Raw genomic sequence first — 72,089 nt, 5'->3', positions numbered from 1 at the left:
GATTTGGTAGTGATGGCCTGAGGACTACGTCAATAAACTTGGTTAACCCGACGAATGCGCATGTAACACTGTGGAACAGGGAAACAGTCGGTAGGACGGCGTAAATCCCATGAGTTGATCCAGATCGTGAGAGAACGAGGCCATTACTGCAAGGAAGTAAGAAGGAGGTCAGTATAGCTTTTGTTATCATTACTGGACACATATGACTACGACCTAGAGCTGGCAAAATATCGATGGCACTATCGATATTTTATTTTTTGTCTGAATATCGATTGATATTTTTCCTATCGATACTATCGGCAAAGTTAATTTTTTTGCTAAATTGCACAAAAATAAGCGACCCGACTCTGAATGTATACTATAAGACACATAGCGCCTATAGAGGGCGCTATTTTCATGCGATTAGGCTTAAATTTGGTACAATGACTTCTCTCATGACATCCAACTGACTTTGTTAAATTTGATTTTATTCAGTCTGTGCATTGATATTGCTTCTATATAAAGCGATCACTTGATTTTTACTACTAATTTTCGTCTGAAATATAGGTGAAGGGAAATAAGTGATATTATCGATACCATTGATATTTTTTATGAAAAATATCGATTGTTGCGAATATCGATTGTTTGCCAGCTCTACTACGAGCTCACTTAAGCAAAATCGATGCGGCAAGTGAAAGCATTTATAAGGCATGTCGGGAAGATGATGAGACGTTGGAGCAATTCCTTTGTCATTGCCCGGCTTTTGCTGCTAAAAGACACCGGTACTTAGGAGGGGACACAATACCAGACATGAACCAACTTAAGGGAGTGATATGGAAAACAAGTAAGGATTTTGTAAGTAGCATGGAATTCCTAACTAAGATTTTAAATTTCCAGGTTACTATTTTTGTATTTAGAGCACACAACAAACCGACTACTGGCTTAGGTGTTTGTCCATAGAGGCATGGGGCAGATTAATATCCTCAACCTCTTTTCAACTTAACATTCGCATAGAAGACTTTGTAACTTCTTTTACCAGGGATATTGCAGTTCCAAGCGATTCTATCAGGTATAGTTGTACAGTACTTTTTTCAAATAGCGACTCAGGCATTGGATAATCCACACTGTCTGGAACATCAGGCATGGAATCAAGGATGGTACAGTATCCATAGCCGCCGCATGACCAGAAAGAAAGTTCCCTTAGTCTAGCCACAATGTTCAGAGGCAGGGGTGCAGATATTAATCTGTCCCATGCTACTATAGACATACACCTAAGCCAGTAATCGGCTTGTTGTGCGCTCTAAAAACTAAAAAGTAACCCCGAAAAAGAAAATTTTAAGTAAGGAATTCCGTGCTACCTACAAAATCCCCAATTGTTTTCCATACCGCGCACCTACTCTGGTTCATGTCTGGTATCATGTCCCCAACAATGTGTTGGAGTCTGTTAGCCGCGAAAGCCGGGCAATGACATAGGAAATGCTCCAACGTCTCCAAAGGAATTAGGTGTACCATTAAATTTAGTTCATCAGATGGTGTCGTCGTCAGTGCGACTGTGATGTACAAACAAGCCATCCTTTGAATCCGCTGAGTATTAAACAGTTGGTGGATTTCGAAGTGCCGTCCACCTGACAACAACACCATATAGCATTATAAGTCTGACAACTGCAGTCTACAGCCAGTGTGTGACACGCGGTTTAAATACCCAACTTTTGACGAGACATGTGCAGATAAAATGGTCAAGAATTGCCTTTCTTGTCCATTCCAAAACGTTGGATTTGTCGTTCAATTTCTTGACTTGTTTATATGGGAGCTGTATTGGGTTATATGCCTCATTGGATACATGTATATGCAATCATTGTGCAAAATACCAGTCACATCGGATAAAAAATTTTACTATTTTGGGATTTTCGGCCTAATGTTAACTTACCGAGCATTTATTTTTAATTTTTATACCCACCACCGAAGGATGGGGGTATATTCAATATATCATTCCGTTTGCAACACATCGAAATATTCATTTCCGGTTCTTTAAAGTATATATATCATTGATGAGAGTAAAAATCTAAGACGATTTAGCCATGACCGCCAGTCCGTCCGTCTTTCTGTTGAAATCACGCTATAGTCTTAAAAAAATAGAGATATTGGGCTGAAACTTAGCACAAATTCTTTTTTTGTCCATAAGCAGGTTAAATTCGAAGAGGGGCTATATCGGACTATATCTTGATATAGCCCCCATATAGACCGATCCGTCGATTTAGGGTTTTAGGCCCTTAAAAGCCACATTTATTATCCGATTTTGACAAAATTTGGAACATTGAAATGTCTTAACGTCCCTCTTCAATTTGGCCTAGATCGGTCCGCGTTTGGATATAGCTCCCATATAGTCCGATGTCTCGATTTAAGATCTTGGGACCATAAAAGGCGCATTAATTGTCCGATGTTGCCGAAATTTGGGACAGTGAGTTATGTAAGACCCCTCAACATTCGCCTTCAACTTGGCTCAGATCGGTTCAGATTTAGATATAGCTGCCATATAGATCGATCTCTCGATTTAGAGAGAGCGCATTTATTGTCCGATGTTGCAGAAATTTGGGACAGTGAGTTGCGTTTTGCTCTCCGACAACTTTCTGGAATTTGGCTCAGATCGGTCCAGATTTGGATATAGCTGTCATATAGACCCATCTCTCGATTTAAGGTTTTGGGCCCATAAAAGGCGCAATTATTGCCCGATTTCACCAAGTTTTGGGATAGTGAGTTGTGTTAGGCCACTCGACATAGTTCTTCAATTTGGCCTCGATCGGTCCAGATTTGGTTACAGCTGCCATATAGACCGATTTCTCGACTTAAGGTTTTAGGCCCATAAAAGGCGCATTTATTGTGCGATTTTGCCGAAATTTGGGAAATTAAACCCCTCAACATTCGTCTACAATTTGGCTCAGATCGGTTGAGATTTGGATATAGCTGCCATATATTGTAGACCGATCTCTAGACTTAAGGTTTTGGGCCTATAAAAGACGCATTTATGGTGCAGTTTTGCCGAAATTTGGGACAGTGAGTTATGTTAGACCCCTCAAGAATAGTCTTCAGTTTGTCTCAGATCGGTTCAAATTTGGATATAGCTGTCAGATAGACTGATTTCTCGATTTAAGATCTTGGGTCCATAAGAGCCGCATTTATTGTCCGATTTTGCAAAATTTGGGACAGCGAATTGCGTTAGGCTCTTCGACAACTTTCTGAAATTTAGCCGAGATCGGTTCAGATTTGGATAAAGCTGCCATATAGACCGAACTCGGTATAAGGTTTTGGGACCATAAAAGACGTATTTATTGTTCGATTTCGCCAAAATTTTGGACAGTGAGTTGTGTTAGGTCCTTCGACATCCTTCTTCAATTTGGCCCAGATCGGCTCAGATTTGAATATAGCTGCCATTTAGACCGATCTATCGATTTAAAGTCTTGACCGCATAAAAGGCACATTTATAATCCGATTTCTCTCAAATTTGACACAGTGACTTATGTTAGGCTTTACGCTATCCGTGTCGTATATGGTTCAGATCAGTCTATATTTGAATATGACTACCAAAAGACCAATTGAACAATGACTTGTACTTCTAAGACCACTCAACATCCGTATCGAAATATGTCCAAATTGGAGCATATATCGATATAGCTGCTATGGGGGCCTAACGTATGCATTTTTTACCGGATTATGACGAAAGGTGGTTTACATATATACCCGAGGTGGTGAGTATCCAAAGTTCGACCTGGCTGAACTTAAGCCATTTTACTTGTTGAGATATGTGGCATACAATTTAATTTTTTTTTTTTTTTTTTTGGTTTTGATGAGATTTATGACTTATTTTCCATTTTCTAGGAGAAGTCAAATTTCGTTTGCCATCTGTATTGTATTCTACATTCATATGATTATTACATTAACTAAAATAGTTCTTCATTGTATTCTTGTTTTGTTTATGAGGTTTTTGAAAACCCTCAATATATTGGTTTGCCCAAAAAGTAATTGCGGATTTTTTAAAAGAAAGTAAATGCATTTTTAATAAAACTTAGAATGAATTTTAATCAAATATACTTTTTTACACTTTTTTTCTAAAGCAAGCTAAAAGTAACAGCTGATAACTGACAGAGGAAAGAATGCAATTACAGAGTCACAAGCTGTGAAAAAATTTGTCAACGCTGACTATATGAAAAATCCGCAATTACTTTTTGGGCAACCCAATAGTTACATTATACCCCCCGACGCTGTTTTCTTGTTGTTTATCCTTGACATTCACCAAGTTAGTTAGTTGTCCTTGACAACCCAATGATATATATTTGATTATGATTTTATTATTACAACTATTGAGGCAATGTATTTCATTTAACACCAATACCACCACCATCATCACAACGTGGGCCACCTGCCCTTAATTGATTGAATGATTTGTTCAACGCGCGTTCCCTATCAATGATCTAAGGACTAACTTGGCACGCTATCGCAACGCTATTGTGTTGACTGCCCGGTGGTTTTGTAGTAGTTCCAACTAAAATTGAAAGTAACAAGCATATGACTGACTGACTGCAGCAAGCAAATAAACAAATTCCATTTAAATTAAAAGAAACGGAAATTTAATTAGACTTGAAAACTTCAATGGGGTTGCAATGCAAACGAACGGACAATTTGTCAAAATAATTTATGAAGGCGGCGGAAGTAAAATTCGTAGTTAACGGAAGTCATAAACATGCAGTTGCAAGACCATAAAGAGTTACTCTTTAAGGAAAGGATTTTTTTGTTGTAGCATAGCTAATTACTGTATAGCAATAGAGCGTTAAACACTTCTAGCCCAACTTCTAATAAATGATTTCTTGACGATATTTCGTGCTATTTCCATCTAGCTGACTTTGTATGAAGAAACTCAACTTCTTTGCTCTTCCATCTTCTGCTGGTATTAACAAAATCAATTTAGTCTCACTTCCACTTCTTGTTAGGCATCTTATTGTTAAGCATTATGGCAATTATTCCGCTTGATTTGTTAAATTCAATTGGCCTTTGTTTTGCCTCAATTCATCGGTGATGGGAAACCATCAAATAAGTGGCTGCTAATCGTTTGTGTCGCACTCAAATTACACACACACACACACACACAACTCCACCATCCATCCATCCAGCCTTCCATCTATTTCTTCCACTTTTGCTCTTTGCTTGTCATTATTATGGCCTGTTTACGATTTGGTTGTTAAACTTTTTTTCCATCTTCAACAACAAACTGCTTGGGAAAAATCCTCTCTCCTTCCTTTCTTTGTTCCTAGAAATGTAGCAAATTGCCAGCTTTGGCAACTGTCATACATCCGTTCGCTTCTTCTCTATTCCTTTTTTTTTTTTTTTTTGATACAAGAGCACACCAAAGAGGATAAAGCAATGAGCGATAAGAATAACGCAAGGACTACGGTGTCATCTCTATGTCCCCTGCTGGGATATTGAGTTTGTTTCTTCGCTCTGTTAATAGAAAAAAATTTCGAACGCTTGCCTAAAAGCGGAAACCGGAAACGCTCAGAAAATTGCAATGTTTTGGAAGAAGAAAAGTTGAAAAGATTTTTAATTTGTATGATTGTCACTCATTTGGTTGCGACGAGGACGAAAGAGAAAGTATTATCCCATCTACAAATGTATTGCGGTTGGTACGATTTTCGTTAAAACTACACCAAAATCGGACGAAGAATATACAACTTCACAGTTTTAATATAAAAAGAGGGCACTTTAGGTTAGGTTAGGTCGAAAAGAGGGTGCAGATATTAATCCGCCCTATGCCACTACGGACATAAGCCTAAGCCAGTAAACGGCTTGTTGTGCACTCTAAAAACTAAAAGTTACCTCGAAAAAAAAATTAAGTTAGGTATTCCGTGCTACTCCCAAAATCTTTTTCCATACCACTCACCTAAGTTGGTTCATGTCTAGTATCGTGTGACTACTACTACTATAAACACTCTACTAAGGACTCTCATGGAGACGATCTTATATCTTCATAAGGGAAGACATCTAATATCCTCCATAGGATGGCCGAGTGAGTCCTGGGTTATGGTATATGACTCGGCCAGATCCAGGCGTCTCAACTTATACTCTGAGAAGACAAAAGTCTACCTATTTTCTAGGAAGACAAAGATAGATCTATAAAGTACCTGGTGTTTCCTAAATGAAACGATATCATTAGCCCATAAAGTTGAATAACTGGTAGTTATCTTGGATGAGAACTAAACTCGAAGTACACATTCAAAAGTGCATTGAAAAATGTCCAAAGAGTGCGCTCATAGATGTTGGTCGCTATACAGAAGAGTCATGGGCTTGGAATAAATACGGAATCTACTAATGTGCGTTGATATAGGTCTAACGGTCATGTTGTATTGGCATAAGTGGGCTCTAATAATTACGGCAAGGGAAATGGAGACGATTTAAAACATGGGGTCCATGGTAACACAGATTAAAAAGAAACAGAAAACGTGGACAAGAGGCGTAGGACGATGAGGGTATGGATTCAAAGTGGAAGTAGGTCGCACCCTCATTGAGTAAATTTCAGCCAAATTAAATTCGGGACATCGGTTTACATTGCAGCATTTTAAACCGATTTAGACCATATTTAGCACGGATGTAGGAGGTCACAATGGAAGTTATTGTGAGAAATAGGATAATAATTACGACTCTTGGGGCACAAATTATAAATCGGTAAATTGGTTTATATATCAGCTTTATTAGATTAAACAAGTAACAAGTAAAAGCGTGCTTAGTTCGGCCGGACCGAATCTTATATACCCTCCACCATGGATCGCATTTGTCGAGTTCTTTTCCCGGTATCTCTTTTTAGGGAAACAAAGAGTAAAATATGAGAATTTCTATGCTATTGGAGCTATATCAAGTAATGGTCCGATTCGGACCACAATTAAATTGCATGTTGGAGACCATAACAGAAGTCATTGTGTAAAATTTCAGCCAATTAGAATAAGAATTGCGCCCTTTAGGGGTTCAAGATGTAAAATAGGGAGATTGGTTTATATGGGAGCTGTATCAGGCTATAAACCGATTCAGACCATATTTGACACGTATGTTGAAGGTCATGAGAGAAGTTGTTGGACAAAATTTCAGCCAAATCTGATAATAATTACGCCCTCTAGAGGCTCAAAAAGTCAAGATTCAAGATAAATCAGGAGATCTTCTCAAAAACCAGTCGCTCTGAGGTACGCCGTTCGGACGCGGCTATAAAAAGGAGGCCCTTGTCATTATGCCTAAACTTGAATCGATATGTGAGAAGTTTGATGCTGTTCCGTAATGGAATGTTCATGGGCAAATTTGCAATGATATATGATTCCTTCCACATTTGTGGTAGATATAAGGACTTTAATGAATTATTGAACAATAACGGTAAAGGATAAGAAACCAGCTAGGCACAATGTCTCAAAATGCATGCCGGAACTCCCTTAGGACCTTAGCAGCAAAGTAAATAATAAGTCTTGAAATATCATTCGAACAGTTTTCAAGATGTAACAATCGCAGTAAAGAAATTGGCATACCTTCAATCCTATGTTCTGGGTTTAAAAATCAAGACAACTTTTTATACCCTCCACCATAGGATGGGGGGTATACTAATTTCGTCATTCTGTTTGTAACTACTCGAAATATTCGTCTGAGACCCCATAAAGTATATATATTCTTGATCGTCGCGACATTTTATGTCGATCTAGCCATGTCCGTCCGTCCGTCTGTCTGTCGAAAGCACGCTAACTTCCGAAGGAATAAAGCTAGCAGCTTGAAATTTTGCACAAATACTTCTTATTAGTGTAGGTCGGTGGGTATTGTAAATGGGCCATATCGGTCCATATTTTGATATAGCTGCCATATAAACCGATCTTGGGTCTTGATTTCTTGAGCCTCTAGAGTGCGCAATTCTTATCCGATTGGAATAAAATTTTGCACCACGTGTTTTGTTATGATATCCAACAACTGTGCCAAGTATGGTTCAAATCGGTCCATAACCTGATATAGCTGTCATATAAACCGATCTTGGGTCCTGACTTCTTGAGCCTCTAAAGTGCGCAATTCTTATCCGATTGGAATGAAATTTTGCACGACGTATTTTATTCTTACTTTCAATTACTGTGTCAAATAAGGTTCAAATCGGTTTATAACCTGATATAGCTGCCATATAAACCGATCCGGAATCTTGACTTCTTGAGCCTCTAGAGGTCGCAATTCTTATCCGATATGCCTGAAATTTTGTACGACGTATTCCCTCATGACCATCAACATACCTGTTTATTATGGTCTGAATAGGTCTATAGCCCGATACAGCTCCCATATAAATCGATCTCTTTATTTTACTTCTTGGGTCCCCAAAGGTCGCAATTCATATTCGAATTGGCTGACATTTTACACAGGTCTCCTATATAGAATTTAACTGTGGTTCAAACCGGACCATATCTTGATATCGCTCTAATAGCAAAGCAAATCTTTTCTTATATCCTTTTTTTTGCCTAAGAAGGGATGCCGGGAAAAGAATTCGACACATGCGATCCACGGTGGAGGGTATATAATATAAGAGGGTATATATTGGGTTGCCCAAAAAGTAATTGCGGATTTTTTGAACTTTAATCAAAATGAACTTTAATCAAATATACTTTTTGTACACTTTTTTTCTAAAGCAAGCTGAAAGTAACAGCTGATAACTGACAGAAGAAAGAATGCAATTACAGAGTCACAAGCTGTGAAAAAAATTGTCAACGCCGACTATATGAAAAATCCGCAATTACTTTTTGGGCAACCCAATAATATATAACAATATAAGATTCGGCCCGGCCGAACTTAGCACGCTTGTACTTGTTTGGTCTGCTTTCTTTTGAAAAAATTTCTTATATATCTTTTCTTTAACAGCCTTCACGTCCACTTTTTAGAATAAAGTGACTTTTTTCGATAATCTTTTCATTTAAAATAATTTTTAGGTAATTGTTGCACTAAACCCGAAATAGGCCTTTTTAACCTTATCATTTGCCCTATCAATGATATTATCATTTATGAAATAATATTATGTTACACATACTCTTTTTATGTACTCTCCTTTTTTTATGCAAATCAACAAGAAATGCAACATCCTACCTAATTATACAAAGCTTGCAGTCAGTATTATCTCTAGCTTTTTGTGAGTGTGTTGTCGGTTTTGAGAAGCGTAAATACCACAAACAGTCATAATTTGTCATCCATTATCCTTCTTATAAATCCTTTGCAAACCACAAAACAACCCACCCCATGCTTAAGAGTCCTTCTTCAGTAGACATTGTCGATTTTGTGTCACCATCGAGGGGAGGGAGAGAGAGAGAGAGAGAGAGAGAAAGACATGATACAAATTAGACGAAATTGTCATACAACTGACTATGGCAATTTAACGCATTAAAAACGCTACGCGAGTTTGAAAAGATTTATTCCCCCTGCGCGTTGTGCGAAGCTTGCGAAGAGCGGAAATAATTAGCATATGAATTCAGGCTGATAACATGACTTAAAAACTATTCCCTCAACCACTGACGGTAGTAGTAGTAGTAGTAGTCAGCGAGTCAGTCACTTACTTCAGGTGCATTTGTGGATAAAGGATATCACATTGATACACTAGGCAACATGAAATTTAAACAAAGATGTTAAGATTTTTAATACTTTCCAACACAGCGATTAGTTACACCAACTTCGTTGTTAGCTTTAATTCGTAACTGCACATTTTGAATATTTAAGATAGTTTCTTTGATCACTGCTAAACAAGGGGACCGCCTTGATGCTCTTGATACATATGATGCCAAATGCCAGTCATATAAAACTTCTCTACTCGGACACGTGGACAATTATGAAAATGTAGTGAACTATGGCTAATAATCTCAGTTTGATCAGGAGGCCACCGTAGCGCAGAGGCTAGCAAGTCCGCCTATGACGCTGAACGCCTGGGTTCGAATCCTGGTGAGACCATCAGAAAATTTTTCAGCGGTGGTTTTCTCCTCCTAATGCTGACAATATTCGTGAGGTACTATGCCTTGTAAAATTTCTCTCCTAAGAGATGTCGCACTGCGGCACGCCCTTCGGACTCGGCTATAAAAAAGAGGCCTCTTATCATTGGGCTTAAAAAAAACTTGGATTGGACTACACTCATTGATATTTTAGGGTCTTAGGCCCATAAAAGCCACATTTATTATCCGATTTTGCTGAACTTTAAGACAGTGAGTTATGTTAGGCCCTTCGATATCCTTCGTCAATTTGGCTCAGATCGGTCCAGATTTGGATATAGCTGCCATATATACCGATCCTCCGATTTAGGGTCTTAGGCCCATAAAAGCAACATTTTTTATCCGATTTTGCTGAAATTTGGGACAGTGAGTTGTGTTAGGCCAGTCGATACAATTCCCTATTTTGGACCAGATCGGTTCAGATTTAGATATAGCTGTCATATAGACCGATCTCTCAATTTAAGGTTTTGGGCCCATAAAAGGCGCATTTATTGTCCGATGTCGCCAAAATTTAGAACAGTGAGTTAAGTTAGGCCTCTCGATATCGTTCTCCAATATGGCACAGATCGGTCCAGATTTGGATATAGCTGCCATATAGACCGATCTCTCGATTAAAGGGCTTGGGCCCATAAAAGACTCATTTATTGTCCGATTTCGCTGAAATTTGGGACAGTGAGAAGTGCTAGGCCCTTCGATAGCCCTCTTTAATTTGGCCTGGTTCAGTTTAGATTTGGATATAGCCCCCATATAGACCAATCCGCCGATTTAAGGTCTTAGGCCCATAAAAGCCACATTTATTATCCGATTTTGCTGAAATTTGGGACAGTGAATTGCGTTAGGCCAGTCAACATAGTTCCTTATTTTGGACCAGATCGGTTCAGATTTGCATATAGCTGCCATGTGGACTGATCTCTCGATTTAAGGTTTTGAGCCCATAAAAGGTGCATTTATTGTCCGATGTCGCCAAAATTTAGGACAGTGAGTTAAGTTAGGACCTTCGACATTTTTTTTCCAATTTGGTCCAGATCGGTTCAGATTTGGATATAGCTGCTATGTAGACCGATTTCTCGATTTAAGGTTTTGGGCCCATAAAAGGTGCATTTATTGTCCGATGTCGCCAAAATTTAGGACAGTGGGTTAAGTTAGGCCCCTCGACATTTTTCTCCAATTTGGCCCAGATCGGTCCAGATTTGGATATAGATGCCATACAGACCGATCTCTCGATATAAAACTTTTGGCCCATAAAAGGCCCACTTATTGTCCGATTTCGTCGAAATATGATACAGTGAGTTGTGTTAGGCCCTTCGACAGCCTTCTTCAATTTGGCCCAGATCGGTTCAGATTTGGATATAGCTGCCATATAGACCAATCTCTCAATTCAAAGTCTTGGACCCATAAAAAGCACATTTATAATCCAATTTAGCTGAAATTTGACACAGTGACTTATGATAGGCTTTTCGACATCCGTGTTGTATATGGTTTAGATCGGTCTATATTTGGATATAGCTACAAAAAAGACCAATATTTTGTTTTACAAAATTAAACAATAACTTGTTGTACTTATTAGACCACTCAATATCCGAGCCGAATTTGGTCCAAATCGGATCATATTTTGATAAAGCTGCTATGGGGGCATAAATTATGAATTTTTACCGGATTATGACGAAAGGTGGTTTCCATTTATAACCGAGGTGGTGGGTATCCCAAGTTCGGTCTGGCCGAACTTAATGCCTTTTTACTTGTTTTTTATAAGATTGTTAATTATTTAATTTTTTGGATGTTTATTTTTGAGAATATATCGTTGTAATACGTTTTTCTTTGGCCGAAGAGGCTTATGTATTACTATTAAGCAATAAATAAGTAAATGCACTGTTCCTAAGTGTTATGACTGTTTACACTCACATACACACAGCATTGTCAACAACGGTAGCTTTTGAGAGGAAAGTGGCATTAAGGATAATGATTTCAAAGTGAATTTTCTCTATTCACAATGCGAACAAATTTGATGCTCATATTTAGCATGTGATACATCACTTAGATGCTATTACAAATAATCACCAACATGCTTGGGTTCCGCTGAAGCAAAAAAGAAGAAAAGGAATGGCAAAAGCAAAGAGACCATAATTAACCCATTTTTCACCTGCACAAAATAATTTGCAAGGAATTGATTTTCTTAAGCAAAATTCAAAATTTAAGATTAGATTTACATGAAAATTCCCAGCCAAACTAATAAAACATCGATAAATATCATTTGAAAGCGAGCCACGCGTTATCTATCATTTATTTATACATTTATTAGTATCCTATACAACAAGATTTGCGTTAACTGACTTTACTTTCACACCCCCTTAGGCTTGGTTAACCTTTAGTGTGGAACAAAAAAAAAATTTACTGCTTTACGATTCTATATGGAATCATAAAATGATATGTCATCAGAGCAAGGATCTAAATTCAGATATGAGTTGCTTGTTTGATGTTTTAGTGTTTAAGGGGGGAGTTAACAGTCAGTTGTTAGTTGAGTTGTTTGTTTTATCCTCCCCGTTTATGAAGTGTTTACAGCTGTTGGGGTTCACAAAACCCTTTGTTGGTGTCTTTTATTAATTTAATTTAATAGTTCACGGAATTCACTTTTATGAAGGGATTGTATTGTGTAAATAACGCTGCCATAAACATTTTATAGAAGAACCAAGTGAACACAGAGCTCATCAAGTGCATATTACAAATTATGGAAAAAAAGAAGTCTCAATCAAATAATCTGATTTAATTACACAAGAGGCCACCGTAGCACAGAGGTTAGCATGTCCTCCTATGGCGCTTAACGCCTAGTTCGAATCCTGGCGAGACCATCATTAAAAATTTTCAGCTGTGATTTTCCTCTTCTAATGCTGGCAACATTCGTGAGTTACTATGCCATGTAAAACTTCTCTCCAAAGAGGTGTCGCACTGCGGCACGCCGTTCGGACTCGGCTATAAAAAGGAGGCCCTTATCATTGAGTTTAAACTTGAATCGGACTGCACTCATTAATATGTGAGAAGTTTGGCCCTGTTCCTTAGTGGAATGTTCATGTTCAAAATTTCCAATTTGCATGTACACAGGCCTTACTACAAAATTGCTATCCTAATCAAGAAAAAAAAAATTGTAAACATTGTAATTTTATTTCGAAAAAGAAGTAAAAAGGAATAATTTTCGGCTGGGCCGAACTTTGGATACCAACCAACTCGGGTATATATGTAAACCACCTTTCGTCATATTCGATTGAAAAATGCATTATTTATGCATTTATAGCAGCTGTATAGAAATATGGTCCGATTTAGACCAAATTCGGCACGGACATTGAGTGGTCTAATAGCTACAAGTCGCTGTTCAGTTTTGTTGAACAAAATATTGGTCCTTTTGGTAGTTATATCCTCGAAGGTCTTAACACAATTCACTACCTCAATTTCTGAGAAATCGGACATTAAATGGGCCCTCTATGATCCCAAGACCTTAAATCTAAAGATCGGTCTATATGGCAGCTATATCCCAATCTGGACCGATCTGCGCCAAATTGAAGGAAAATGTCGAAAGGCCTAACACAACTCTCTATCACAAATTGCGGCGAAATCGGACAATAAATGCGCCTTTTATGGACCCAATAACTCAAATCAAGAGATCGGTGTATATGGCAGCTATATCCAAATCTGGACCGATCTGCACCAAATTGAAGAAAAATGTCGAAAGGCCTAACAGAACTCTCTAGCACAAATTGCGCGAAATCCGACAATAAATGCGCCTTTTATGGGCTCAAGATCTTAAATCGAGAGATCGGTCTATATGGCAGCTATATCCAAATCTGGACCGATCTATGCCATATTGCTGAAAGATGTCGAAGATCCCAACATAACTCACTGTACCAAATTTTAGCAACATCGGACAATAAGTGCGCCTTTTATGGGCCTATGACCTTAAATCGAGAGATCGGTCCAAATCTGGACCGCAGCTATATACCAATCTATACCGATCTGAGCCAAATTGAAAAAGAATGTCGAAGGGCCTAACACAACTCACTGTCCCAAACTTTGGAAAAATCGGATAACAAATGCGCCTTTTATGGACCCAAAACCTTAAATCGAGAAATCGGTCTATATGGCAGCTATATCCAAATCTGGACCGATCTGTGCCATATTGCAGAAAGATGTCGAAGGTCCCAACATAACTCACTGTCCCAAATTTTAGCAACATCGGACAATAAATGCGTCTTTTATGGGCCTAAGACCTTAAATCGAGAGATCGGTCTATATGACAACTATATCCCAATCTGGACCGATCTGCGCCAAATTAAAGAAGAATGTCGAAGGGCCTAACACAACTCAGTGTCCCAAATTTCAGCAAAATGAGACAATAAATGTGGCTTTCATGGGCCTTAGACCTTAAATCGGCGGATCGGTTTATATGGGGGCTATATCAAGATATAGTCCGATTCACATATTCGAACCTGCTTATGGACAAGGAAAGAATCTGTCCAATGTTTCAGCTCAATATCTCTATTTTTATACCCACCACCGTAGAAAAGGGGTATATTCATTTAGTCATTCCATTTGCAACACATCGAAATATCAATTTCCGACCCTACAAAGTATATATATTTCGGATCGTAGTAAAATTCTAAGACGATTTAACGATGTCGGTGTGTCTGTCCGTCTATCATTCTGTCTGTTGCAATCACTCTAAAACGTTCAAAAATTGAGACATTGAGCATTGAAATTTGGCACAGATACGTCATTTTGATGCACGCTGGTCAAGTTCTTGAACGGGCCAAATCGAACCATATTTGGATATAGCTGTTATATAGACCGATCTAAAGATAAAGGGTCTAATGCCCATAAATCCTTTATATTTCATTCGATTTCACTGAAATTTGAAACAGTGAGTAGTGTAAGACTTCCCGACAACTGACCTAAGTATGGTTCAGATCGGTCCATATTTAGATATAGCTACCATATAGACCGATCTCCCGACAAAGGGTCTGAAGACCATAACAGCTTTATCTATTTCCCGATTTCGCTGAAATTTGCAACAGTGGATTATTTTAAGCCTCCCGATATCTAACCTAAATATGGATTAGATCGGTCCATGTTTAGATATAGCTGCCTATAGACCGTTCTCCCGATAAAGGGTCTGAAGCCCATAAAAGTTTCATTTATTACCCGTTTTCGCTGAAATTTAAATCAGTGGGTTATTTCAAGCCTCCCGACATCTGACCTTAATATTGTTCAGATCGGACAATATTTAGATATAGCTGCCATATAGGCCGATCTTCCGATAAGGGGTCTGAAGACCTAAAAGCTTTAGTTTTTATCCGATTTCGCTGAAATTTGCAACAGTGGGTTATTTTAAGCCTCCCGACACCTGCCCTTAATATTGTTCAGATCGGACTATATTTGGATATAGCTGCCATATACCCCGATCTCCCGATAAGGGGTCTGAAGATCTAAAAGCTTTATTTTTATCCGATTTCGCTGAATTTGGATCAGTGCTTTGTTTAAAAGACCCCCAGCATCCGACCCAAATATGGTACAGATCGGACTATATTTAGATATAGCTGTCATTTAGACCGATCTGCCGATAAAGGGTCTGAAGCCCATATAAACTATATTTATTACCAGATTTCGCTGAAATTTAAACCAGTGAGTTATATTAAGCCTCTCGACATCTGACCCAAATATGGATTAGATCTATCTGCATTTAGATATAGCTGCCATATAAACCGATCTCCCGATAAAGGGTCTGAAGACCAAAAAAGCTTTATTTTTATCCAATTTTGCTGAAATTTAGAACAGTGCGTAGTTTCAAACCTCCACACATCCAATTCAAATATGGCTCAGATCGGGGTCTGAAGCCCATAAAAGCTTTATTTTTTTCCGATTTCTCTGAAATTTGAATCAGTGAGTAGGTTAAGTCTTCCCAACATCCGACCTGAATATGGTTCTGATCGGACTATATTTAGATATAACTGTCATATAGGCCGATCTGCTGATAAGGGGACTGAAGCCCATAAAAGCTTCATTTATTACCCTATTTCGCTAAAATTTGAAACAGTGAGTTGTTCTACACATCCCGATATCCAACCTTAATAAAGTTCAGATCAGTTTAGATTTGGCTGCCAAAAAGTCCAATATTTTGTTCTACAATATTGAATAGTGACTTATATATATTACACCACTCAATGTCCGTGCCGAATTTGGGTGCTTAAGTTATACAATTTTCAACGGATTGTGACCACAGGCGGTTTACATATATACCCGAGGTGTCCAAAGTTCGTCTCCGCCGAACTTAAAGCCTTTTTACTTGTTTAATATCAGTGTGATTTGTGCCCATACCCCGAAAGAAGTCAATATATACTTTATGAATCAAGGATATATATTATGAAAGCCTAGAAAAGTGAGCGTAAGTCCACATTATTTCCTTGTTGCAAAAAAGAATTGAACCCGTCTAAGCGTGGCGAGAAAAGTTCGATATAACACTGCGCGGAAGCTGAAAATCGAAAAGCTGCAAACTCAATAAATGGCAGCGGCATTTCCCAAACGCCTGACACCACTAATTAATGAGAGCACTTCTTGTCCCAATGATATAGCGGAATAGCTGCTACTGCAGTCGAGGACAATCTGGGGTATCGAGTGGTTAGTCTGAGACCGGGCGGCTCTGGCTCTTCCTCAAATACTCAGTACCTCTATGTTGCTCGATATGACGAGGCGTGTTATTGGATCCTTTAAGTAACCTATGGACATCACTTTCCCGAGGCGATCAGTTTTATTAACCAGAACAAGCTTCTTCCACTAGTGAAGCTTGACGAGGATCGATTTCTCCACATGCGAATATGTGGCTAGTACAAAAACAACCCAGAGTGTCGTAGTGCTACTGAACATAAAGTGAAGTGATTCCCAACCTGCTAAACTTCAAAGTTCTAAAACAAATCTAGGTATTCCCTATATCACAAATTTGACGCAAATCTTTCTTTCTTTCAACAACTAATTTTACGATAAAATTAAGTTTCAATAAAATATTTTATATTATCCTAATTTGTTGTTTTTTTTTTGTTGTTTTTTCGTATTATTTTATTTATTCTTTCTAAAATTATGGTCATTTATCTACCTTTTTGTCATTTAACCACCCCCCTATAGACCCAGTTGATTGCTCATTCTTTAATCACAACAAGTCCGATCTTTTATTTTTCATTTCTATTTTAATGACCATTGGTATTATCCCTCAACTGAGGGTGATCAAGGATAGAGAGCATAACTACAACAACCACCATTCGTTCGTAAGTCACACATAATGCCATTGACAATTTCAAGATGACGAAGTTAAGAATTCACATCAACAGTTCCATCATCATCTACAATTTCGCTCCATTCAAGCATGCACATTTTCATCAATTGTCAAAAACAAGAATGTCTAAAAACATTTGACATTCGCAAAAACTAAATACCCATTTAGGAATACCAGGGATACTTAAAAAGTCCTTAAGCGACGATCAATCGACGGTGCCTTTTGATTTGTAACACAAAAAAGTATCGCATTACCCAACAGCTAAACTAAATGTGGTAGTTGTCATTCCTTGGCAGAAGAATGTCTTGCATTTGCTGTTGCAGTTTCTTTAAGCTGAGATTATATCCTGGCGGAAATTGTTATTTCGTTTGTGTTTTCTTAAATTGAGTGTCTGTCTTTTTTTGGTGGACCGCCCTTTGTTTGGGTTGCTGTGTCCCATTTTGTTACAAATTTAGTTTTGCGGTATTCAAGACAATTTATTTTTAATTGTTCTGCTGCTATAGAGGTACTCGGGGAGAGAAGGATGCGGTATCTGGCCTACTTTCAAGGATATCATTTAACAACTAATAATCATAATTTCAATGTTGTCGCTCTTGTCATTGTCGTCGTTTAGCAAGCAATTGTTTTCGATGAAATGATATTTCCCTTACATCTTACCTTTCAATGTTGGACTGATGTAGTATATATTCTTTGGTGTATTATCAATAATGGGGCGTTTCCCTTAGGGTATTTAAGTTCTTTGATAATTGGAGAAACATAACAATTAAAAAAAAAAAAAAAACCAAGACCTTAATTCGAGAGATCGGTCTATATAGCAGCTATATCCATATCTGGACCGATCTGTGCCATATTGCAGAAAGATGTCGAGGGGCCTAACGCAACTTACGGTCCCATATTTCAACGAATTCGGTCAATAAATGCGCCTTTTAAGAGCCCAAAACATTATATCGAGAGACCGGTCTATATGGCAGCTATATACCAATCGGGACCGATCTGGACCAAATTGAAACAGGATGTCGAAGCTTAACGCAACTCACTGTCCCAAATTTCAGCGAAGTCGGACAATAAATGCGCCTTTTTTGGGCTCAAAACCTTAAATTGAGAGATCGGTCTATATGGCAGCTATATCCAACTCTGGACCGATCTGGGTCAAATTGAAAAAAAATGTCGAAGGGTCCAACACAACTCACTGTCCCAAATTTCAGCGAAGTCGGACAATAAATGCACCTTTAATGGGCTCAAAACCTTAAATCGAGAGATCGGTCGTTATGGCAGCTATATCCAAAGCTGGACCGATCTGTGCCATATTGCAGAAAGATGTCGAGGGCCCTAACGCAACTCACTGTCCCAAATTTCAGCAAAGTCGGACAATAAATGCACCTTTAATGGGCTCAAAACCTTAAATCGAGAGATCGGTCTTTATGGCATCTATATTCAAATCTGGACCGATCTGGGCCAAATTGAAGTGGGATTTCGACTGGCCTAACACAGCTCACTGTTCCAAATTTCAGCAAAATCGGATAATAAATGCGGCTTTTATGGGCCTAAGACCCTAAATCGGCAGATCGGTTAATATGGGGGCTATGTCAAGATATAGTCCGATATAGCCCATCTCCAAACTTAACCTGCTTATGAACGAAAAAAGAATCTGTGCAAAGTTTTAGCTCAATATCTCAATTTTTAAAGACTGTAGAGTTATTTCAACAGACAGACGGACGGACATGGCTAGATCGTCTTAGATTTTTTCGCTGATCAATACTTTATAAGGTTGGAAATGGATATTTCGAGGTGTTGCAAACGGAATGAAAAAATGAATATACCCTTATCCTTTGGTGGTGGGTACAAAAATGGAAATTCCCGTTCAAAAAACCGAATTTTCTACTGCTTTTACTTCTACAGTCGAAATATTCGAAAAAGATGTAGTCCATGGAAAAGTGATTTTTTTTTAAGTAACTGATCTAACAAGGAAACCGCAACAATTTTGGAAAATTTTTCTCTATTTCTGAACATATTCTCCTATAAGCTCAATACACTTTTTTCAGTAACTCTCAATATCCTCGATACCCGTTTCGTAGTACCACGAATATGATGGCAATATGATGGTTTGTTGAGTCGACAGGATTTTTTTTCATCACATTTTCGTATACTCCAAAACTTGTACTTAATACCTGGCACAAGGTAAATGTCTTTGAAGATATCAAAACTCAGATAAGCTGGGGTTCAAGCAAAGATAAGACACCCTATATTCTCCCTATTATTGACTTTAATTTGTAATCTCCCCGATTATCTTTCAAGATCCAACCCATAAAGCAGTTAATGATTCAATTTTAAATTTCAAATAAAACTCAGATTTTCTGTTATACCACGTCAAAATTATTCAATCCAATATTTCAACTCGCAAACTACTCCCAATTCTTCACTCGATTACCATCCTTTGTCTCACTTGCCAATAATGCTGCAATGCAAAACACTCGAAATCAATGCGCATCAAGCAATCATTGCAAATTAACCTCAAAAGGACTTTTGTATGCAAATGCCAAATCATTAACAAATCATTTCGATGATCATTTCATAAAGAATTCAAGTGTCATCAACATTTATGACTTAATTCCCATTTAATTTGAATTTTATTTGCTTTTCATAACCATTTTTCCCCTGCTATGATGCCATGTCCTCAAAATCATATTCGAGACTCAATTTCCCTATACCACAAATTCGTTGCCATTCGATTGAAATGAGTGGCTCAAGGGGATGCTGAAGAATGATGAACTTCCTCAGTGAAAGAATGAATGCATGAACGAATGCATGAATCATGGCAAATACTTTGTGTCAATAAAGTCATTACACATCGTATACACTTTTATATAAATTTATGAAATTTCTCTTGGTCTCTATGATGAAGATGACATTTGAACATCTTTACCCATTTATCGGCCGTTTCACCAACCTGCCCTTCCCTCTCTTGTGGTCCTTTGCTCATTTTGTCTGTTACCGGTGGTAAGTAAGAGCATAGAAATGACAAAATTAAATTCCATCAGCAAATAATAAAAATACAATAATCATTGCCAACATCATTTGTTCGCAGTAGCAATACAGAGCGGAAATAGTAGCATAAAAACAAGGTTGCCACAAATAAAAAAGTTGACATTTTCAAGAATATAGAAAAATTGTCTCCGAAATTGGGGACAATGAAAATTGGGACTAATGAAAAAAGGCCCCAAATGTGTGGTGCTTTTTCACTATGCTATGAAATGGCCCCATAACAAATTCATTCTAAAAATAAATGAAATAGGAGCCCCAATATCAAGTTGAGGTCAAATTGCGATTTAGAATTTGGGCTGTATTTTCATAATGCGATTTCAGCCCAATCGCCAACAAGCAAATAGACACCAAAGTGTGCACAATCACCCTAAATATTTAGTTGTTGCTTACAGTAAATATTTGGGGTGTAAATTAAACAAATTGGAAGAAGAGTTTTGCGAAGAACAAGTAGAAGACAAAGGCAACTGTACTTTTTTCAACAGCAAACATTCAACAAATTTTAAAAAATCGACTGAATTTTTAAACACATTTGTCATTTTTTGTATAAACATATTTTCAAAAGATTTTTGTAATGTAATGGTTTAGATTTACAACATGATACATGAAATAAAGAACCCCAAAAGTTTTATCTTATTCTCCAAATGGGGGCATATTTTCATTTTGGATTTGGGGTGTAATTTCCTGGGCCCAAACATCACGCCGCCGAAAGTAAATAACATTTTGTCAACAAATTTTCTTAAAAAATTCGACCCAAATTGTTGGCACCTTTTCAATAAATTATTGGTTACGAAAAAGGGGGACAACTTTTTTTAAAATTGGGAAAATTTTTCTATTGAAATTTCTCCCCAAAATTGAGTGACAAATTTTCTATAGAAAATTGTCCCCAAAAATTTCTACAGAAAATTTCTCAACCAATTTTGGGGACAATTTTCTATAGAAAATTTCTCACCCAATTTTGGGGACAATTTTCTATAGAAAATTTCTCACCCAATTTTGGGGACAATTTTCTATAGAAAATTTCTCACCCAATTTTGGGGACAATTTTCTATAGAAAATTTCTCACCCAATTTTGGGGACAATTTTCTATAGAAAATTTCTCACCCAATTTTGGGGACAATTTTCTATAGAAAATTTCTCAGCCAATTTTGGGGACAATTTTCTATAGAAAATTTCTCACCCAATTTTGGGGACAATTTTCTATAGAAATTTCTCACCCAATTTTGGGGACAATTTTTTATAGAAAATTTCTCGCTCAATTTTGGGGACAATTTTCTATAGAAAATTTGTCAAAATTGTCTCCGAAATTGGTTGACAAATTTTGAAAAAAAAAAATTTAAAAAAAAAAGAAAATTGTCCTCAAAATTGGTTGACAAATTTTCTTTAAAAAATTGTCTACAAGAGTTTATGGGCAAATTTTTTGTATAAAATTGTCGCACAAATATGTGGTAAAATTTTCACTTAAAAATTGATCACCCCATTTTGTGGAAAAAATGGAAAATTTATAAGCTTATAACATTGATGATTGACTGGGTGATTCGTCGATGAACACCGCTGATGAAGGGATGGAATGCCAGAAACTGCAGTCCGGTTAACCTTTAGACCAAATTTTTAAAACCATTTTGATTTAAATCCAAGTGGAAAACAAATGGTCTTGTGTGCGTATGCGCTCGTTATTCAAAACAGCAAAATGTTTGCTAAAACAGCAGTTTTTGTTTGCCCAAAATGGGAAAGCAGTCATTACTTCTGATTCAGCAAACATAGCGCTGTTGTATGAGCAGACATTTCTTACTGCTATTTCGACTAACATAATCTGGTGTTGAGTACACAAGTCTGCTAAAAAAATTCGACGTTTTATGGTTGCCTGTTGCTCATTTTGTTCAGACAGTGTTTGCTATTTTTAGCAAACTTTTTTCTATAACTTTAGTCAACTAACAAAATTTGTCAAGTAATTTTGAGGAAAATTTTCTATGAAAAAATTGTCAACCAATTTTAAAGACGTTTTCCTTTAGAAAATTGGAAGCCACCATAACACAGAGAATGACGCTGAACGTCTGAATTAGAATCCTGGCGAAAACACCAGACAAATTTTTCTGGCTGTGGTTATCCCCTCCTAATGGTGGCGAAATTTGTGAGGTACTATTCCATTTGAAAATTTCTATGGCAGCCAAGTAAAAATTTCTCTCTCAAAGAGGTTCGCACTGCGGCACGCCGTTCGTGTGAGAAGTTTTCTCATCTCTCATATGGCAGCTCTGTCACATATGATTTCAATGGCATATCCCAATATGAGCAGTTACAAAGGATTGTTGTAAATAAACGCGACTTAAAGGATTTGGTCTTTTTGCAAAGGACTGACTACAACAGTGTAACAAGGAGCATACTCACTTGCATACAAAAAATCCACTCACACAGACTCACACTCGAGAAACGACAAAATTTTGAAGTCTATCCCTCTCTTATAGGGTTGTATACATACATACTCTATGCTTGTATGTATATGCAGATTTAAATATTTTTTATTTTTTTTTTTTTGCTTCTGTTTGTCGCTCGGTGTTTTCATGTGTATGAGGGTATAGGTAGGACTACGCGACTTTGCATGTTCTCCTTTTCCTTTTTTTGGTAAAGAGATCCTTGTGTTTATTGAAATGTACATCTGCTATCATCTTCAGTTGGCTGCTTGTGCCCATCGGAGCTTGCATTGAGGTAGTAGTAATAATGGTGTATGTGTGTGTGTCTGTGTGTTGTTTTGTTGGTTGGAGGTTATCTTCTTAGTATGCATACAAGGATGTCATAGCTGATGTTCCGTTGATGTTATTGGCGAAAATTCAATAAGTTCAAGTATAACGATTACATTTTCCTATGTACACATCTACACTGTAGGTGCCTGCGACTATGTGTGTATGTTTCAGTGTATTTGTATAACAACCACTGATGTTCACTTTTGTGAAAAACATTGCACGTCCTGTTCTGGAAAAAAGTACAAAATCTTATTGCAATTCCATTTTCATTTTGGCTGCTCCTTCTTTGATTTATCTTACAAAAAAAAAAATCCACAAAAATTTCTTCCTTTTCAATATTTGCAAGGGTTATATGAAATCACTAAGGGGTATAAATATATGAAACTCATCAATCAAGTGGATAGGTGGGTGCATGTTTTATGGTGTGTTATAGGGGTCGGTGGTTAATATATGAATGTTATTTTATAGATTTTATTGCCCATATAGACAAACCGGCTCTTGTTGGAATATGGAATGCGGAGGTAAACTTAACTTACGTATGTATATTTTAAATTTATTAAGAAATTCTTTCGTTGTCGCATTTGAAAAATTAAACATGAACCAAATGAATCTTGAAATAAATGACGGTGTGTTAATTATGCACTTTGTGATTAATCAAAATTTAGTTTCCCCTTCACATTTAGTGTAATTTTTTGATCTCCATAGTCAGGACAATCTTAAACTTTGAGTTATAACAGGGACACCTTTTCTTTATTCTGAAGACTTTGTATTAAGCCATTTAAACAAAGCAACTTCCTTATTCTGTTTATTTCATTATAGCTCTTCATGGTATAATCTGCGATAGTAATGTCCAGGGTGATAAGAGGCAGTTTACTCCCAGGCGAATGTACTTGAGTATTTCAATGCGGATGAATAGTTTCAAGAACACTTGTTCCGTATCTTTTGGGACCTCTGTGAGAGTAACTTACACACTATAAGTTTCTTTACGAACAGCGTCTTCGTGCCAAAGTTATTGATCCGCGGGGAAACAAGAGCTTTTGGTCATTCGTAAAAAGAGTAAACGGCAACCCATCGGCAATCCCAACTCTTGTTAATAATAATCAGGTATTCACTGACCCGGTTGATAAGGCTAATCTATTGGCTGAAATTTAAATTCTTCCTTACCGTATAGCAGTTAACCACTCCCCGTGGTTTATAGTGTACCTAGTTCGATGCCTCAGATATTCTTTCGAACACGTGGAGTTAGAAGGGTCCTTGCAGATCTTGACGTTAATAAATCTCCGGGCCCGGACGGTATATCAACACTTGTCCTTTGTAAGTGTTCTTCGACGCTTGTTCGTCCACTACGCAAACATTTCAATCTTGCGGGAGTTTTCCCGGCGCGTTGGAAGATTGCGAACGTTCAGCCCATCGCCAAAAAAGGTGGGGAGAATAACCGGTCAACTGCGACATGTTCCGCTCTCTCAAAGGTTATGGAGAGTATGATTAACCATCATCTTGTCAGATACTTAGAGTCCAAAGGCCTTCTTAGCGACAGACAGTATGGGTTCCGCAGAAATCGCTTTGCGGGAGACTTAATGGCATTTTTGTCGAAACGATGGAGTCGCTCTCTCCACCAGTTTGGTGAGAGTAAGGTCGTGGCTCTGGATATCTCCAAGGCATTTGATAAGGACTGGCATGGTGCACTTTTATCAAATCTTGTCGCTTTTGGAGTCCGTAATAACCTCGTTCGATTTATATCGAGCTTTCTCAGAGATCGCACTATACGAGTTGTTGTAGATGGGTTTTCATCAGATGAGTATACATTAACCGCAGGTGTGCTACAAGGTTCTGTCCTTTCCCCCTTCCCTTTTCTTATTTTCATTGAAGTCCTATTGGGTTAGACTTCGAATCCAGTCTACTCATTTGCCGATAATAGTAGTCTGTGTCATTCTTATTCATTCGACCATAGACCCAGTCCTCAAGAAGCTGTGAACAGAAGGCGCATTATGGATGAGACGCTCTCCCAGGATTTGTTGGCTATTTCTGAGTGAGGTACTATGTACGGAGTAGACTTTAACGCACAGAAGACGCAGTGCTGTTTCTAATCTCACAAGCGATTCACTGACCCACTACAATCGTTAATGTATATCGACGGTATAGAGATATTGAGCAGTCAGATGCTCTTGATGTTCTGGCCATGAAGATACAATGTGATGTCCGTTGGTCAAAACACGTTTTCGAAGTGTCAAAAGAAGCATTCAAGTGTTTGGGCTTTCTTAAGCGGTGCTAGAAAAATTTCGCCTCTTCGATCTTCTCAATATCTATACTACCTTCATCAGGCCGAGGATGGAATATAACTATCATATATGGGCAGGAGCTCCAAACTCATCCTTGGAGCTACTTGACCGGGTTCAACGGGGTACGATGATGTTGATTGGGGACAGAAGGGTATACAACTCTATTGCTTCATAGCGTTGTATTGCTCCATCGTTATTTTCATGGCGTGTGTTCCAAATATATTCGTCTTCTTATCCCTGACGTTAGGATGTTCACCAGGTATACTAGACTTGCCAGGAACTCACACCCGTTTGTAATTGATTGACCCGTCGACCGAACCATGCATTACCGAGAAAATTCATTTTTCGCCCGACCCATTCGTTCCTCGACTAAAATCATTTAAAAAATGTTCACATTGACTTTTCCCTACGACTAAAATGGAGATACATATAACTCCCATCACTTAACGTTGCTTTGCTCCCTCTACTCCGAAAATTGCAGCAAATCATCTAAATTTCTGAATCCGACTACAATTTGAAATGTGAAATTCATAATTAAACCTTTCCACGAAACATTCTTCCCTTTTTTGCAAAACTTCATTGTCTGTCGCCGTTTGGATTTCAAGCCAAAAGTCAATAAACTAGGTTACGACCAGTTTACCACCCTTTTCAATTTGAACTACGATGAGTAAATTGAATTTATTTGCAAAAAAACCGAAAATATTATATCAAGCTTCAAAATGCGAAATCCCCATGGGGTTATGAAAAGCAAAAAATACAACAAAGCTGATGGCTATGAGACTGAATAAACAAAAATGTTTGCCAGCCAAAAAAGAAAAAAAGATTTCAAAACAGTTTTGCAACCAAAATTAAATACAATAAAAGAAATAGCAATAATTACTGGTACTCTAAACTATAATTACAGGATATCAAACTATGTTATTAACACCACAGGACTAAATGTAATTACATTTTCTTCCCCTATTGGTGTTGCTGATGTCGCTGCTTCTGCTGGTCTGCAACATACCCTTAGTGCTATGGTCACACATACATGAGAGTGTCTGTGTTTTGTTTGCTGCCGAAAGCAACTCTCTGCCAGCCTCTATGGTTTTTTATATCCTTGAGATTATTAAAACTCTTAAACAAATGCTACATTTATGACACAAAACCTAACGAAATCTTGTTGATATAGACTACCTTTGTTGTTGTTGTTCTTGCTGTTGCCTTCTTTATTATTTCTTCTTCTGGTGGTGATGATGTTGACGGTTGATTGAATTTCGAATTGTAATGAAAACGCTTCAATTCAATATTCCGTTTTTTTTTCTCGAGCAGGATTTTTAATGAACGGAATTAAGTACTTCCACTTGAGTCCTTTAACAATGAAGCTGAGGCTTCGACAGCAATTCTATTGTGTCCCAGTAACGTCTTACACTTCACCAACAGCTCACTTATACATGGGCAGTAGAAAAAGAACCCAGTAGGACTTGACAATAATATGCCAAAACCTTAGCCAACCAGACAAGGAGTTTTTATGGAAAACTTTAATTCAGACTGGCTGAATAACGTTTTCCATGGGAAAACTTTAATTCAGCCTGGCTGAATAACGTTTTCCATAGGAAAACTTTAATTCAGCCTGGCTGAATAACGTTTTCCATAGGAAAACTTTAATTCAGCCTGGCTGAATAACGTTTTCCATAGGAAAACTTTAATTCAGCCTGGCTGAATAACGTTTTCCATAGGAAAACTTTAATTCAGCCTGGCTGAATAACGTTTTCCATAGGAAAACTTTAATTCAGCCTGGCTGAATAACGTTTTCCATAGGAAAACTTTAATTCAGCCTGGCTGAATAACGTTTTCCATAGGAAAACTTTAATTCAGCCTGGCTGAATAACGTTTTCCATAGGAAAACTTTAATTTAAGGCTGAATTAAAGTTTTCCTATGGAAAACGTTATTCTTTAATTCAGCCTGGCTGAATAAGTTTTTCCATAGGAAAACTTTAATTCAGCCGAGCTGAATAAGGTCTCCCATTGAAAAACTTGACCAAGTTCATGGCGAACATGCTACCTACTGGGTACATACATTCGATATATATTATTCAATCATACACATGAGCGCAGGATCTCCTTTACTTTTAAGCTCAATATATGATGGGCTCTTATTTTGATTGTTGCTGATGAAGATGGATGGATTTTTGCCAATTTATTTTTTTTTTATGATTCTATTATTCATTTGTATTAAAAAGGCATTGATCTTTGGCTCTCGCCGCTTCCATTCATTCGTCAGAATACATCGACAACGACGACGACGACTAATGAATGGAAATTTGTAGATGTGTAAGAAATCTCAATTTTATTACTTTTGTTACAACAACGTTTCGTTTGGATGGCTGGTGTCGTCTCTATTGATTTTTCATTTGTTAATAATTTTGGGATTAACGTTGTAACATTTATTGTTTGGCATTTTTTAATAAATAGGAATTCTCAGCGCTGTGCTCATGAAATGAGGGTTGTTTCTTGTCAGAAAGGAGGATTTGTATAGCGATTCGCCAACGTCAAAGTTCAAGTGGTCCTTCCTTAATGGGAGACCTAAGAATTTTATTGAATTTACGAAGCATAGTGTAAAAATATGGATGTTTGGTGGTTATAAAGGTTGTTTCATTGGAGGGAGATTAATAAAAAATTTTATGATGGCAGGAAGGATTAATGTATGGCTTTGTAAATCGTCGACTTCATATATACAAACTAATTTTGTTCATATAAACACAACATTTAGAAATAGGTATTCAAATTGTATAGTCCTCACTCTTGGGGAGTTCTCTTCCTTTGGTCATGAGAATTGCAAATTCACCCAAGCTAACGAACTGAAAATATCGGTACCAAACATTCATTGCTCATCCTTCTGGATAATTCCTCATTGGGAAGTACAGTAAATTTTATTTATATTTTTCCTCTCTATACCAAGATTGTCCTATTATTTGAGCAAGATTGCCTTCTTATTTTAGCTACCTATAAACCTATAAACAATTGTCAGTTGGCATTGCAAGGATTTCTGATTATACATACTAAAATTAAAGTATGTCCTCATATATGTGTGAGCTACATTGCCTTTGAAGAACGCATTCAATAGCCTCAGATGGTCTGATTTCATCCGGGCTCTCAAAGAGGACTGTAATGTATGTATTTGAGTGTGTGATGAAAATAATCAACTTCTATAACAGGGTACTGATCTATTGTATAATACTCAAGATAGATCGAGTTAATATTGGGTTGCCCAAAAAGTAATTGCGGATTTTTTAAAAGAAAGTAAATGCATTTTTAATAAAACTTTGAATGAACTTTAATCAAATATACTTTTTTACACTTTTTTTCTAAAGCAAGCTAAAAGTAACAGCTGATAACTGACAGAAGAAAGAATGCAATTACAGAGTCACAAGCTGTGAAAAAATTTGTCAACGCCGACTATATGAAAAATCCGCAATTACTTTTTGGGCAACCCAATAAAAGGCTACATCAGGAGCGGTGCAGGGTACGGCGAACTTGTACAGGACCTCTGAAATAATGGAATATTGCAAACATAAATGCCGGACGGAAAATATATAGTATGATATGCTGGCGACATCGCTGAAGTCATCACGCAAGAGACACGGAAGGTGCAGATGGCAAACTACGGCAGGTGATGCTAAAACCAATGGACTAGCTGGACTTTTACGGCCCCCAAGTTGTGATGTAGAAGACGGAGTATCTATACCTAACGAGAAAAAATATCTCAGTGAATGACATACTGGTTAAGAACATGAGATTGGTCAAATATCTAGGGATCCGACTGGATGCAAAGCTAATCTATGCAGCGCAAATCAGTCACTCGACGACAAAGACCGCGACGATAATGGCGCAGACTGAGATGAACTTAAATGTGCTTCTCCCTAGCAGGCGCAGAGAGACCCTGAACATTCCATTACGGAACAGTGGGGATACATCTCTCATATCAGTGAGTGTTGTCCAAACGACATGCCGCAGAGTGGCAACACTTAGTATGGAAGTTTGCACTGCTGTTAACCTAAGTTAAATACATCACATGTGTCGCCAGCACCAGGAGGGGATAATCACCGCTGAAAAAATTTTTTGAAGTTCTCGCCGGGCTTTCAGCGTCGAAAGCGGACATGCTAACCTCTGAGCTACGGTGGCCACCCTCCTCCTCTACGAGAACGAAATATGGTGCCATACACTGCAGACGGCAAACCAAGCGAAATTCCAGAGAACGGGGTCTCTTAGGGTCATATCATCCAAGACTTTTCGACCATGGAGCGAACCAGGCTCTACACCGCGAGATAGAGTGAGATTCAAACATATCATACACTTACCATACGAGAGAAGACTTTCAAGATATGGCAACAAAGGTCGATCAGTTAGAGCTGGGGTAGATGGATGCGACGTCTTATTCACCGGCACACAGGGATTTTGTGAGTAGCACGGAATAAAAATATCTGATTTAGCTTTTTTCGAGGTTATTTTTCAGTATTTAGAGCGCACAACAAGCCGATTTCTGGCTAAGTGTATGTACATCTGCTAAAGAGCAGAAAATTGTTTTGCAACTGGAGAAACGCATACCCTTAATTTTTTCTCATTTGATCCCAATTAAAAAAATGCGAAATATTGTAGCAATTGATTAACGATATCTCGTGCCGACACGAGATCCAAAGTTGGATGTAATGCATCTAAGGAATCCAGTAGAGTGTTTTAGGTCCTAGCATGAAATTTGTAAACCAAGCCTACATTTATATGAAATTTGTTGTAAAAACATAACCTATACTAGAGCTGGCCATATATCGATGGCACTATCGATTTTTTAGTTTTGTCGGAATATCGATTGATATTTTCCCATCGATCCTATTGGCAAAGTTCAGTCTTCTGTAAAATTGAACAAAAAAAAAATTTGCGATTTGGCACTGTATGCTAAAAGATATATTGCCCCTATAGAGGGCGCAATTTTCATCCGATTAGGCTAAAATTGTGTACAAGGATTTCTCTCATGAATTCAAACTGACTTTGTTTTTAAATTTGGTTTTATTCGGTCTGGGCATTGACATTGATTCTATATAAATCGATCTCCTGATTTTCACTTCTGCAAATGCACTGAAGAGGCGTTATAAGTTGTGGACGATGTAGAGTACACCTTTTTCCCTGAAACTGTTATACTCAAAATGTGGAAAATAAAAAAAAAAATTTACAAAAAAAAATTTTTTGGGTATTTGATTACACCAAATATATCCGAATCTAGCAATTAACGCCTAATATCCGATTCCCGGGTATGCTTTATGAAATTTTATATGTGCATTATTTAGAGCATTTATGTTGATTTATTTATTTTTTTTAGTTGTTTTTAAAGCTTTCCTAAAATACTATATTTTAAAGAGAAACAGTAATGTCTGCTTTCCTATTTTCAGCAGACAAAAACTACTGTTTTTAGCAAAAGTTTTTTGCTATTTTGAATAATAAATTTGGTTGAGGGTATGTTTGCCATTTTATATCAGTTATATATTTAAGATTGTTATACGAGATTAGGAAGATGCGGTATGAAAATGTAAACAACTTTTTATATTTTCAAGATAAAATTTTTTTCAACATTTTCAAGATAATTTTAGTTTGTATTAAAGTTTGAAACATGGCTGTAATGAAGTAAAAATTCAACAAATTTTGTTCCTGATATCTACGAACATATATAAAAATGTTTTTTTGGTGATTTTTAACTGTGTAACAGTTACATTTGAAAACTGTTATACTAGTTAAGGAAGATGCAAAATGTGATTTTTATCTATTTTTGGAAAATTTTAAACTTCTTAAAAGTATGGAGTATTTCTAATATATTTGTTGTATAACAGTTTACAGCGTAATAGTATAAAGGTTGAAAAAGTTGTATTTGATATCTCCAAAAGTCTACCAAAACGTTATACTCGTTCAGTAAAATTCAGAAGATGAATTATAAACTTTTTTACAAAATTGTTAGTTTTATTTTAAGAAGTCTGGTATTTCGAATACATTTTCAACACATTCTTGGCTGTTTTTAGCTGTATAACAGTTTGTAATAAGTCAAAAGTCGAACAAAACCTCTTTCTTTCATTTTACTAACTTTGTTTAAAATTTCTGTCTGTATAACAGTTATATATAAAACTGTTATACTCAAGAAAATAGCGTTATAATTACAAATATTGATTTGTCTAACTGTCCTTACCCTATTTATGAAACACAATTCATTTTCAAATGCTCATTATTTGATCTGTATAACAATATTGTCCTGGTAGAGGTGTAAATATGCTGTTCCCCTGCCCTTCCACTGCGAAGACTGGGTCGAAAGAAGCGGGGAACTGGAAATAACGATTGGCGATGTTTCGACTGGGACAATCGTCAAAATGATGTTGTACTTCTAAAAAGTACTGCACAGAAAAGAAGATGGATGGACCTGGGATAAACCCGTCTGGACGCAGACACAATAAGGATTATATGGATAATCACCATATATGAAGTCCTCCTCAAAGTAATGTCAAACAGGTTCCGAGTTGGAATTCTTTTCCCCGTGGTGACCATATGCCGTTAATTGAACGATTTTTCTGCATTTCTTCTAAATTTATTAATCATTCTATTAACGTGCTTGGCTGTTATATCAACGAACTCTATACTTTAGTATTTCTTACTTTTAACGAAAATGGCTGTTATTTAAATCGTTTAGATTATGAAATGGTTTGTTGAAATAATGATTGAGATTGATTTTTATTCATTGTTAATTGTTATATTGATACACATTTTTCATTAATTTTTGTATGGACTTCGATTTCCATGGTCAAATCTTTCTATATGTAAAAGGTTTATTGAGTGAAACTTGCACGAGCGTTTCATTGCAATATTTAGGAGTTTCTTTTATCTATAATTTTCGTCCTCATTAATATAAATTCATGTCCTGAATTTGTATTTGGTAGATTTTTGGAGATAACAGTCAAATTGAGGATGACACCATCTGATGTAATAAAATTAATCCTACCTGTTCACATTGTGGCTAGATAATTTGCAGCGACCGTGGAGACAAGGGAGCTTTCTCTTTGAACTATCAGCAGCTAAGGACGCTCTGAAGGCTTCAATGTTATGTGCCCAATCTAAACTTGAAGAGATCTACCGCTTTGTTGTCGTTGGCTAGAACGGAAATGTCTCATTGTATCCGTCATGAAAGGTCACTATCTGATTAGAAAACACGGTAATAAACTAAACTAAAAGTTGCAAGTAAATACCAGCAGAAGCTGTGTGTGTGGGTGCCTGTCCTACATAGGCAAGAGGAAGCATCTCAACATTGGGTTATTACTTCTTTGAGGACTTGTCTAAATAAGAGGATGTAAAAATCTTCAAGTTATTAAGATTTTTCGAGCGCTCTGTCTGGATCAACGGCAGTAACTGATAGTCATCTTTCTTCTCCTACACCTGTGGTATCACATTGGAGTAAAATGTCTACATGAGTCTGATTGCAGGCTGTCATTAAAACCTAACCTAGGCCTAACCACATTGATCAAAATTTATTTCATGTATCAATAATTCAAAATTTATTTCATTCGGATTATGCGGGACCTATAAACATAATTTTTTATAGGATCGCATATTGATGTTACGAGATATTACAAACAGAAACGAGGTGATACAACCGAGTACCCCATTCTTTGGAGATACATAAATAAAACACTTTACCATTTTTTTCATAATTTTTTCCAAACTTTTATTAAACTTCTAAGAATTGTTTTTATCATTAAGTATGTCTAAAAAAAAGCCAACTAAATTTTATAATTTTTACAATACAATATGCCATTGGCATTTGGAATATTACAAAAAATATTTTTAATATATATGGCTACAAATAAAAAATAGTCAAAAAATATTAAAACCAAAAGCTATATTACAATTTTAACTAAAACTAATTGGAATAGAACCCTTATGTCCATTCCCTTAATGGCAAGTGGCAATAATGGGTTACTGATTTCTTTAAGGGTTAAGTAGATAATCTAGATTATATCACTTTGTGTTTAACATGGAAAATGGCTTTGAAAATAAAGAATAAAATTATACAAACGAATCAACTACAATATTTATATACAATTGATCTCTTCTAGGCCTGGTCAAAAGCTCCTGCTTTTACTTTGGCTTTGGCAATTCTCTACAAATCCCCACAATTAGCTTCAGTCTTCTGATTTTGTTACCACTGACACTGGCGTAGAGTTGCCACTTACACTACCCGTATTTGTGGTATTCAGGGGGGATTTGGGTGAAGCAGCCGCCGATGAGGTTAGTGTAAGACCTCCCGAAACTATGGTGGTTCCGCCTTGACTTTGACCAATAGTGGGACTTTCACGAGGACTGCTATTGCTACAGGGCGGACTAACTTGAGCGGCTGAGTGCAGGGAAAGATTTTGAGGATAGGCGCTGGCATTGAAGATACCATTGAGATTACTCAAACCCATGTATTGGGAGAGCAGCGTATGGAAATTGGGCAACTTGTAATGGGGCATTAAACCCTGAGGCAGCAGAGCAGGATTGAAGGGCTGATGTAAGGCAAAATGGGGTGGCCAGAATTCTGCTGGTAAGCCCGCGGGATGACCAGGAATGCCATGGGGAAGTGGTATGCCCAAAGGGAAATCCGAAAGACCTAAAAGAAGAGGAAGAGAGAAAATTTAAACATTAAATGAGAGAGCACTAAATGGCAAACAAAATAGAAAATTTCAAAAATAATAATATGAAGTTTAATTGAAAAAATAAATAAATCAATAAGATAAATATTTAATTTATTTTATTATATTTTACATTATTTTATTTGGTTTAGTTTTTTTTTATTTTTATTTCATTTCATTTCGTTTCTTTTCGTTTCATTTCATTTCATTTCATTTCGTTTCTTTTCGTTTCATTTCATTTCATTTTATTTTATTTTATTTTATTTTATTTTATTTTATTTTATTTTATTTTATTTTATTTTATTTTATTTTATTTTATTTTATTTTATTTTATTTTATTTTATTTTATTTTATTTTATTTTATTTTATTTTATTTTATTTTATTTTATTTTATTTTATTTTATTTTATTTTATTTTATTTTATTTTATTTTATTTTACTTTATTTTATTTTATTTTATTTTATTTTTTTTTATTTTATTTTATTTTATTTCATTTTATTTTATTTTATTTTATTTTATTTTATTTTATTTTATTTTATTTTATTTTATTTTATTTTATTTTATTTTATTTTATTTTATTTTATTTTATTTTATTTTATTTTATTTTATTTTATTTTATTTTATTTTATTTTATTTTATTTTATTTTATTTTATTTTATTTTATTTTATTTTATTTTATTTTATTTTATTTTATTTTATTTTATTTTATTTTATTTTATTTTATTTTATTTTATTTTATTTTATTTTATTTTATTTTATTTTATTTTATTTAATTTTTTTTATTTTATCTCAATTGATTTTATTAATTTATTTTTTTTTTAATTTGGATTAACTTTATAATATTCTTGTTTTATGGTACAATAATTGGCTGTTTGTGGCCAAATTATCACTTTACGTGACCCACAACGGAAACGGATACAGACGAAACTGTGTAATTTAATTACTACAACCAACATAAAAGTTAACAGTTAACCATTATAAATTCAGAATTGAATTTCTCCGACAGTTGAATGACACTTACCTTGGTCGGGTAATAAATAACCATTTTTATCTTGATTCATGAACTTTTCACGTTTACGCCATTTGGCACGACGATTTTGGAACCAAACCTGAAAATATAAAAAAAATTAAGTTAGTAAGCATCTTGGAAATACACCAAAAAAAAAAACGTCATGAGGATATTTTAAAGCCTTGACTATTTCTAAGGCATATAATTGCCCAAACCAATTATGTGAAACGCTTTGGCTAACCCCTCCTCGTGATGTAGCTAATTTACTCAGCGCCCACGTCGACAATTTTCGAATGAATAAACGCCCAATTAACCCCTTTAATCATTGTTGTACACACCAAATCTCTAACATCTCGCCATGCATCACCACCACCAACCCAGGCAACCATATCAACCATTCATTGCTCCCCTTGGCCACCCTCCATCTTCCCCCATGGGTAAAGTTTAATACAGTTACTGGCAACACCATCACCACCACCGCCGGCATGAATAACAACAAAAACCATGACAGACAATAGAATCCAATCGGAAGTTAAATTCTGTGATTTGCCTTCTATATGCCAGCCTCCACCCATTCCCACAGCAGCGACGATCCTGCTTGCTGCGCATCAGTGTAACGAATCCAAAAAGCTCTTCTCCAAAGTACCTTCAAACACTCGTCCACATGGAATGTAAAGATGTTAGACTTTGAATTCTTTGCAATCCATCTCCCTGTGGGAAACCTTGGTCGTCTTTGATGGAATAGGCGGGGAGGGGGATGAGGGTGACCATGAGTTGATGGTACTTTGTGTCTTATTAAATGCAATTTACAATTGTGTCTTCTTGTTGTTGGGCAAGTGTAACCGAATTGAATCAATTGTCTATGCTTCCTTAAACGTTTATGCCACAAACACAGGGTTCTTAAACCTTCACAAAGACCATGAGGCCACACTCAGAGAAATATGCTCAAACAATTCTAACTTTTTGACTAAGGTCTTAAAGTTTGACGACCAATCCCTATATAGTATTTAATTCCACTAAAGAAATTACCAATGACTTTTTCTGGGTGTAAGCTAATCATGAAAGTTAAGAGTAAATAATTCTCTTACCCTGATTATCGCAAAACACCCATTATTTTTAAATAAAAGACCCATCTTCATGACATGTCATCGTTGTCGTATTCATCACCATTACCATCGCCATCATCATCATCCTTGTGGCATAGCCATTTAAAGGAACAATGTAATGCATCTATGCGTACAGAAAATTAGTAATGATTTCCTGACAATAATTGCTACAAATTATTGCCATACTTTTGTCAGATTCAAAAGGAAAGCAATGATTTCGAAACTGTTCGTTGAGGCAAAATCCCACAACAATGTGATGCGATGTACTTGTAGTCATTTGAAGGATACCCGAGTACATCAAGAGCAGCCTATAACATAGTCTTTCATCATAGTCTTCCGCCCACATCCAACCCGTTCTTACATTCCGCTCAGAGGTGGAGAGCTAACATGATGAACACAATGACTTTGGGTGGGGGGAGTAAGATTAGGCATAAGCCACTTAAACAGTTGTCTATAAGTGATACACATGTCTGTCTATGTGTTTACATGTGTGGTTGATGAAAAGGACTGACTATTTTTAATATGAATGAAATTATCACCCATTTTTCCTTCGCTTTTTCTGCCTACTGCTGTTGCATATGATGATGATATGACAATTTTAATTGTTACAAGGACAATTATTAATGTACAATTAAACAAGATAATTGTTATACACAAAGCTTTTTTCATGTAAATGGGGGGGAAAAGCAATTATAAACAACTGTCATGTCAAAGAAAAAAGGCAAAGGAACAGCATATTTACACCTTTGCCAAGACAATATTGAAATACATATAAAATAATGAGTATATGAAAATGAATTGTGTTTCATAAATAGGGTAAGGACAGTTAGACAAATCGATTTTTGTAATTATAACACTATTTTCTTGAGTATAACAGTTTTATATATAACTGTTATACAGATAAAAATTATGAACAAAATCATTAGAGTAATAGTAAAAGGTTTTTTTCGTCTTTTGACTTATTACATTTATGCTTAAAACTGTTATACAGCTAACAATATCCAAAAAATTTTTAAAAATTTATTAGAAATACCAGGATTCTTAAAATAAAACTAAAAATTTCATAAAAAGGATTATAATTCATGTTCTGAATTTTTCTTAAATTGTTATACAACTAAAAGTATCAAGAATGTGTAGAAAAAGTTTTAGAAATATCAGGTTTCTTAAAATGTAACTAACAATTTTGTGTTTATCATTCATGTTCTGAATTTTTATAGATATAACTGTTCAGACCTTTCTGATAGATTTTTGGAGATATCCAATACACTTTTATTTCAATCTTTAACCTGTTGCCTTAACTTTGCAAACTATTGTACAACAAAAAATTGCCTAGAATTTGTTGAATATATATTAGAAATACCTGAACCCTTTAATAGATTTAAATTTTACCATAAGTGGCTTAAAATCATATTTTGCATCTTCCTTAACTAGTATAACAGTATTAAAATGTAACTGTTATACAGTTAAAAATCACGAAAAAACATTTTTTAGATGTTCTTAGATATCAGGAATAAAATTTTTAAATTCTAACTTCATTACAGCCTTGTATTAAACTGTTATACAACCGAAAGTTTACTCAAAAATGTAGAGAATATAATAGAAATTGCAGGATCATTTAAGAAAGTGGTTTAAATTTTTGTACTGCATCTTCCTAATTGAGTATAACAATACTAAATATAACTGATATAAAATGAAAAACATACTATAATACATTTGGAATAATTTTTGTAGTTTTCAGTTATATTATAACTTCTTAAAGGCAATGCTATATACAATACTTTAATACTTTCTTGCTGAAAAAGCTACTGAAAAGTATAGATCTAGACGATTTCGACCGTCAATTGTTTACACAAATATTCAAATAGTCGGAGACCGATTTTCAGAATACCAGCTTTTAATGAATGAACTAAACACTTAATGCCGAATGAACAGAAACCACCCAAAACAACTCTCTTTAAAAAAATCCACCTCCTGTCAGATAATAGATATCCAATGTCAAAGTCATAAAATAGACGAATAGAAATATTTAAATAAAATTTGGAAAAAAATCATAAATCAAAAGGGCAACATAACAACATACTTTCATTTGAAAAATGTTGAGGGCAAGTTTTTAAGGAACCGTCATATTCGTATTCAATTGTTTTAGATATTTATAAAAATTATAGTGATGGATCACTCCTTTGTTCTTTAGGTAGTGTATTAAGAAATCTTTAAGAATATAATTAATATAATAGGAATATCAATATAAATGTTCTTAATTTGGTGTAAATCAAGCAAGAGGTTTACTGCTTATAAGAAATTCAAATATTCTCAAAACAATTTTGTGTATATTTTTTTATTTCATCAAAATTTTCGAGTATAACAGTTTTGTAGAAAACTGTTATACATCATTTAAGTGGATAAAAAAGCAAAACAAAAATCAATTAAGTTCATCCAATGTCAACTCCAAAAAATTCCAACTTTAATTTCTTATATTCAGAATTTAACTGAAACTGTTATAAATATGAATTAATGTATATGTTTTTTTAATAACCACAAAATATTTGGAATTATTGTAAGCAGTTACAAAATTAAAAATTTTATGAAAATATGAGCTATGAACATATTTTATTCATTTTTGTCAAGTATAACAGTTTCGGACAAAACTCTTATACTTGTTGGAAATGAAATATCAAACAAATGTTAAATATTTCAAACCATCTAAAAATTTTTTCTCAAGATTTTAATGCATAACAGTTAATTGAAAACTGTAATAAACCAAGAAAAACTGTTAAAGATCAACAACATCAAAGCAAAAGCTACTTTTCCTTTAACTTTTACACTTAAATGACACAAAATTCGTATAATAGTAATACCTGGATTTGCGTTGCAATTGGAATAAAATTCCATTAAAAGCTTACATTGGAATCGGTTATCAGGCGTTAATTACTACATTCGCATGAAGTTGGTTATAACGGATATATTTGGTGAAATCAGATAGTTTCAAAATAATTTTTTTTTATTTTTCTATTTTATCCATTTTTTCGAGTAAAACAATTTCAGAGAAAACTGTTATACATCACTTAAATGGATAATAAAACAAAAAAATTATTTTAGTTCATTCTATGACAACTCAAAAAAAAACCCTACTTTAATTTCTTGTGTTAAGCATTTAACTAAAACTGTTATAAATACGAATTACTAAATTTTCTTATTTTAAAAAGCCACTAAATATTTTGAATTATTGTAAGCCGTTAAAAATTGAAAAATTTAATGAAAAGATGAGCTATGAACATATCTTGTTCATTTCTTCTTTAGTATAACAGTTTGGAACAAAACTGTTATACTTGTTTGAAATGAAATATCAAGCAAGAGAAAAATATTTCAAAATATCTAAGAATGTTTTCTGAAGTTTTTAAGGCATACCAGTTGACTGAAAACTGTTATAAACCAATAAAAACTGTGAAAGATCAACAACATCAAAGAAAAAGCTACTTTTCCTTTAACTTTTACATTTAAATGACACATAATTCCTTATACAGTAATAACTCAATTTCCGTCGCGATGAAATGCGGTAAACCGAAATTCAAGTTGAGGTTGAATCCATCTATAAAACCACTTTCTGAGTCCAACTCACCAATCCAATAAGAAGAAAATATTCTTTGCAATATTTTTCATCGGGAATCTCCAACATTCACAAAACAAGTAATGAACTAAAATATCAAGACACCCACATCGACTGAAACTAAGATTCCCCTATTCACAAAACAATGAGAACATAACTTCCTTTGCTCTTTGTTTTGGTTTGGTTTTTTTCTCCTTCTCCTATAATGCGTATTCTGCATTTTCACTTGCTCTTTTTTTTATTGTAGCCCCTTCTGTATACCTACATACTTTTCATAATTATGCTTATTACAGATTCATTAAAAGCAATTATATCATTCATGCGGGTGCAATTAACTTTTGCAAAAGACCTCACCCTAACAAAAGAGAAATCTACGAATTAATGCCATCAGATGAAACATTTTTAACAAAAGCCTTGCTGTTGATTACGGCTATCCATAATCAAGAGCAAGGCTTTTTGTTAAAAAGGAGTCTATGAGAGCAATAAGAAGGTTGGCATAAATTTCCATAAGAATAAACTAATACCCCATAAGTTGTTTATATTAAAAACTTTTCGATTTTTGTTCTGCTTTGAGCTGTTGGCAATGTTGTTGTCATTAGAGATACCATAACAAATTTCGTGTTTATAATTTAAGGAAATAGTTTTAAAACACTTTATTATATGAGGGATGAAAAGGACACACTCCTTTTTCCCAAAACAAAAAACAACGAGGGGAGAAGGGCAATTACTTAGATGAGTATTTAATAGAGATTTTCCAAATGATTAAAATGGCTTTGGCCTGGTGTTATTGTTATTAGGAGCTCAACTTTAAGCAAAACGTTTTTTTTGTCATTTCTGTATTTGCTGGACTATACAACAAGGGGTGTTTTTGTTACTAAACGCTAAGGGTGGCTTTTGGACAAACTGGTAAACTTGTAAAAATTCACACATAATTAGGGTGTTCAATTTGTTTTCATGTTTGTTTCCAGGGATGTTTGAATTGCCTATATGATGAGAGATGATAATTTGTTTGCTGTAAATCACTGTTTATGTACTTGACCTATCAGAAAAATCATACCTATTATTTTCTTTTTTTTTTTTGAAATTGAAGAGCTTATCGCATGTCCTTGTTGCTGTTTTAGGTAAATTGCTCAATAACTATGAAGTGAGATTGTACTTGATGAGAAATGACGAAAAAAAACAAATCCGTTTTTTGAACAATTTCAACATTTAATTGGTCATTGATGTTATCACAATGGCTGAATGTATTGGGCCCATAATACCTTGAAAGTATGATGTAGTGCCTTGGTAATCGCGTGTCATCATGGTGTATAACAACATTAATGCCTTTGTTTGTTTGGCACGTTTTTTATGCCGATGTCATCTGTCTGTACTTTATGGAATTCTGCATACAACCTCCCTTCTCCCTAACTTTGATGATTCTCTCACCAATTTAATCCTTGTCAATTGTTTTGTATCAATTTGTAGCTTTGTTGTTGTTCTTCTTGTTTGTTTTCCATCATAAATGTTTTCGCGTATTTCATTTTTAAACGATTCCGTTCACTCTCTTTTGAACAAGGCAATTATTTTCGGATTTATTGTGCATATGAGTTTAAAAAAAAAGGATATTTTAAGCTTGTACACGCACATGTGTAGCGGATCTAAGGATATGGATGAAGTATTCATACCAGCAATATTTGCGCATAGTATCTATGTGTGTATTGGGAGGAAATGGCTACATCATTTCTATAACTGGTTTATAATAATGTTAACTGTTCAATGATTATGTTAACTGGTCATGCTTTTTTGATGGATTAAAATTGTCTCTAATAATTGCATATTAAAAAAGATTATATGGGAATTTTCTAAAAAAAGAGGGAAATTGTAAAGGCCATTACGTTATGAGAGGGTTAAAATAAGGAATCTTGAAAAATTGTTACGATTAGCACATTGATGGTATCAGCGATTTCAAGTTATTATATTCGTTAAAATTGATTTGCTTCATGAAAGGGTTTAATAATTGCTGACTTTGATGAGGTTAGATATGAAGTTTAAAGAAGAGTTTTTTTATTTGTTTCGACCAAGAGAACCAGCACCTAAGCTTTAATTGACCTTTAAGCTTGACTTAATAAAAATGATCAATATGTTAAAAGAAATTTTAACATATTTACCGAGCTCTAAGACCAAGCATGTTATATGGTGCTGTGATTTAGTGGACGTTTCTTTAAAAATCCCTCAATAACAGCGTACTAAGCTGAATCCTAAAGATGTTATTTCTGCGCATCACAACCGTTATGAGAAAAAGTTATTCTTCAATAAATGTCATTGGATTAGATTTCTTGGGTAAAGAATATTTTTCAGCTAATATGAACGAGCAAACTTCCGCATGTATACAATCTCTGATTTTTCCAAACAAAGTGAACTTTTTAGTATCTAATCGATTATACGAAGACTTGATACTGATTGCAAATTAGGGAATGGCTCATTTACAAGTCTCAAAAATTTGTTCTTGAGTGTATTCTTTTATTTAGTTCTTTTAATCTAATGTTTACTTATTTCAATGCAAACGAATAACAGTTTCCCACACTTTGCCCACCCCTCGCCATAAGTTTCCTTTTGGCCACCGTTTCATCTGATTAATTCTTACAATTGCCCAATTGTTGTATTATCATCAATGTAGTAATTTCATTTCATTTTATTATATATTTACCTGTACACGTGCTTCACTTAAATCCAAACGCATTGCCAAATCTTCTCTTGTAAACACATCCGGATATTGGGTCTTCTCAAAGGCCCGCTCCAATTGATGCAATTGAAATGTTGTAAAGGTGGTGCGTGATCTATGTTGATATCAGACGAAAAAAACAGAGAGCAGAGAAATAAGAAGATTAAGCATTTAGGAAAGAACAAAAACAATTGCTTTATTTATAAGCAATTGTATAAATTGTTTTAAGAGGATTTTAGACAAGAAGAACAGAAACAAAACATAGCGTTTTTTTCAACATACCTTCTTACTTTACGTGGCCTTTCCATATCACCCATATCATGACCATTATTTAGACTATTCGACAGATCATCGTCGGTATTATCCACATCCAGGCCATTGTCAAGATTGTCGGGTGAGTCTTCACGTTCACGCTTTTCGGCATGTTGTGATTGACTTTGTTGTTGCTGCTGCTGTAGATGCTGCTGTTGCTGTTGATGGTGATGCTGTTGCGTTTGATGATGTTGCTGCAGATGATTATTGCTTAAATGCTGTTGTTGTTGCTGCTGCTGTTGTTGATGTTGCTGCTGTAAATGTTGATGATGCAATGCCAACTGATGGGATGGTATCAAATGTAAGTGGGTATGTAAATGTGGCAATAATGAGGTTTGTATGGGGCTGGTGGGATTGCTGCTGCCACTGCTGTTGCTATTCGTGGTGATATGATGTTGAGATTGTTGATTAAGGGATTCGGTAGAATCTGAAAAGATCATTAAAAATTAAATTAATAAAAAACTTCTTCACAATAGATATCATATATGAAAGTGACTTTTACAAACGCAAAATAACAACGCTTAGCATAACAGTTACATAATGAAACGGCTTATAAATAATTTTATATGCACATTTCTAATATAGTTACAGGCATTAAAACAACTTCAGGACTCAAACAATCGTTGACATTTTTAAAATATGAAAACAAACAGTGTAAAACTCCTTTTTATAACTGTTATACAGACAAATCAACAACCTAGATGCTGACAGTTGAGAAAAAAAGCAAAACTCTTAACATTTATTAAATATTTTGAAAATTATTGTGGTTAACAGTTTCACGAAACTGTCATACTCACAAATAGTTTCCAACAATTTCGTAAAACACTTTTATAATATATTGAAAGACAACAAAGAAAATTCCGGAATCATAAAATCATTGACAATTTTAAAACTGTAATACAAACCGTGAAAAAGGATTTTAGAAAACTGTTATACCTGTAAAACAATGACCCTGATAATAGGAAGTGTCACTTTGCTGTGTTAAAGGTATGAGAAGATATGCAGAACTCACAAAATGCATTGAAACCTTTGAAAAATTATTTGCCTAACTATTTTGCCAAACTGTTATACTCATAAAAAGTTTGCAAAATTTTCCCCGAAAACTGTTATATTCCAAAAGTGTATGAAATTAAAAAAATCAAAAGCGTGCTATGTTTGGCCAGGGCCGAATCATATATGCCCTCCACCATGGATCGCATTTCTCCAGTTCTTTGAATGATTTTTTTAAATATATATAAGTTTCGCGAAACTGTTATACTCACAGATAGTATGCAACAATTTCGGAAAAACACTTTTATAAGTTATAGATATTAAAATAAATTAAAAAAATCATTGATAATTTTAAAACTGTAATAAAAACTGTGAAAAAAGATTTTTAAAACTGTTATACTCGCAAAACAATGACTTTTAAAAATTGTGCATAAGACTTCATTTGAATTGTAATAGACATGAGTAAACATTCAGAACTCTTAAAAAGTATGGAAACCTTTAAATCATTTTTTGTATAACAGTTTCACAAACTGTTATACTCAAAAAAATTTTGAAAAATTTGTGTAAAACACATTAGTAATATAATTATAAACATTAAAGTAAATTCAGAAATCATACAATCGTTTACAATTTTAAAACAGAAATAGAAACATTAAAAACTCCTTGGTATAACTGTTATACACGCAAAACAATGGTTCAGCTTTAGAAATCTATACGCAGCACTTTGATAAAATTTTTATAGACATGAAAAAAATATGCAGTACTCAAAAAATTTGTTGAAACCTTTAAAAAATGTATTGTATAACAGATTTATGTAACTTTTATACTCATAAAAAAATTGAAAAAATTACTTTTAATACTTTTTGAGAGTAGTTATACACATTAAAGGAATTTCGGGATACATCAAATCGTGAATAACACTTAATACAAGACCAATGTACAAATAAATAGCAATTAATACAGTTTAAACGTTATATAGTGAACACTCATTCGAGTAAACACCAGTTTCATATGAACACCTACATTTCTGTTTCCCGAATCGAAAACAGCGAATCTGTAATAATAGTTACACACAAGCGTTTAAAAAACAATGTTTTTTGTTATAAACTCAACCAGAATTTCGACTTTTTTACCTAACCAAAGGACAGCTATTTTTAAAATCATTAATTTACCATTACTACAGAACAAATTTTACTTAATCAGGATTTCAATCCTTATAAGCGTTAAAATTTCTAAAATGCAAGTTTTTATATTTCCATAGATTATTGTATTAAATTATAACAGTTTTCTCAACAAAGAGTTGTCAATTTTCTGTGACAAGCGGTCGTTTTCGGCATAAAACGAGGATGTCCCCTTGTCAAATTTTTATCAGGCAGCACTCAATGGATTTGGTGAGAAGTTTGTTTCACTCCGATAGGTTTTGTAATGGGATGTTTGGGAAACAATAATGGACTTTATAACAGTTAAAAATTCATTTCATCAAAGTTAGAAAATATGTCATACTAAGAAATTCAATTTCTTTGAAGTTGTAATTGCTTAAATTGGCAACATTAATAAACTTTTACATAGTATAACAGTTTCAAACTGATTCTGTACAACGGTTGCAATAATATAGCGACTGATTCTGATGTTAATAAGATTGGAAAAGAGACAATTTAACTTTTAAGTTTATTTTATATTTTTGTTTTGCTATCAACTAACAGCTGTATAACAGTTAGAGAAATATGACAATAATTTTTTGTATAAGTAATAATAAAAGTAAAGAGATAGAAACACTGTGAAAAATTTGGTTACTGTTCTGCGCTGAAACCAAGACTCTTCCTTATCTATATTTGCTTTACGTCTCTTACTTTTACATGTGTTATACCATTTTATTATAAGGAAAAAATTAATATATACAGCTTTTCTCCCAATAAATTATAATTTCATTTTAAAATTATTTAATATAACTATATTTTGGTAAAAAAAAAAACATTGTTTAAACCACTTGTTTAACCACACATACCAAAATTCAATAACATTGGTTTAAGTTTTACACAAAGTACGAGTACAGAAAAAAATTAACAACCTTTTTGTATGCAAATTAGTTTAACACCAGGTTGTACCAGACAATATGTTACTCCAACACATGCATATGGAAATAATTGAATTACATTGAAGCTGTAATGGATGCCTCTATCTATCTAATGCAAAACCATCATGCCAAGGGATTAGATTGCAATAGACTCGTTGACATATGTGTGGTTGCTAGATGTAGATGTAGAGTTTTAGAGAGTGTCAAAATCCCTCTATGCACTAAAGATGATCAATGTTTTAAGTGCTGTTGGTTGCATGACCACTGGCCACTACTTGAAATTCATGAAAATGTGGTTAGAAGGACAAGCCCTTTACAATGTAAGCTGTTAGTATATATAATGGAATATTGGAAAATATACTGTGAATTAAATTTTTGGTTTTATATACTTTTAAGCACTGAGAAAATAAATGTTTATGAGGCTGTAACAGACAAAACAAAAAATAGATGTAGAATGAAGATTGTACTGTAAAATGTTCGGTATTTTCATTGAGAATTCTTAATAGAGTATTTATTACGATTTTCGACATCCATACCAATCGCTTAAAAAATCCCTTGATATACGAGCTGTAAAAGTTTATGGATAGATTTACAGCATACCTATGCAAAATTCTCACAAAGCTTTAAAATCCAGATTCTTTTGAAGACAAATCGGTAGATCAGTGAGTATAGAAGCTGTATGAGGTTACGGAATGTAAGATTATATAAAAGAAATATCTTAATATGGACAGCTTTGGCCCACTTACAATTTCAACCGAATTGAAGCAACTCAAAGTGTTTGTGCAAGATTCTAATCTTACTGTACACTGAGATTATACCTTTACCCAAGAACTACATAGAACTATGGCCCATTTACGTATTGTGTTCTGTAATTCCTCCATCAACTGTAAACGAGAGGAGGTTCAATTTAAGGTCTTATTCTCTTTTCGATTCCTATCGAATCAATTCTGTTTTTGTGAAGCACACATGTTTGCAGAAGATGTATAAAATGTTAATGGTGGCCTTAGAAAAAATCTTCAGGCAAAACGTTGGGATTTTAAACCATGGACTGTCTAGGATTTACGTGTGGGCAAATACCAACGATTTGAACATAAATCCTCCAAAGTTCAGGTGTTTGTTTAATAAAAGTCCAATGAAATATTGAAGATTGCGACCCGTTCAAAGAACCAGCTTATATTCAGGTTGGTATAAAACAATACATCGAGCCAAAAATTCTATTTCAGAAGAAAGTTAGTTTCTTTTTAGTTGTTTTTCCGATTTACGATTAACTTCAAACATTATTGTTATTTCTTAATTAAAAATCATCTCCAGCTATAGTTACTAGTTTAAGTTTCAAACAAAAAATAGCGAAATAAGAACAACTTAATGTGTTACTTCTATTTCCTTTTGTTTTTTAATATGTAAAAGAAAACAAGTAAAAGCGTGCTAAGTTCGGCCGGGCCGAATCTTATATACCCTCCACCATGGATCGTTTTTGTCGAGTTCTTTTCCCGGCATCTCTTCTTAGGCAAAAAAAGGATATAAGAAAAGATTTGCTCTGCGATATCAAGATATGGTCCGGTTTGGACCACAATTTTGTTATATGTTGGAAACCTGTGTAAAATGTCAGCCAATTCGAATAAGAATTGCGCCCTTTAGGTGCTCAAGACGCAAAATAGAGAGATCTATTTATACGGGAGCTGTATCGGGCAATAGACCGATGCAGACCATAATAAACACCTACGTTGATGGTCATGGAGGATTCGTCGTACAAAATTTCCGGCAAATCGGATAATAATTGCGACCTCTAGAGGCTCAAGAAGTCAAGATCGCAGATCGGTTTATATGGCAGCTATATCATGTTATGAACCGATTTGAATCTTATTCGACGCAGTTGTTGGAAGTAAGAAATACGTTATGCGAAATTTCAGCCAAATCGGATAGGAATTGCGCTCTCTAGAGGCTCAAGAAGTCAAGACCCAAGATCGGTTTATATGACAGCAATATCATGTTATGAACCGATTTGAACCATACTTGGCACAGTTGTTGAATATCATAACAAAATACTTCGTGCAAAAATTCATTTAAATCGGATAAGAGTTGCGGTCTCTAGAGGCTCAAGAAGTCAAGACCCAAGATCGGTTTATATGACAGCTATATCAGGTTATGGACCGATTTGTACCATACTTGGCGCAGTTGTTGAATATCATAACAAAACATGTCGTGCAAATTTTCATTCGAATCGGATACGAATTGCGCACTCTAGAGGCCCAAAAAGTCAAGACCCAAGATCGGTGTATATGGCAGCTATATCAGGTTATGAACCGATTTAAACCATACTTGGCACAGTTGTTGGATATCATAACAAAACACCTCGCTCAAAATTTCATTCCAATCGGATAAGAATTGCGCACTCTTGGGGGTCAAGAAGTCAAGACCCAAGATCGGTTTATACGGCAGCTATATCAAAACATAGACCGATATAGCCCATTTACAATAACAATCGATCTACACTAATGTGAAGTATTTGTGCAAAATTTCAAGCGGCTAACTTTACTCCTTCGGAAGTTAGCGTGCTTTCGACAGACATACGAACGGGCGGACAGACGGACGGACATCAAGAATATATATACTTTATGGGGTCTTAGACGCATATTTCGAGGTGTTACAAACAGAATGACGAAATTAGCATACCCTCCCTCCTATGGTGGAGGGTATAAAAATTAATCAAATGAGCTAAATATACAGTTATTAAAAAACTGTTCAAACAGGTGAAATGATGTGTTTGTCTGAATCGGGTAAATGAAGGGGTTTTTCCAAACAATTGAAGGCATGGATGTTCTAAACCGTTGAAATGACTGTTTGTTGAAACCATTGAAACTACCAGTGTGTTAAACCGATGAATAGACCGGTTCAAAATTATTTGTCCCTAGGTATGAAAAGCCCATATGAAAATCACCGGTCATATGGATAGTCAGAAGACTAGTCACTGGTCGCTGAAAACTGGTGAAATCGCCAGTTTGGGATTGGTCGCCTGGCCTGCAGGGCATGGGCTTGGAGATATTTCGCTCTCTAGCACATATACTCAAGACTGCTCTTAGTTCAAATTTTACTTAAATTGAGGAAATTTTTATTTTTTTTATGAAAAATTTAACTAAAATTGAAAACATGCTGCCAGTTGAACAAACTTGAACAGATTTTAGAAAATGTCAAATATTCAGTAAATTAAGGTGTTTGTGGAATTCCCTAGTTCCCAAAGTTCCCTACAGTTTAGTTAAATTTTCTAGTTACTTATAATTTTAACAATTTTAAGAGTATACAAGGAAATTTCTCATTCATATCGATTGAACTTTTTTTCAGCGTTTAACCAATCTTTTCTTGGACAAGGTTAGCATTTTCTTTCAGTTTTTTTTTTGCTTAGTCTGTTAAAGTACGAAAAAAATTTAAATACCATTTCAATATTTTAGGTAAACATTCGAAAATTTCAAGTACTCAAACAATGAGTCAAACATGAAATGATACGGCAGCAATTCAATGCATTCTGCATTCATCATCCTTTTTTTTGTTTATGGGAAATCGCTGGAACTGTGTAAAGTAAAGTAAATACATAAATAATGGGTAAATTGCCCATTGCTATTCAATGAAGGCAAAGTTGAAGAAGAAGTGAATGAATATCAATTGAAATTGAATTTGATTTGGAAGTTAAACAATGCAAAAAGGACTTGCACACAACACAACACGCATACCAACAAACGCCACTTAAACACACAATCCAAAAGCTTTAACTTAAGAATCAAGCAAAAAGTATGAATTGCCAAATAATTGGTAGGGGTTGGATGGGAATTGATTCCTTGATTTTTTTTTTCTGTTTTGCAATCTTGGCATGAGTAAAAGTAAAGTGCTTGAAAACATTTGATGAAAAGTATTACAGGGCGAGAAAAAATTGAAAGGAAATACAATAAACAGCATATGAGCCTTGCAAGTCAAAAAACAAAAAAAAATTTGGCGCGCGAAAGGTTTGCTAAACAATTTCAATAAGCAGAAGAAGAAAAAGCGAAATGTTACAAAACTCAATCAATAAAATCAGGTTTTCTTGCCAATGCTTTCAGCATGAATATCCCTTTTAATACATTTTAAGGTTTTTGTGTCTCTTTCTCGCTCTCTCTCTCTCTCTTAGTCCTTTTATGATTCTATACATGCTGCCATAATAGAATTATTCATGTATGTTGTTTACACGTTTCTTTTTCTCTTCTTTTTTGTAACGTGCAAACACGTTCACAACCTTTCACAACCCATAATCAACCTTTAATGAGCCTCAAATTAATAAATGTTTTCCCCATACAATTTAAAACGAACGATACGTCTGTGCTTCGCAACAGGATAAGCTTGTTTTGCACAGCATGACACCAATTTTTATATCGTAGCAGGACGAAGCGGCAAATGTTCCAACAACAGCAGCAGCAAGCACAGCAAAAATCCCGCGATTCTATTTCGAACTTATGGAAAATTATGCATTAGAATCAATTGAAATCTCTTAGAGGTGTATGTATGCGGCTGCATGTGTGTGTGTGTGTGGAGGATACAACGAGGCACACCGCCAGGATAATTTCGTACTCAAATTACATGGAACATCATCAGCAACAGCACTATCAGTGGTATAGCCATCGTCACCATCAATGGCTTTGCAATCATAAGCAAATTATGAAATTTTGCTAGCTTCATAACCAGATCTGTCTAACCTCCCCCCTCTCTAAATTGTCCTCCTCTCTACTCAACCTCCACTCAAAAACTACGGCACCAAACTGACTAAGATCACACAATTTTTGAATTTTAATAAACGTCACAGCCAATACGGCCAATAGGTGGTGGTGTCCATATTCACATGATGAAAATCATGACACTGATGATATCCTGTTGAGCTTTTATCCTTGCTAAAGGAAAAAAAAAGAGAAATGCAAAAACACAATAACGTTTTGCCTTCATAGGGTTCGTGAGTAAGCGAGAGAGAGAGAGAGGAGGCAACGAAAACAAGGGTGCTCATATTGGGTGCTCTTCGCATAGGTGTCAATTTCATTTAGGAGGTGCTCATATCACCCAAAAACAAGCTATTGAATTCTTTTTAGGTGTTCTGTAGTGGTTTTGTATGCCCAAATCGAAGGCAGCACACCACCAAGTGTTACGTACAGAGTGTGAGAGAGACCAATTATTGGGTGTAATTATCAACTGGGGAAATTGCTCTGCATACAGCGGGTGGTGGTAATGAGATATGGATATGAAATTCGAAACAATATTGAATTAGTGAGCTGAAAGAACCAAGTAAGAGGCAAAAACTTTAAAATTAAAACTAGGCAGAACCCGACCGAGATTCGAACCTGGGCACATGGAGCAGCAGCGAGAGCCGTTGCTGTGGTCTAGCGTTCGAAGCCATCAATACAACTTCCAAAAGATGCACACAAATGACATGTGTATGCCATGGGAACTAAGTAGTGGTATAGAAAAAAAGTCCATCACTACAAAGAAAATCCATGCCGTGGGAAAGAACAGCTGATGTGATAGCTGTCTGACTCGTGTCGTGCTTACAATGTAGACACGCCTTTGCGGTATATTCGATGTAAGAACGACCCACCAAGGTGTGGTCCTTGAAGCCTCCTCACCTAATGTGGCCGATTAGTTATTCCAACCAAATGGCGAAACGCACCCCATAGTGGTTGGTTGTGATCTCTGGCTTTCCTTTTTTATTACAAAAATCTCCGATTATTGAGCTCGTCTCGAAAAAGAAACAAACGAAAAAATTGTGAAATTAAATGATCTTCGCTCTAACAGGCAAAAAAGAAAAATTGTAAAATTAAATGATCTTCGCCTTAAGAGGCAAAAAAAAAACTTGAAAATGGATATTTGGGAAACATAAATCAACTAAGGTAAATCTTTACAGCCAAACCGTCTAAGCTTGGGCAAATTCGACCACTCCATTGAGATGCAGGGGGAAACTTCTTCTACCCGATGCAAGTTTAAGCTCAATGATAAGGAATCTCCTTTTCATAGCCTAGTCCGAACGGCGTGCCGCAGTGCGACACCTTTTGGGGAGTAGCATGGTACCTCACAAATGTTGCCAGCATTAGGAGGGGAAAGGTGAGCTTTGGTAAGATTGACAGTTTTTAACAGACACACTTAGACAATTTGAAGTCCATTGTGTTACAGTAGCGACAGACTAAGGCCTCTGGTGGAAACCGAATCCACGACCCCCGCTCTGGAAATCCGATCACCCTACCAACTCGGCTCGAGGGCGCCTAGGAGGGGATACTCATCGCTGACAGTTTTTTTTTTCACAGGTTTCGAAGACAGGCTTTCGGCGTCATAGGGGGACAAGCAAACTTCTGCGCAATGGTGGCCTCCATCTGGCGTATAAGGTAACGTCCAAAACCAAAAATGTTCGTCTGGATATCAAAATCAGCTAAGATTGCAGTGTAAAAACAGATGAGATTGGCAATTACTGAACAAAAAGGGATAATTTGCTTTGTTTCCTAATCGTTATGCGAGTAGAAGAAATTTTTGGAATGAAAATTAACTGAAAGCCGATTTCAACCTTGACTTGGAGACACTGATGATGCATAATGCTATATTGAAGCGTTTTAGGCAAGCTGCATCTAAAAACAATTTCACATTTTGTGAAAAATTCATTAACTAAGAGCCTCTTAAAGCAGCAAAATATCTTACCGACTAGCATTTTATAAGGAGTTTGAGCTAGAACTGCCAGAATATCGATGACACTATCGATAATTTATTTTTTGTCTAAATATCGATAGATATTTTTCTTAACGATACCATCGGCATAGTTCAGTCTATTGCAAAATTGAACAAAATTAGCGATCTGAACCTGAAGGTATCCTATAAGATACATTGCGCCTATAGAGGGCGCAATTTTCATCCGATTAGGCTAAAATTTTGTACAATGCTATCTCTTATGATTTCCAACTGACTTTATTAAATTTGGTTTTTTGTTCTTTCGGTGCATTGATCACGGGAAATGTTCTTTTCACTTTCATTTGAAATTAAGCATCGATACTATCGATATTTAATGTTAGAAATATCGAAAATATCGAATGATGCGATTATCGATAGTTTGTCAACTATTTGGGCAGACAATAGTCTCTGGGAGCAATATAGGATTTTCGCCGTCCTACCGACCTTTTCGCTGTTCCACAGGGTTACATGAGCAAACGCCTTCTCTGAGGATGGTACCATCCGCATCGTTTTGATGCCGGGCCATATCGGAGTAACTGGGGATGAGAAAAGGACGATTTGGCAGTGAAGTTTTGAGAACTGCTGTCAATAAACTTGGTTAACCCGAAGCTTTTCGGGTCGACGCAGTCCGAGTTAAGGGCGTGGGCTACGAATGCTCATGTAACCCTGTTCCACAGGAATGCTCATGTAACCCTGTTCCACAGGGTTACATGAGCATTCGTAGCCCACGCCCTTAACTCGGACTGCGTCGACCCGAAAAGCTTCGGGTTAACCAAGTTTATTGACAGCAGTTCTCAAAACTTCACTGCCAAATCGTCCTTTTCTCATCCCCAGTTACTCCGATATGGCCCGGCATCAAAACGATGCGGATGGTACCATCCTCAGAGAAGGCGTTTGTCTCCATCTTACTTTCCGAAACTATTCGTGATCTTACCGCCTTGGTTGGTATTGCCCTGATGGCCAGTTTACTGTCCTTTAGGATATTCACCTTCGACGTTCTAGCGTGAATACCACACCACCTCACGCATTGCGTGATTGACAGAATTTCGGCCTTCAGGAACGTATTATAGTCAGACAGTCTAAAACAGATCTCAGTCCCTGTGTTTTCAATGAAAACCCAGGCCCACTCTGTCCTCTAGCTTTGATCCATCCGTGTTACTGAAAGAAAGTAAGAAGGAGGTCGGTATAGCTTTCGGTATCATAACGGGACACAAAGGACTACGAGCTCATTTATGTAAAATCAGTGCGGCAAGTGATAGCATGTGAAGGGCATGAGGGGAAGAGGATGAGACGTTGGAGCATTTCATATGTCATTGCCCGGCATTCGCTGCTAAAAGACGCTGTTCCTTAGGTGGGGACAAAATACCAGAACCATACATGAACCAACTTAAGGACGTGGTATGAAAAGCCATTAAGGATTTTGTCAGTCGCACGGAATTCCTAACTTAAAATTTTCTTTTTCGAGGTTAGTTTTTAGATCGCACTACAAGCCTCTTACTGGCTTAGGTGTATGTCTATAGTGGCATGGGGCAGATTTATATCTGCACCTTCTTTTCAAACCAACCTTACCTAACCTAAACCAATTTATGTATTCTTCGTTTGTTTCTCTTTCGAGACGAGCACAGCAAAGAAAAAGACAGAGATCGCAACTCTATGGGAATCGTAAAAGTGGAGTATACCGTGAAAATGTGGCTACCATGCAAGCATGACACTAACCTAGTATGATACCTTTTACACTAGCTATCCTCCTCCACCGCATGTATTTTTACTTTGTATTGATGGACTTATTTTCCACACAACTACATGAACTCAATTGTACACACATGTTATTTGTGCATCTTGTGGAGGTTGTATTGATCGCTTTGAATGCAAGACAACGGCGGATACAATCGGATACAAATTGCACCCTCTATAAGCGCAATGTATCTTAATGCATACATTCAGTGTCGAATCGCTTATTTTTGTTAAATTTTGCAAAAAATCAATATCAATACCATCAATACTTTTGTCAGCTCTACCGCCAGCACTACCAAGATGCTCATAAACGTCTCTGACTTTTAAAGAGTACTACTGACCATTGCATTTTTTCAGATCAGGGTATTTCATGCATAATACTTTCGAATCCGCATAACTGTAATATGCTTAAGGGAAAAATTCCGCTTAAGTGAAACATGGGGGAAAGAGGCAAAATTTTTTGGTGTTACTGTTGAAATCGGATAAGTGAAACGCTAAAAACACATCGATTTCGTTTCACTTATCCACAGTTTATCACTTTAGCGTAGTTCGGATAAATGTAATTCGTTTCCAATTAAGCGATTTAAGCATTATTGCAAGCGAATTTTCACCTCAAAGTATTAATGCTCAGTAGAACTTTTTAAAAGTCAGAGATAACCATAATATGTTTTTGCGAATTTTATTGATGACACAATTTTTTTAAATTTCAGTTAACTTTTTTACTCATGCGTGAAGATGTTGCATCAATAAGGCAAAATCGTTGTTGGGTTTTATAAAACGGTGTTCCAAGGAGTTTAATAATCGTTTTATGACCTAGCGTTTGTTTACAAGCTTAGTCCGGCCTACCTTGGAATACGGTTATGTGGTTTGGATCCTCATTCTACAAGTGCTACTCAGATATGATTGAATCAGTACAGGTACAATTTCTTCTTTTGCACTTAGGTGCTTACCATGGAATTCGACTGAATATCTTACCCCCTGCAAGAACCATTTGAACCAACTTATTGACTTACCAACGCTCGAAAGTAGGCGCTGGATGCTTAGGGCCCTATTCATTGTGAAATTATTGCGTGGTCAGATTGATTCCCAATTCCTAAGTGGCGAATTAAATTTTAATATTCCTCTCCGAAATACTCGGCATTACATACCTCTTAGACTAACTTTAGTGAGATCTATTTACGAATTAAACAATCCATTTCGGTCTTTGTGTGATGTTTATAACAAATTGTATAGTAGTATATCCTTCACCGATCTTATTCGTGTAATAAAGAATTCTAACCTTCGTCTGTAGTAGTAGGAGGTAGCCGCCTCGGTCGCCAGGGGCAGGTGTGAGTGACGTGGTAATGAACGAAATCATTTTCAGTTTAGTGGTATCATCATTTAAACGATTTTCGCTTAAGCGAAATCAGTTGCATTGAATAACACCAAGCATTATTGATTCTTTCCATCAAGTTTCACATAAGTGGGATTTTTCACTAAAGCATATTACAGTTATGCAATTTCAACTGCATTTAACAGAATGTAAACTTAAATTGCATAAGTGAAAAAGTCATTCGCTTTAGAAAAAAATTATGTAAAAACATATCTCTTATCTTGTCATTTTGCTGATAATTACAATACCTCTGATTGTTAATGAGCATTGCTCTTTTTCAACTCCAGTTATTTCATATATATATAGTACGTTGATGTGAAAGTACCCTTTACTTATGGATTAATGCTTAAATGAAACGATTTTCACTTATCCGAACCACGCTTTACTGAAATTTACGGATAAGTTAAACAAACTATGAGCATTTTTAGCGTTTTACTTATCCAGATTCGACTGTAAAGACGTAAAAATAAGGTTTCACTTATCTATCCAAAAGCGGAGTTGATAGCATGCTCGGATTACCAGTGTGGAGTTCGTGGGTTCTATCCCCACCAGAGACCTTGGTCAGATGCAACTGTGGTTTCACAATGTATTTAAAATTGTCTAATGGTGATTGCGATTGAGCCAAAAAGTGTAAATTTGCAAAATGTTGTCCCGTATAAGTGCAACAATAGTGTAACATTTTTTTCAGAATCAAAATCACCATAAGTGTGTCTGTAAAAGACTACCATTCCCAAGTTATCCATTATTGCACAATGAATTGCACTTATCCGAACTAAGCTCAACTGAAAATTGTGGATAAGTGAAAGAACTAACAAAAGGCAGATGTTTTGCCAGATTTTACCTACTTTTGAAACAGTGAGCTGTACAAGTCCTCACTACGGTAGTTCCAAATATGCTAAACGTCTGAACATCGTCGAATATAACTGTTATGTATACCGGTCTCCCGATTTAGGTTACTTAACCCACAAATTGTGTAATTTTTATTATAAATCGATGAAATTTAGAGCAGTGTATTGTAAAAAAATTTATTTAGAATTAGGCGCATATCCATCCGGAAGTCCACCGTAGCGCAGATATTAACATGTCCGCCCATGACGCCAAACGCCTGGGTTCGAACCCTGGCGAGACCATCAGAAAACAAATTTTCAATGGTGGTTTTCCCCTCCTAATGCTGGCAACATTTGTGAGGCACTATGCCATGTAAAACTTCTCTCCAAAGAGGTGTCGCACTACGGCACACCGTTCGGACTCGGCTATGTTTATAGCCCCTTATCATTGAGCTTAAACTTGAATCGGACTGCACTCATTGATATGTGAAAAGTTTGCCCCTGTTCCTTAGTGGAATGTTCATGGACAAAATTTGCAAATTGTTATACCCTGCAACACCACTGTGGTACAGGGTATTATAGATTTGTGCATTTGTTTGGAACGCTAAGAAGGAGAAGAGCTCGACCCATCGATAAATATACGCATTGGCTTAGAATCACTTCCTGATTCGTTTTAGCTATGTCCGTCTGTCTGTCTGTCCATGTATTCTTGTAATCAAGGTACAGGTCGCATTTGTTTTCCGATTTTCACAAAATTTTGCATAAGTGTCTTTTTTTGTCCAAGGACGAATGCTATTGATTTTGAAAAAAATCGGTTCAGATTTTGATATAGCTCCCATATATATCTTTCATCCGATGTGCCCTTTTAAAGCTTTAGAAGCCACAAATTTAATCCGATCCTTAAAAAATTTGGCACGAAGTATTTTTTTAACGACACCTAAAATGCTTGCAAAATTTTATTAAAATCAGTTCAGATTTAGATATAGCTCCCATATATATCTTTCATCCGATATGCCCTTTTAAAGCTGTAGGAGCCGCAATTTTGGTGTGATCTCTACCAAATTTGGCATGAAATGTTTCATCATAATCGGATCAGATTTATATATAGCTCCCATATATGACTTTCGTCTGATTTGACATATAAAGGCTGTAGAAGGCATAATTTTTGGTCCGTTCTTTACAAAATTTGGCACGAAGTGTTTTTTGTGACTTCCTAGTATGTGTGCAAAATTTCATCATAAAGGGATCAGATTTATATATAGCTCCCATATGTACCTTTCGTCCGATTTGACCTATAAAGGCTGTAGAAGCCACAATTTTGGTCCGATCTTTACAAAATTTGGTATGAAGCGTTTTACCCAATATTCTCATATGTGTGCAAAGTTTCATAAAAATTCGTCCAGTTTTAGATATAGCTCCCATATATATCTTTCATCCGATATGGCCTTTTAAGGCTGTAGAAGCCACAATTTTGGTCCGATCTTTACAAAATTTGGCATGGGCCGTTTTTTTCAACATCCTCAGATGTGTGCAAAGTTTTATCATAATCGGATCAGATTTATATATAGCTCCCATATATATTTTTCATCCGATATGACCTTTTAAGACTGTAGAAGCCACAATGTTGGTCCCATCCTTACAAAATTTGGCATGGGCCGTTTTATTCATTGTCCTCATATGTGTGCAAAGTTTCATAAAAATCCGTCCAGATTTAGATATAGCTCCCATATATATCTTTCATCCGATATGGCCTTTTAAGGCTGTAGAAGCCACAATTTTGGTCCGATCTTTACAAAATTTGGCATGGGCCGTTTTTTTCAACATCCTTATATGTGTGCAAAGTTTCATAAAAATCGGTTCAGAGTTAGTTATAGCTCCCATATATATTTTTCATCCGATATGGCCTTTTAAGGCTGTAGAAGCCACAATTTTGATCCGATCTTTACAAAATTAACCATGGGCCGTTTTATTCAACGTCCTCGTATGTGTGCAAAGCTCCATAAAAATCGGTCCAGATTTGGATGTAGCTCCCATATATATTTTTCATCCGATATGGCCTTTTAGGGCTGTAGAAGCAACAATTTTGGTCCCATCTCTACAAAATTTTTCATGAGATTGTTTAATTGACATCGCAATACGTGTGCAAAATTTCATCAAAATCAATCCGCCCGACTTTTGCCTTTCCTCACTGGTTTTATTTGCTGGCGCATATCCACAGTGGTGCTTAGACTTGTATACAACTTTATTGTATACAACTTATTGGATTTCAGGACCCATTTTTTGAGTTTTTTTTTTGCTTTTTTTTGTTTTTATATGGATTGCCCAAAAAGTAATTGCGGATTTTTTAAAAGAAAGTAAATGCATTTTTAAAAAAAATTTAGAATGAACTTTAATCAAATATATTTTTTTACACTTTTTTTTAAAGCAAGCTAAAAGTAACAGCTGATGACTGACAGAAGAAAGAATGCAATTACAGAGTCACAAGCTGTGAAAAAATTTGTCAACGCCGACTATATAAAAATCCGCAATTACTTTTTGGGCAACCCAATATTATTTAAGTTGAATTCGATATATAAAATATCATAAACTCATATATGTTAAGTCATAAATCATGAATGATTCCTATATAAGTTAAAGTTGCAACAAAATACTAACAATTATAAAACCTATTACATATTTATTTTAAAAATTGTGATTTATATAAATATTTACTGAAATTTACTAGAATTTTCAAAATTTTTGTTTAAAAATTTAGTTTATTCTCTTAGTTTTTATATTTTTTTATAGCTTTATATGTTTAGATTCTTCTTCTTTCAACTTCGATATCTGGAGCTACAAGAAGACTTTTATTTCTCATAACTAACTTTTTTACATTTGCAATAAGTCACTTGATGAGATTTTTCAAAATCACCGTCGGCATTTTGCTCAACATCAACTCTCGCTATGATTGGTTAAAAAAAAAAAACTTACCGCTTCTCTTCGTTTGATTTCCCAAAATCTGATCAATGCTGTAGACAGCACGTGGTCGCGATACAGGACTTTCTTGTAGGGGGCGTATTACAGGAGCCATTATAGCATGGGAGGCGGTAGTTGTCATCATGTTATAAATTGTTAAAGGTTTTTGGAAAACTTTTTTATATAACAAATTGATTGGCAAATTTTATTTTCAATTTTCGTTTAAACATTCACTTTAACATTTAGAAGCACTGTTTGTATATCCACCTTGTTTTTCTTTTTTAATTGCACTTGTTTTTAGAGATCTTTTTGTTAATTATTTTAATTTCATAAATTTGTATTCCTTAAGCAATTATTTGGATGCTTTTAATGTGAGGGCAAAATTTCTTTGGTTTTCTTTGTTTGTGAATTTTTTATTATTATTGATTTATATTGTTTTTCTTTGTTCCTTTGCGAAGGACGTAATGTTCGTTACGACCTTTAACCACCGACTAAGCAATGAATGGTTAAAACATTAGCATTAAATACAATTATAACAGTTATAGGCTTCCAGCCGCATGGTTGTCTGACTGAAATGGCAAAACAGAGAGCCAGCAACCCTTAGACATTCATTCACATCACACCGAGGTGGTTTCAGCAGCGTATATCTCTTTCACTCCTTAGGGGAGAGAGAATAACAAATACCAATGTTTCACGCTGCTTCTATGTGTGTATTGGTGTACAAGAGGGTTGGTTCTACACACAGCACAGGTAGGTTGCTAAACACATACAAGAGCACCCAGCTCACTTACACCAAGGGGTGTTACATTTAATATACCCTAGATGTGTTTATACATATATGAGTGTGGCTGAGGTCCTTTCACACTATTGTTGTGAATATACAACTCTAGGGTGTTGAAACTTATTAATGAAACATTTAACTCTCTTTAGCCAGACATATGGTACAGGCTCTCTTTCTTTCCTCCATATGCCACCTTCCCTTTTTGTAGGTATGTGTTGATTTTTATTGAGTTAACTAAACGCTTGGGTCAATATTTTCTAACTCAATTAATCAAAAATCATATGAAATTATCTTAACATCAGTTAAATATGCTTTGGCAGAATGTGGGGCTTGATCTTGTCATCATCAGCAAATCTCCCTTAGGTTGCTTCCTCTCTCACCCTCCCCTGGCTGTGTGCTGCCTGCCACCAATACACATCCCATCATCTTCAACATCCTCATCTGGTTGCTTGTTTGTTATTGGATATACTTGGCATACTTTTTGTGGTTTGTTACCTGCCCTGCCTAACGCCATCATAAAATTTTTATGATTTCCATAATTTTTATATGATTTTGTTCCCACTCAACCAAAGGTTTCTTCCTGTGGTGCTTTTGCTTTCCTCTACACCTTTGTGTGTTGCTTCTTCAGAAGTTGTTTTTGTTCACAGGGTTGTCTTCATACAATGCCCTCAATTATGGCGACCATAAATATTTGTATAGCTTTTTGAGACGATGAGATCCTTTTTTTCATCCTTGCTTAGCTACATTGGCACAATGTGACCGATTGAGCATTCGGTGGTGCTCAATGAATCCTTTTACTGCAGAAGGGATTTTCAAATGTATTTCACAGCTAAGTTCATTGATTAAATAAAAATCGTAGTTGGGATTTCTGCTCGTAGCCTTGAGCTGAAGGTGACTAGTGGTAGTATGACTAGTAAATCTAAATAAAAGGACTGGACAGGTGTATTCAGGATATTAAAGTTTGGTTTGTTTTTGAGAATATTAGTGACATATTCCAAAATAAAATATTAATCGTTGTAGTCGTAAGCCGACCAGTAACTCACTTTTTCCCTTAATGTTGAATTCTTGTACAACTATGCAATCGCTCTTATTTGGATTAAAAAAACTATACATAAAACCTATATAAAATATAATAAAACTTAGATTTAACTGTAGTTGGTAAGGCATGAATCACAAAGCCAATGAAAATCATTGGAAAATCATTACCGGCTTTTGCTGGCGAACTCAAACACCTTAAAGTGAACCAAATGTTTTTGTATCGCAGCTTAAATCGCTATAATGATACTGGGAGCGTTGCTAAAATCCATGGCGCTAGAGCTGGCAAGCTATCGCTAGTAGCAACATTTGATATTTCTATAAATTAATATCGATACAATCGTTAATTTCCCATCACCTACATTTCAAATGAGAAGTAGCAAGTAAAAATGAGTTAAGTTCGTCCGGGCCGAACTTTGGATACCCACTACCTCGGGTATATATATAAACTACCTTTCGTCATGATCCGGTGAAAAATGCGTCATTTATGCCCCCATAGCAGATTTATCGAAATATGGTCCGGTTTGGAGCAAATTCGTCACGGATATTGAAAGTCATTGCTCAATTTTGTAAAACAAAATATTGGTCTTTTGGACACGGATGACGAAAAGCCACACATATTTCACTGTGTCAAATTTCAGCGATATCGGATAATACATGTGCTTTTTATGGGGCCAAGACTTTAAATCGAGAGATCGGTCAATATGGCAGCTATATCCAAATCTAAACCGATCTGGGGCAAATTGAAGAGGGCTGGGCCTATCATTACTCACTGTCCCAAATTGCGGCGAAATCGGACAATAAATGCGCCTTTTATGAGCCCAAAACATTATATCGAGAGATCGGTCTGTATATCCAAATCTAGACCGATCTGGGTCAAGTTGCAGAAAGTTTTTGAAGAGTCTAACGCAACTCACTGTTCCAATTTTCGGCAAATTGGACAATAAATGCGCCTTTTATGGGCCCAAGACCTTAAATCGAGAGATCGGTCTATATGGCAACTATATCCAAATCTGGACCAATATTGGCCAAATTGCAAAAATATGTCAAGAGGCCTAACACAACTCACTGTCCCAAATTTTGGCAAAGTCGGACAATAAATGCGCCTTTTATGGCCCAAGACCTTAAATCGAGAGATCGGTCTATATGGCAGCTATAACCTAATCTCAACCGATCGGATGCAAATTGAAGAGGGCTGTCGCAGGGCGTAACATTACTCACTGTTCAAAAATTTCGGCAAAATTGGACAATAAATGCGCCTTTTATGGGCCCAAGACCTTAAATCGAGAGATCGGTCTATATGACAGCTATATCCAAATCTGGACCGAACTGAGCCTAAATGAAGTGAGATGTCGACTGGCCTAACACAACTCATTGTCCCAAATTTCAGCAAAATCGGATAATAAATTTGGTTTTATGGGACTAAGACCCTAAATCGTTATATGGAGTTTGGCAGCGTTGCGTCTGAAAAGCTGGTTATTATTGCTCTGATGGCCAGTTTACTGTTCTAGAGATGATAACACGTCCTCGCGTTAACACCATACCACATCACTCATTCCGTGATCGCCCAGAGTCGGAAACCGATCTCAGTCACACTCAACCTTAAGTGATGTCTGTGGTATCCGATCCGAAACCTCTTCCATTCCCTCCAGGTTTCCTATTGTCGCCTTGATTATTCCAGAATTCCTACTGTCGCCTTGATCTGTGTGTCTATGGGTCGGATAAGTAAAATATTCTCTTGGTCTCTAGTGGGCGTGTCCTCATCGCTCCTCCTATACCAGGACAACATTGTCGCTGAACCTCTTGTATTTTCCTTACGTTACACTTATTCTCCAACAAATCACTGAGGCGTAAGTATGTAATGGTCTAATCACGCTCCTATGAGCCTATCCTCGTATTCAGGTACTATTTCGAACCTACGGCCCGTCTTCATAGCGTCTGTACGCTCATGAATGTAACACTTCCAATTCAGTTTCTTGTCCAAAAATACTCCTATGTACTTGACCTTGTCAGATATCAAAATCGTTCGAATGAGGAAATGTGGTGCATCAAAGTGGCCCACCATCGTCTTCCTTGTGAACAGACAGATTTCACTTTACTTCGGGTTAACATTGAGACTCCTAGGTCTAGCCCAGTCGTATGCCATCTTCAAGACCCTTTCGACCCTTCTGCTGATTCGGATCCTTAGAAGTATTATACTTCTAAGGGGTAACATGTCCCATATAAGTCGCAGCTGAACATGTTTGTAAAGTTTCATTACGCCTCACTGGTCCAGGGACCACATTCAAAGCCACGCTTGCCTTACCAAAATGACTATCCAAATTTGAGCTATGCTTTAATGCTCTGAGTACTGTACTGAGTTGTACAAACACAGAAGCAACCTATATCCATGGCCATACGGATTTCCGATTTTAATACACAGGATTTTCATTAAGGGGGATGAACAGTGTATGACTTAAACGAAAACACAGGATCAACTACCTAGCTCACATGACCAACTCAATATCAAACCATACTTAAAATAACATGAATTAAAGAAGATTTCATGCAGCGAAATAAAACATTTGAGGCTTTGGATTTAGTCGCATATGATTTAATTTGCTACAAGTTGTTTTAAACCTAGAGAGCTCGAGATAAGGAGAAGAAGAAGATTCCGGACTATATGAAAGCTGAAGATCAAGAGCTAAGATTTCTCAAAAATTAAGATGAACTGGTTTTTAAACTAAAAGATGTTCAAGTAGAAATTGGTGTTAAATGCTTGGACAAAGATCAGGAACGATACAGAGGTGGGAGTTTGTAAGGACGAAAGGGAGATTGTATGCCCACAAAGATGGGAGGGAATTGTAAGTACTAGAAATCTCAAGACGGGATGATTTCTTTTAATCTAAAAACTTAATTTCGAGCATTTGAGATGGAGGGTAATGATGATTAAATTGTTAGTTTAAAATAGCTGGCTTTATATATATATATTTATTATTAGGTATCGATTTCAGTCGGAACAAAATCTATAAATTCTTGCCTTTAAAAATTCAGTCCGCCTTTCATTTGTAATATCTAAGCATTGCCGTGACATTTGGCGCAGATTCAATAGAAAATTTGCCTTCTTTATAGACCAATGGACCTTTCAAACTTCGTGAGGTTATGAAGGAACTGAAGAGTTTTAAGATCCATCTAACAACCAGACCCACTTATGGCTCTTACAGACAATTTCCACACTTAAGTGCTAGAGGAATTACCAGAAATCTTCTTCATATATATAAAAATCAATTTGTGTTTGTTTGTAGGTTTGTTTGTGTGTTCCTTATAGACTCAAAAACGGCTGAACTGATTTTCTTGGAATTTTCACAGATGGTGCATAATGATCACGTGGTAAAAATAGGGGTGGGGGGGGGCGGACCCTCCCCCTTACCCTAATTTTCAAAATGCCAGATCTCGGAAATGGGTGGTGCGATTTAACCAAATTATGTGTGCTCTCTTATAGTAACCTACAAACAAAAATTTGATTTTCAAATTTCGGATGGGGTACCTAGGGGGGATGCCCCACCCTAAAACCAACGAAACATATATTTAGACCAATCACGACAATATGGGACTCAAATGAAAGGTGTTTAAGATTAGAAAACGTATCTGATATCCAATTGTCGGACTAAGTGTTTGGGGGATCACCCCAACCCCCAAAACACCCCTAAATCGGACATATTTACCGATCATGGCAATATGAGACTCAAATGAAAGGTATTTACGAATAGAATACAAATCTGATATCAAAATTTGCGACCAAGTATTGAGAGGGCCGCCCCTCCCTAAAAACACCTCCAAACATGACTTATTTACTGACAATCACAATATGGGACTCAAATAGAAGGTATTTTAGTGTAGTGTATCCAAATGTGGAACCAAGTGGTTTAGGGGCCCCCTTCCCAAAAACACCCCCCAAAGAGCACAAATTTAAGAGCATAGCAATATGGGGCTCAAATGAAAGATCTTTGGAACTACCCCACGAATCTGATATCAATGTTCGGGAAAAAGTTTATATGAGCCCAACCTACCCCATAACACCACCCAAATAGGAAAAATTTGCTGACCATTGCAATATGGGGCTCCAATAAGAGGTACTTTAGAGTAGAATATGAAGTTGATATATATTTTCAGAGAAATTCACTAAATGGCCGCCCCATCCCCCAGCACACCCCAAACCAGACATGTTTGCCGACTATGCAAATATGGGGCGCCAATGAAAAGTATTTTGAAGTAGACCACGAATCCGATATCAACATTCGGGACCAACTGTCTAGGGGACGTCCCAACCCCATAACAATCCCCAAATAGGACGTATTTGCTCACCGTGGCAATTTGGGTCTTACTGAGAGTGGAGCTCTCCACAAAGCGGACATATTTGCTGACCAACTGTCTAGGGGATGTCCCACCCCCATAACAACCCCCAAATAGGACGTATTTGCTCACGATGGCAATTTGGGTCTTACAGAGAGTGGAGCTCTCTACAAAGCGGACATATTTGCTGACTTTTGCAATAATAATTTGAGATTAGAAAATGAAAATTTGATATCCAAGTTTGAGTCCATTGGCAACATGGGGTTCAAATAAATATTGATATTGAAAGTAGAGTACGATGCTGATTTATTTTCAGGGCTAAGTGTTTGGGGGACCACCCCAATCCCCAAAACACCCCTAAATCGCGAATATTTACCGACCAGGTCAATGTCCACCTGCAATGAAAAGTATTGCGGAGTAGAGCACGAAATTGATACCCATTTTCGGGACCAATTTTCTGCGGCTCTACCGCTTTCCCAAAATACCTCACTAACAAGAATTTTTTTCTGACCATCGCAATATGGGGCTCAAGTAAAGGTATTTAGGAGTAGAATACGAATTTGATATCCAAATGTGGGACAATTTATCAACGTAAAAATCGAAGACAATCTAGCCATGTCCGTCCGACTGTCTGTTGAAATCACGCTACAGTCTTTAAAAATAGAGATATTGAGCTTAAACTTTGCACAGATTCTTATTTTATCTATAAGCAGGTTAAGTTCGAAGATGGGCTATATTGGACTATAACGATCCGCCGATTTAGGGTCATAGGCCCATAAAAGTCACATGTATTATCCGATTTTGCTGAAATTTGGGACAGTGAATTGTGTTAGGCCAGTCGAGATCCTTCTTTAAATTGGTCCAGATCGATCGAAATTTAGATATAGCTGTCATATAGACCGATATCTCGATTTAAGGTCTTGGGCCCATAAAAGGCACATTTATTGCCCTATTATGCCAAAGTTTGTGACAGTGAGGTGTATTAGGCTCCTTGACATCTTTCTGCAATTTACCCCAGATCAGTTCAGATTTGGATGTAGCTGCCATATAAACCGATCTCTCGATTTAAGGTCTTGGGCCCATAAAAGGCGCATTTATTGTCCGATGTCCCCAAAATTTGGGACATTGAGTTGTGTTATTCCCTTAGACATACTTCTTCAATTTGGCCCAGATCGGTACAGATTTTGATATAGCTGCCATATAGACCGATCTTTGGTTTAAAGGTTTATACCCTTAAAAGACGCATTTATCGCCCGATTTTGCCAAAATTTGGGACACTGAGTTGTGTTAGGCCCTTCGATATTCTTCGTCAATTTAGCCCAAATCGGTCCAGATTTAGATATAGCTGCCATATATACCAATCTCTCGTTTTAGGGTATTGGGCCCATAAAAAGCGCATTTATTGCCCGATTTTGGCAAAATTTGTGACAGTGAATTGTGTTAGGCCCCTTGACATCTTTTTGCCATTTGGCTCAGATCAGTTCAGATTTGGATATAGCTGTCATATAGTTATGTTAGGCCCTTCGATAGCCCTCTTCAATTTTGCCCAGATCGGTTCAGATTATAGCTGCTATATAGACCGATATCTAGATTTAAAGTCTTGGCCCCATAAAAAGCACATTTATAATCCGATTTCGCTGAAATTTGAAACAGTGACCTGTGTTAGATCTGATACACATACGACATCCGCATCATATATGGTTCAGATCGGTCTATATTTGGATATAGCTACCAAAAAACCAATATTTTGTTGTACAAATTGAACAATGACTTATACTTATTAGACCTCTCAATATCCGTGTCGAATTTGGTTCAAATCGGACCATATTTCGATGAAGCTGATATGGGGGCATAAAATATCCAATTTTCACCAGATTGTGACGAAAGGGGGTTTATATATTTGGTTGCCCAAAAAGTAATTGCGGATTTTTTAAAAGAAAGTAAGTGCATTTTTAATAAAACTTAGAATGAACTTTAATCAAATATACTTTTTTTCTAAAGCAAGCTAAAAGTAACAGCTGATAACTGACAGAAGAAAGAATGCAATTACAGAGTCTCAAGCTGTGAAAAAATTTGTCAACGCCGATTATATGTAAAATCCGCAATTACTTTTAGGCAACCCAATATATACCCGAGGTGGTGGCTATCCAAAGTTCGGCCCGGCCGAACTTAATACCTTTTTACTTGTCTTTAATCGTTCAGCTCGCAGTCACAATTTTCCAAAATTTAATTATTAAATCCTTCATTATTTTTCTAGAGGAGTTGCCGGCGCAATCATATTTTGAAACATGCTTTGCAAACAGCCTTGTTAGCATTAGCCCCCTTAAAAGCCGATAAACTAAATAAAACAAAATGGACAAGTCATAATCTCTTTAAATTGCTTTTAAAGTAATTCGATACTTGGATAACAAACATTAGGGGAACATTAAAGATGTACCGCAGCAAATAAGCAGCCTACCATCTTATCTCCCAATCTAGGCATTGCTGGCCAAGAGGCCATCAAACATTTTTTTAAATGAGGTCAATTAAAGACAACAGCGGCGTCAGGCAAGAGATACTGCCGAAATTATCAAATCCAAAAAAAATGCAAAATCATCTTTTAAAAATGGCCAAGAGTCTAGGAGTAAGCGAAACTGAAAGTAAGTAAGCATTGCCTCAGAAGAGCAAGGGATGATTAGTTGATGCTTGCGAGAAGCAATGTTCATGGCTTACTCAAGCACCAGCTCTAGAACTCATTAGGCACAAAACTCTAAAGTAGGCGAAACCTTTGAGCATCATGGCCTCAGGCAGGCTGCCTAAAGTGCCCTAAGGTTGGAGTAAGCTACTCCGAGTGGTCTCATATAAATGAATACAGAGCTCTATATTAAACCATTGATCCTGCCACCGATGCCAAGGTAAAAGCAGTCACTAAGACTGTTGCTCAATGAAATCATCAGTGATTTACCCGGGTAACAGCTAAATATCCTAAATAAACAAAAATCTTCTTCCTTCGATACTAACACCCTCACCAACCAACCTGCTCTTAAATGTTCTCCTATTCTCTATCTCTCTTCCTCACTTTCTTTTTCTCTTTAATCCCTTGAGTTATAGCGCATGATTAACAGTGGCTTTACAAACCGCATGGCTTTGACTAGCGTCAGTGTTTGTCTTTTTCTGACGAAAATCATGCCAAACTACATTTGACCCAGTCAATGTTGTGGTCCTTTGGCATTTTATGGCGTCATTTCATGCACAGCTGTCAAAATTAATGATTGTTTCTTTTTGGCGGACATTGTGAGGTTTCCTTTGTTTCTTCGCTTTTGCGAGTCGAGTACCTCTTGTTTCGACTTGAGCCAAGCGTTTTCGTTTGGTTTGTTTGTGTCAAAAGTACAATGGAATTGTGCAAGTTTTCACAAATTAGCGCCTTGTCATGGTGCCAGTATCTTATGTAATTGCCAAAACAAGTCCACATATGAGTGTCGTCTCTTGTATTGCAGTGACGCTAGTCAAGTGCTTCCAGGAACAAAAAGGATCACAAGGATTAACATATAATGTGTATGTAAACATCATTATGAGTAACGATGGAGTTTTATGGCATGATCTATGTTTAGAGGAAAAAATAGATGACAAAATTTGGTGCGATTAAATTTTTGGTATTAGGTTGTCCTCAAACTCGTGGTATAGTTGAAATTTAATTTTTGTGAAAAATGTAGCCAGGCTCTGGCAGAATTCTGGAATACTAACGTCCCAATAACACTTAATATTGGTGACACCGCTTTATTTGTTAATAGGATTAGGCAGGAGAATTTAGATATGACAATATGTTCGGAAAATCTAATCGAAGAGGTTCAGGATTCGAGGGCCTCCAAGGATCACTCCTTGTTTAGAATAGCAAGGCCAGCGGTGAATCCGATAAACTTCCGTAAAAAGTTGAAAATCAATTAGACAAAACCCCGAAGACTCCTCAAAAGAAGGCTTGTGCACTATTATTTAGATTGTCCAAGCATAGAAGATATTGACGACAATGTTAACAGGATTATAATTGCAATAGTGGGGTATTTCGAAAATAGTTATCCTTTTCGAGAAAGGAAATCAGCCCAAGAAAAACCCTGGATGGCCGGGAAGATGCACAACATTGGATAGGTTAGGTAAGGTAAGAGTGTCTGTCTATTCACTAAGACAATTTCAGTCCATTGTCATGCCACAATAGCTACGGACCAGTCCCTGGTGGGAATAGAACCCACGACCTCGCACTGATAATCCGAGCACGCCATCAACTCAGCTACCGGGCGACCTAATACAACATTGGATAAAAAGTCCGCAGACTTCACAGCAAAGCATGTCACAACAAGTAAAAAATGCGTTAAGTTCGGCCGGGCCGAACTTTGGATATCCACCACTTCGGGTATATATGTAAACCACCTTTCGTCATAATCCGGTGAAAATGTATCATTTATGCCCCCATAGCAGCTACACCGAAAAATAGTCCGATTTGGACCAAATAAGACACGGACATTGTGTGGTCTAATAAGTACAAGTCATTGTTCAATTTTGTAGAACAAAATATTGGTCTTTTTGGTAGCCATATCCAAATACAGACCGATCTAAACCATATACGACACGGATGTCGAAAAGCCTAACATAAGTCACTGTGTCACTTATATGGGGCCAAGACCTTAAATCGAGATATCGGTCTATATGGCTGCTGTATCCAAATCTGGACCGATTTGGATATATCAGCCGAAGAGCCTAACACAACTCACTGCCCCAAATTTTGGAAAAATCGGACAATAAATGCGACCTTTATGGTCCCAAAACCTTAAATCGAGAGATCGGTCTATATGGCTGCTATATCCAAATCCGGACCGATTTGGGGCAAGTTTTAGAAAAATGTCGAAGAGCCTAACACAACTCACTGTCCCAAATTTTGGCGACATAGGACAATAAATGTGCCTTTTATGGGGCCAAAATCTTAAATCGAGAGATCGGTCTATATGGCAGCTATATCCAAATCTGAACCTATCTGGGCCAAATTGCACAAAGTTGTTGAACGGTCTAACACAACTCACTGACTCAAATTTCGGACAATAAATGTGGCTTTTATGGGCCCAAGACCTTAAATCGAGAGATCGGTCTATATGGCAGTATATCCAAATCTGGACCGATCGGAGCCAAATTGAAGAAGGATGTCGAAGGTTCTAACACAACTCATTGTCCCAAATTTCAGCAAAATCGGATAATAAATGTGGCTTTTATGGGCATAAGACCCTAAATCGGCGTATCGGTCTATATGAGGGCTATATGAAGATATAGTCTGATATAGTCCATCTTCGAACTTAACCTGCTTATGGACAAAAATAGAATCTGTGCAAAGTTTCAGCTCAATATCTCTATTTTTAAATACTGTAGCGTGATTTCAACAGACAGACAGACGGACAGACGGACGGACAGACGGACGGACAGACGGACGGACAGACGGACGGACAGACGGACGGACGGACAGACGGACGGACAGACGGACGGACAGACGGACGGACAGACGGACGGACAGACGGACGGACGGACGGACGGACAGACGGACGGACGGAAGGACAGACGGACGGACAGACGGACGGACAGACGGACGGACGGACAGACGGACAGACGGACGGACGGAAGGACAGACGGAAGGATATCAAAGGTTCTAACACGACTCACTGTCCCAAATTTCAGCAAAATTGGATAATTAATGTAGCTTGGCGAACAGACGGACGGACAGACCGACGGACAGACAGATGGACAGACGAAAGAACAGACGGACTGGCGGACAGACGGATGGACAGACGGTCGGACAGACGGTCGGACAGACGGACGTATGGACGGACGGATGGACGGAAGGACAGACGGACGGACATACGAACGACAGACGGACGAACAGACAGGCGGGCGGACAGACGGACGGACTTACGGACTTATAGACGGTCGGACATGGCTAGATCGTCTTAGATTTTTACGCTGATCAAGAATATATGTATATTATAGGGATTTTTCAATGTGTTGCAAACGGCTTGACAAAATGAATATACCCCCATCCTTCGGTGGTGGGTATAAAAAAGCGGAAGTTTTCTGTTATGTGTACTACATACGGCTCAAGGAATACAATACGATTACCAGAGCGGCAAAACGTGCCTCCTGGAAGCTTTTCTGCAAACAAGTCGATAGCGTTAATGATGCCGCCAAGATGAAAAAGTTTCTCTTAAAAACCTATGTCCAAACTGAAACTTTAGTAGACGACATGGGAGTGAGAGCACAACATGAGGACATTTTAATGAAAACCCATTTTCCTCAGAATACGAAAGGACTCACGGAGACACCCGAAGCTTGGAACAATGACGTTGATCGAAGGTTTATAATTACAGAATTTATGGTGAAGGAATCCTTGAGGAGCTTCAAACCCTTTTAAGTCACCCAGATCTGATGGAATATTTCCGGTGTTACTATAGAAGGAGGCCCACTATCTGGCGCCTCATCTGGC

At 36.3% G+C, this 72,089-nt stretch overlaps 1 protein-coding gene across 1 annotated transcript; it reads right to left on the bottom strand.

Annotated features, from left to right (window-relative positions):
- Nucleotides 1–33,176: 33,176 nt before the first annotated feature.
- LOC106094059 (homeobox protein orthopedia) lies at nt 33,177–59,924 on the bottom strand. Its single transcript, XM_013261230.2, has 5 exons — nt 59,464–59,924; nt 42,747–43,203; nt 42,450–42,579; nt 35,063–35,150; nt 33,177–34,019 (listed from the first exon to the last, which is right to left on the bottom strand). Exons 1-5 carry the CDS (start codon nt 59,591–59,593, stop codon nt 33,553–33,555), a joined length of 1,272 nt encoding a protein of 423 aa, XP_013116684.1. The 5' UTR covers nt 59,594–59,924; the 3' UTR covers nt 33,177–33,552.
- Between the last annotated feature and the right edge of the window lie 12,165 nt (nt 59,925–72,089).

The sequence above is a fragment of the Stomoxys calcitrans genome, chromosome 5 (assembly GCF_963082655.1).
Source record: "Stomoxys calcitrans chromosome 5, idStoCalc2.1, whole genome shotgun sequence".
Lineage (NCBI taxonomy): Eukaryota > Metazoa > Arthropoda > Insecta > Diptera > Muscidae > Stomoxys > Stomoxys calcitrans.
The sequence above is the reverse complement of the archived record's forward strand: the minus strand, read 5'-3'. Positions and strand labels throughout refer to the sequence as shown.

Excerpts from the sequence above, each read along its gene's own strand:
- LOC106094059 (XM_013261230.2), bottom strand. The coding sequence starts at position 59,593 with ATGATGACAACTACCGCCTCCCATGCTATAATGGCTCCTGTAATACGC. Across the intron at positions 35,151-42,449 it reads TAAGTGAAGCACGTGTACAG|GTTTGGTTCCAAAATCGTCG; the intron begins GTAAATATATAA and ends TTATATTTTCAG. Across the intron at positions 34,020-35,062 it reads TTATTTATTACCCGACCAAG|GTCTTTCGGATTTCCCTTTG; the intron begins GTAAGTGTCATT and ends CTCTTCTTTTAG.